This window comes from Schistocerca cancellata, chromosome 1 (genome assembly GCF_023864275.1).
Source record: "Schistocerca cancellata isolate TAMUIC-IGC-003103 chromosome 1, iqSchCanc2.1, whole genome shotgun sequence".
Taxonomy (NCBI): Eukaryota; Metazoa; Arthropoda; class Insecta; order Orthoptera; family Acrididae; genus Schistocerca; species Schistocerca cancellata.
The window spans coordinates 763,863,312-763,935,400 of record NC_064626.1 but is presented as its reverse complement, the minus strand read 5'-3'; the positions used below and the strand labels follow the sequence as shown (position 1 = coordinate 763,935,400).

Sequence of the window (72,089 nt, the reverse complement as noted above, 5' to 3'; positions counted from 1 at the left end):
CAAAACATGTTCCATTATTCTACAACAGATTGACGTAAGCGAAATAGGCCTATAATTATTCGCATCTGATTTATGACCCTTCTTGAAAATGGGAACGACCTGCGCTTTCTTCCAGTCGCTAGGTACTTTACGTTCTTCCAGCGATCTACGATAAATTGCTGATAGAAAGGGGGCAAGTTCTTTAGCATAATCACTGTAGAATCTTAAGGGTATCTCGTCTGGTCCGGATGCTTTTCCGCTACTAAGTGATAGCAGTTGTTTTTCAATTCCGATATCGTTTATTTCAATATTTTCCATTTTGGCGTCCGTGCGACGGCTGAAGTCAGGGACCGTGTTACGATTTTCCGCAGTGAAACAGTTTCGGAACACTGAATTCAGTATTTCTGCCTTTCTTCGGTGGTCCTCTGTGTCGGTGCCATCGTGGTCAACGAGTGACTGAATAGGGGATTTAGATCCGCTTACCGATTTTACATATGACCAAAACTTTTTAGGGTTCTTGTTTAGATTGTTTGCCAATGTTTTATGTTCGAATTCGTTGAATGCTTCTCTCATTGCTCTCTTTACGCTCTTTTTCGCTTCGTTCAGCTTTTCCTTATCAGCTATGATTCGACTACTCTTAAACCTATGATGAAGCTTTCTTTGTTTCCGTAGTACCTTTCGTACATGATTGTTATACCACGGTGGATCTTTCCCCTCGCTTTGGACCTTAGTCGGTACGAACTTATCTAAGGCGTACTGGACGATGTTTCTGAATTTTTTCCATTTTTGTTCCACATCCTCTTCCTCAGAAATGAACGTTTGATGGTGGTCACTCAGATATTCTGCGATTTGTGCCCTATCACTCTTGTTAAGCAAATATATTTTCCTTCCTTTCTTGGCATTTCTTATTACACTTGTAGTCATTGATGCAACCACTGACTTATGATCACTGATACCCTCTTCTACATTCACGGAGTCGAAAAGTTCCGGTCTATTTGTTGCTATGAGGTCTAAAACGTTAGCTTCACGAGTTGGTTCTCTAACTATCTGCTCGAAGTAATTCTCGGACAAGGCAGTCAGGATAATGTCACAAGAGTCTCTGTCCCTGGCTCCAGTTCTGATTGTGTGACTATCCCATTCTATACCTGGTAGATTGAAGTCTCCCCCTATTACAATAGTATGATCACGAAACTTCTTCACGACGTTCTGCAGGTTCTCTCTGAGGCGCTCAACTACTACGGTTGCTGATGCAGGTGGTCTATAGAAGCATCCGACTATCATATCTGACCCACCTTTGATACTTAGCTTAACCCAGATTATTTCACATTCGCATTCGCTAATAACTTCACTGGATATTATTGAATTCTTTACTGCTATAAATACTCCTCCACCATTGGCGTTTATCCTATCCTTGCGGTATATATTCCATTCTGTGTCTAGGATTTCGTTACTGTTCACTTCCGGTTTTAGCCAACTTTCCGTTCCTAATACTATATGCGCACTATTTCCTTCAATAAGAGATACTAATTCAGGAACCTTGCCCTGGATACTCCTGCAGTTTACCAATATTACGTTAACTTTTCCTGTTTTTGGTCTCTGAGGACGGACGTTCTTTATCAACGATGATAATGTCCTCTCTGGTAAGCCGTCAGGTATTTTATCGTTTCGCCCAAGGGGGGGTCCCTCTAACCTAAAAAACCCCCGTGTGCACACCACACGTACTCTGCTACCCTAGTAGCTGCTTCCGGTGTGTAGTGCACGCCTGACCTGTCTAGGGGGGCCCTACAGTTCTCCACCCAATAACGGAGGTCGATGAATTTGCAACCATTATAGTCGCAGAGTCGTCTGAACCTCTGGTTTAGACCCTCCACACGGCTCCAAACCAGAGGACCGCGATCGACTCAGGGCACTATGCTGCAGATATTAAGCTCAGCTTGCACTCCGCGTGCGATGCTGGTTGTCTTCACCAAATCAGCCAGCCGCCGGAAGGAACCAAGGATGGCCTCAGAACCCAAGCCGCAGGCGTCATTCGTTCCGACATGTGCTACTATCTGCAGCCGGTCACACCCAGTGCGTTCAATAGCTGCCGGAAGGGCCTCCTCCACATTAAGGACGAGACCCCCGGCAAGCACACCGAGTGCACACTGGCATTCTTCCCCGACCTACCCGCTATTTTCCTGAGGGGCTCCATAACCCGCCTAACGTTGGAGCTCGTGGTTCCTACAGCCTACTGATCAGGTTTGAAAGAGGTTAAATTGTGGCCTTCAGACTGGCAGGATAGTCCTTTCGGAGAATTGCCATACAACTGGACATGCTGAATCAGCTGTGCAACGACGCTGGTGTCAGTGGTCTTGTGAATACTCTCACGTCGGTAAACGAAGTTCTAGACGTGCATGCGGCACAGACGTCCGACAGGATCGTTGCATTTTAAGGGCAGCAATGACAGACCGCACAGCTACCACAGTACAGATAAGAGGGCTTGTGAGCCCAGTCCTACGACTGGTGTGTCATGGCAGTGGGTAGACAATGCATGTATGCATGACATGTAGCATCTGAATATCCAATACAAAGACGGAAGACCCACAGATCGTCTGCCAGGTACGAACAGATCCAGCGGAAACGATATTGACCTTTCAGCTGGATTTTCTACCGTCTATGCAACAACCTGTAAGTGATAGTACCATTGGCATATGTTAGCATGATACAGGGCTCACCACTCACACTGGCTGTTGTGATGCCTGCCACTCAACACCCATGCAGCATTGCACCCAATTCGCCTGGTATGCGCAGCTCTGGACATAGGGTCCTGCAGGCTGGCAGTGAGTCATCTTTAGTGATGAGTAGCCGGCCGTTGTGGCCGAGCTATTCTAGGCACTTCAGTATGGAACCGCGCGATCGCTACGGTCGCAGGTTCAAATCCTGCCTCGGGCATGGATGTGTGTGAAGTCCTTAGGTTAGTTAGGTTTAAGTAGTTCTAAGTTCTAGGGGACTGATGACCTCAGATGTTGAGTCCTATAGTGCTCAGAGCCATTTGAACCATTTAGTGATGAGTACCGCTTGTGCCTTGGAGACAACGACGACAGCGTTCGTGTCTGGAGGTGAAGTGGAGAGTGCCACCAAGAGTAGTTTCTGGTCTCCCATCACACATTCCGCCAGCCTGGTATGATGGCATGGGGAGCGATATCTTATGACGCCCATTCACTCTTAATGTTCCAAAAGTGCTCCGTGACAGCTGCATGGTATATGGAGGAGATATGGCAACTGGTGTCTCTGCCTTTCATGTTTCCCACTCCCATGCCATATTTTAACAGGACAACATCCGTCCTCATACAGCTGCCACCTCCTGAGCGCTCTTTGCAGCTGTGGATAGTGTGTCATGGTCAGCCACATTGCTTGATCTCTCCCCAACCGTGAGTCAGTTGGATGCCATTGATGGTGTTTTCAGGAATCAACCTCTACCCACCAGTCTGAAGGAACTGCACACTCAGGTGCAAGTGGCATGGGGTGGGGTATCACAGGACTACATGCATGACCTACATGCATGGCCGGCCGGGGTGGCCAAGCGGTTAAAGGCGCTTCAGTCTGGAACCGCGCGCCCGCTACGGTCGCAGGTTCGAATCCTGCCTCGGGCATGGATGTGTGTGATGTCCTTAGGTTAGTTAGATTTAAGTAGTTCTAAATTCTAGGGGACTGATGACCTTAGAAGTTAAGTCCCATAGTGCTCAGAGCCATTTTTTTAGAACGCATCTTTATCTGGACTAGAATCTTTTGCCGACCGAGATGTCATCGCCTACAAGACTTGGCACTGTGGAATCGACCCGAAGACTCAAAGTAGACCTAGTTTTGTTTATAGTAATATGCCTTTTACTTTGTATACCCATTCTTGTAGAAAAGTTTCTAATGGTGAGAACATACATGTATGGATGAAAGGACTTGGTGTACTTGCTGAGAATGTAACTGTAACTGGTGATATTACTTTGTATTATAATGATTAATAAAGTGTTTTCCTTGAGTCCTGTAACCGGGGGCGTCAGCCGAGAACCACTAGTCGTACATCTCGGACCGGGGGCTCAAGGATGCAAGAATTTGAACCATCTACCCGTGGGACAACAATGATCACAATCTTCCTTGTTCTTCTGAGTGCAGCTCTTTTTATGACGATCAGTTCTTCTGCTCTGCAATTTTAGCTGATTTTTTTTTTATAGAATGGTCGCTAATCTCAATAATTGTCATTTCTGCATTCGTTCGGTGAATGAACCATGCTACTGTCATCCTCAGTGAAATAATTTGGGAATGCACACTGCCAAAAAAAAAAGTTCACCCTTTTAGAGGTTTCCATTACACTCCAGATTTATTTTTGCAGCAGTGCATTTAGAGTACATAAAACGATTACATTCACAGATTAATAGCAAAAGCGGTTTTGAGATACTAGGAACCAACCCATGCTGATACACACATATCAGTACATGGTGTAGCCTCTAAGGGCGCCAATGCAGGCACTGATTCTGGGGTCCACTCGATCGCACAGATGGCGAATGCTGTCCTGGGGTACATTATTCCACGCCTGCTCGACCTGTTCAGGTGGTTCTGTAACAGTTTTTGGTTGATGAGTCGTACGAGTCACTTACTCTTTCATCAGATCCCACAGTTGCTCGATTGGAGACAAGTCTGCTGATCGTGCTGGTAAGGGAACTTGCTGCACACCTTGCAGAACACGTTGAGTTTAACGTGCAGTGTCAGGGCGAGCTTTATCCTGTTGGAACCACACTGCACTTCCTGTTGCAAGAATCCCAAAATAACGGATCTCACCACATTTTGCACGTACCTATCGCTGGTTAGCGTTTTCTCCAGAAACGCCAGAGATGAACGAGATTATAGCTCGTCGCACCCCAGACCTTTGGTCTGGGCGGGGCGAGCTTGATTTGGGCGAATGCACACTATGAGACAGCGCTGACGAGATTTATGATGTACGTGCAAACAACCATCACTTGTGTGGAGGCAGAATCTGCTGGGGACCATGGCGCGCCAGTCCATCTTTCAAGTGATGCAGTGATGGCACCAGTCGAGCCATGCACCTCGATGATGCGGCGTGAATGGAAGACGGGTCAGAGGTGCATGTGCCCGTAGCTACGCTGCTAATAATGAGTTCGCAACAATTCGTGTTGACACGTCTGGGCTCACAAGCTCTCTAAGCCGTGCTGTGGTAGCTGTACGATCTGTCATTGCTGCCCTTAAAATACGACGATCCTGGCGGATGTCTGTGCCGCATGCACATCCAGAACCTCGTTTACCAACGTGAGAGTATTCACGAGGCCACTGATACCAGTGTCGTTGCACACCAGTTCTACGACTTGTGTGTGATAGAACCATCCAGCCTCCTGCAGTCCCATGATGCGGCCCCTCTCTAACTTGTCTAGCTGGACAACCAGCTGTCGAACGTGTCGCCTGAGTGCAGTATACATTCAGATGATGCTCTGGGGACGCTACCAGTGTCGTACTGGCTGGCATGGCTGTTTGGGGCCCTATTATACCGATAGGTATGTACGAGATCATGCCCCACCCCCCGCCCCCACTCTCGCTCTCTGATTATACTGCCAACTGTGCAAAAGTAATCATCCGCATAACTGATGGTGTGCAACACACCGACCCAGTTTGCAGGTGCTTCTCAGTGCATCTCTTTTTATGACGATCACTCATTATGCAAGAAAAAAAAAGTTCTCTTTCTTTCAGTAGCTTATTGTATACCAAAGAATCAGTGAACCACTCCAAGAAATTGAAAAAAGGCGTAGGTCATTCTCATTTTAAACTATTCAGAAAGATATTTTTCTCTATAATACCATATCACTGATACCAATATAATGAACACACAGAACTGTGGAACACTTTCTGTGTACAGTATTATCCTTAGACAAAGATTTAGGCATCGAATCCTGTACCGCAAAGTTTGTCCAGGTGTGGACATAGACTGAAATCTTGTAGCTATGAACAGTCTTGAATTTTAACAGCCTAAAGAAAAATAAGAGTAAAGTGATATGGAATACCACATATGTATAACAGAACTAGCTTTTTATTTGCACTTCATCCACTTATGCATTTGTCAAATATACTGCACACCTCTCCGCCTCCCCCTCTCTCCCTTTCCACCACCTCCTCACCCCTCTCTATATCCACCTCACTTCCCCCATCTCTCTCTGTCCATCTTCTCCTCCCCCTCTTTGTCTATCTCCTCCTCGCCCTCTCTGTTTGTGTTCCCCCTCCCTCTCTCTGTCAAGGTCCCCTTCCCCTCTCTCTGTCCATTTCCTTCTCCCTCTCTCTCTGTCCACCTTCTCCTCTCCCCTCTTTCTGTCTGTCCCCTCTCTCTCAGTCCACCTCTTCCCTCCCCTTCTCTCTGTTCATCTCCTCCTCACTCTGTCCCATTCCTCCTCTCTGCTCTCTCTGTCCATCTGTTTCTCTCTCTCTCTCTCTCTCTCTCTCTCTCTCTATCTCTGCCATCTCTTCCTCTCCCTCTCCCTCTCCCTCTCCCTGACCATTTCCTATGTCATCCTATTTTGTCCATCACCCCACCCCAATGGAATGTGGCTCTCGCATCACAGTATTTGTTTCCAGACATGAAGTACTGTAGCTGCAGATGGAAAATCTCTATTAAATGCAGTTGACAGGATAGGCGGATGATAGTACATCGAAAGCCTAAGCGATTGAAAGGAATGGTCCTGAAGTGTGACTGGAGGAGCAAGTTGATGTGGAAGACATTTGACGATCCAGTAATGCGATCAGCGTTTGACAGAGCACTGAAACATCTGGCCTCAATAGAATCGGTGAAATATCTTCGGAGTTGCTGAAATCTGTGAGAAACATTAGAACTGGGTTACTTGAGTTGGTGTCAAAGGTCGATGAAACGTGTGATTACCATAAAATTTTCAGAGACATATTATCGTTACATAAATGTAAAAATATTGAATGATTGTTCTGAGTAACAAGTACTCTTGTGAACTGATGACGAGAATAATAAACAGAAAAATCGTAAGAGAAACTGCACACGTACTGGATGAAGGCCAGTTTTGCTCGGGGAATATAAAAAGTACCAGTGAAACAATTCAATTGAAGAAAAATAAGGATAATTTCATAAGGTTTGTGACTGTAGATCAGGCTCGTCCAAACTGTGCTCCTGGGGCGCCAGCGCCCGCGATCGCCCACGGCCAGCGCCCCGGGCGAATTCGTATGTTGTCGCAGTGGCCGGGCCGTGCCGCTTAGCTGGCCGTGCGGACCGCCCGCCGAGCCTCACCATGCCGCTGTACGCGCGCTTCGTACAGACGACAGAGCGCTGCACCAGCAGCCGTCCAAAGCGACACAAAGTCGTTAGTCAACAGACGCAAGGCTACAGTGGATCGAGATGAATGGTCAACAGCAGAAGGAGCGGCGCGTCCGCATTATTTAAACCCGAGGGGGGAATTAATTTCCTGTGTACTGCTGTCGAAAATCATGCCAAATGTTTAGTATGTCACCGGAACCTCATGTATTTAAAAAGTTTAGTGCAGACGATTCAAGCATTTCCAAAAAAAAAAAAATTATTTTGTGGGAAAAACAATTGTGCGAGAAGATTTGTGGACACTTTCGTTCACTAGACAGCATTAAAGAAGATGTGGATTTTTCAGATTATGTTCAAATCATTTGCGAATTACAAGAACAGTTTGAAAACAGATTTTTGGAGATAAGTGAGCTTCAACCGGCCTTAGACATATTTGTTCGCCCAATTTCCCTTCGGGCAGACGACGTCTCACAAGTGCTTCAACTAGAGCTGATAGACCTGCAGTGCGATATCCGCCTGAAGGACCACTTTCTTATGTGTAAGACTTTGGATAACTTTTACAGCTGTCTTCCACGAGAGAAATATCCTCTTTTGCATTAGCACGCGGCCGAAGTTCTCTCAATGTTTGGTTCCACATACATCTGTGAGCGCTTTTTCTCTCTTTTAAAGCTTGCTAAAACTAAGAACCGTTCATTACTTGGCGATAAATATTGGACTAATTCTTCGAGGTTATCAGTCTCACGGAATATTGTACCAAACATAGATAAAATCGTTTCCTCGAAAAAGAAAAAAGTGTAAAATGTTAGGTGTCTTCTTTAACAATGCTGACTGTAAGAATTAAAGAGCTTTATAACCTTAATTTTATTTTTTAATAAGTTTTCAAACTAGGTCGGCTAAAATTATTACGTACAAAACAGCAAACTAAGGATCCGATTTCTAACCTCTGAAAAGGGATACAAAAAGATGTAGCCCGAAGTATAACAAAAAATATTTACTTGTAACAGCTAACAGTAAGAATGAGACTCTATATCCTTTACATAAAATTATTTCTAAAATAGAATATTTATGACTGTAGTTCATTTAAGAAACGGATATACTTTTCAGAAGACGCCTATTGTACGTAGGACGAGTATGCATGTGCAGTACTATGGGTCAGAAAACAACTAAGATGTTCTTCGATTTTTGTTTTGCATATTGTTTTCTAAAGCTTTGCATAGTAATTCCGCCACACGATCACTAGTTGTTACCTAAACGGTAAATGGTTTGCTTGATTTACTGCTCATCGGCCTCTTTTAGAGAGGTGCGCTTCCTCTATTATTTTGTTTACGTTGGATCTGACCGCGGGACAGTCCAGTCGCTGAACTACACTGCCTTGCGCCCGCGGGGCGCGGGCGCGCCTGCCGGGCGCAATTCTTGGATGAGCCTGCTGTAGAGAAAGGAATACGTTCCTAAGGTCGACGCCTGAAGCACACATTACTGTTGGTTGGTTGGTTGGTTGGTTGAGAGGACCAAACAGCAAGGTCATCAGTCCCATCGGCTTAGGGAAGGACAGGAAAGGAAGTCGACCGTGTCCTTTTTCAAAGGAACCATCCTGGCATTTGCCTGAAGCGATTTAGGGAAATCACAGAAAACCTAAATCAGGATGGCCGGACGTGGGTTTGAACCGTTGTGCCATGGCCGGCCGCGGTGGTCTAGCGGTTCTGGCGCTGCAGTCCGGAACCGCGGGACTGCTACGGTCGCAGGTTCGAATCCTGCCTCGGGCATGGGTGTATGTGATGTCCTTAGGTTAGTTAGGTTTAAGTAGTTCTAAGTTCTAGGGGACTTATGACCTAAGATGTTGAGTCCCATAGTGCTCAGAGCCATTTGAACCATTCCAACCGTTGTCCCCCCAAATGCGAGTTCATTGTACTAACAACTGCGCCACCTCTATCTGTCACTGTAATGCATTGAGCGAAATGTGGACCATCGGAAATCCAGAGAAAAAACTGGAAACATTTGAAATGTAGTGTTATCGAACACTTTTAAAAACAGAGTAGACAAATATAATACTAAACTAAGAGGTACTGAACTAAAAGGAACAGATGAAGAAGAATCTATGAAAACTACCAGAAGAAGGGACAGACGAGAAGGACACCTGCTATAGCACCCAGGAATAGTTAACTAAGCGCTGGAAGGAGCAGGAATGGAAATAAAATTCTAAAACATTCTACAGTACGCGTCGGACTTGAATGTACCAAGAAAGGTATCTAGAGATGGGTGAACCGTGGTTTATTTACAAAGAATTTTCTTGAGAATTTATTCTACTTGCTAGCGATTCATCAAGAACATTAACACATTTAATCACAGTATGTGAGCGTGGAAGTAGTTGCCAGGGAGTAACTGATGAAATCATAAGCAAATTCCTTTTTAACAAATGGTAATTTATTCACTTCAATTGTGCCTAAAGCATTTTTTAAAAGAAACAGATTTGAAATTATAATCAAAAGCACCCTCTAAATATCAAGTTACAATTTATTCAGAGGCAGAAAGAAACAAATTTTTGACTGTATGAGCTTTCAGGCTGAGAACCTTGCCGCTCCCTTTTGATACGGCCGTAGTTACGACCGCTCACAACAACCTCTGAAAGACTACACTGGTGCAAATCTGCAACACACCAGATTACTTTAAACTAAAAGTTTTAACAACTCACACAAGCACACAAACTATGCACCCCGTAGGAGGGATGGAAATGGTACAAAACACTAAAATTAATATATTAACTTTGCCACCGAAGGTGCAACTTGATTTTAACTTCTAAGAAAAGTCTTACGGTGGAAGGGTGGCAACTTTAGATACTATAATGACCATTTAAATAAAAGCCCCTGAAATACAATCTTATATAAAATTATAAAAGGTTGGTTAAACAAATTAACATACTCTACAGTACACAGATACCGCCGCTCAAGATGATAGGTAAGATCAAAACATATTTCAGGAATTAGGCCGTTACACTCCAAGAAATAAATTCGTTAACACACCGAATCTGACAAACATGACAGAGGCAGCTACTAACGTACGGCAGATTGATAGGGAGATTACCGAACAACCCGAACCGCAGGTTGCTCTAACCCACCCCTACTCCACAAGGGAAAAACGGACCACCCAATTCGTAAATGACCACCTTCCCGCGGGTGGGCAAACGGAGAAGAATGGTGGGACGACCCCAAAACAAAGCGGCCGGTGACTTCACCAAGAAAACAAGTAGAATTTAACAAGTAAATGAAACAACATATCACCAATCACTTAACTTTTAATGAACTGCGATTTCTGGAGAAGACCTGGCGAAGCACCCCCAAATCGCTCTCCCGAACCATCCGCTGCCAGACGCTTCAACGGACGCAGGAAGGCGCGCCGATCTCCCGTCTCACGGCGTCGCAGCTCGCACCGGCCAGACCGATTTTGTGGGTTGACTCCTGTTGCTCTCGTGTCGACCGCGAAGCCACTACCCCTCGCTATACGGCGCGGCCTACTGGACTCACGTGGCGACCTCACATGCGCCGACGCTCAAGGCGGACAAGTCATCTTGTGTCTCAGTGCGCGACCGACCAACCGATCGATCCAACCGCCAATGACCATTGCGTGAGCAACTCGAGCAGACTGGCGGCCTAACGCGCAGACTCAGATGCCGGAACTAAGCCCCGACCGGGCGACCACTCGCTGAGTTCTCTTACTGGCGGAGTGGCAAGACTCTCATTTATCCGGCTTTAAAGATTGATCCGAACGAAAGACATACTAGCACTCCGGACGACAGACAGACACTAACTGCCTCACAAATTCGGACGAGAGACAGACTAGCAAGCTGGGGACGAGAGACTGGCCCATACTGACGCCGACTGACCAGACTGACCCACTGGCTAGCTCATAGCGCCCCTTAACTGCACGTGAACGGGCAACCTTTCCCCTTTCCCACCAGAAGGAGACATCAAAGCTGCGATTGCCACAGCGGCGTCACCGTCAGAAACGGAGGGCGACTGCTTCACACTATGCGCTGGGGCGCGCTCTTCAAAACAGCAATTGTTACGACGACTTAATGGGTAAGACCACTGTAATTCAGTAGCCATGTTACCAAGGTGCTACGAAGGCAAAGAGAGGTCATCACAGATTTAACAGAAGTAAAAGCTGTATCGACAAACAGAACAGAATGAAGCGAAAATGATTGTGAGGAGAGCAAACCAAGAAGCTTTCAGTGAGTTCGAAAGAAATATTTAGGGACTTGATCTGGTAAAATTAATAAGAGGATCGAAATCATAAGAAGGCGTGCTGAAAAGTAATGTCTCCGTATTTTTATGCGGAAACTCTGAAAGCTTTTCAAATAAAACAAATTTTATTCTTCACGTCTTCATATTTGTCGCCCTCTGTCGCCAGAGGGCTCCAAATAGTAGCGTGTAATATGGTGTCGTGTAACGTAACTATGTCGGCGCATTAGGAACAGCGTGCTGTAATCGAGTTTCGAATTCAGAGAGATCGTCCACACATGGGGCACATTCTCCTTCATCATGACAGTGCCAGCGCTGCAACATCGACAACAGTCCAACGCGTCAGACGTGTTTTTGTATGTACATACGAGTGTTGCCCATGCATTTTTTTTCTTCAACAATTCTGTATCGAACACAATGAGAATTACACACACGAAAGAATGGTATTTTATCTACACCCCCTACTTTTCCACGTTATCTTCATCCCGTTCTTAGGCCTTCCTCCAGCGCGGAACAAAGGCGTGTCTGCCCTGTCGGTACCAACCCTTGTCCTAGTGGAGGAGCCAGCGCTTCACTGTGTGAATCGTCCTCAAAATGTCTTCCACGAATGGCATCCTTTAATGGCCCAAACAAGTGGAAGTCCGAGGGGGCTGGGTCAGGTGTGACAGCCGTGGATCGTCTCCCGACCGCTTCAAATCGTGGAGCTCCGCCGAACCACTTTCTGATGACCTCACCCTACGTACCCAGCGACTAACCGTATTTCTGTCGACAGCAGATGCTCCATAGACTTCGCACAAGCATTTGTGAATACTCCCCACAACCTTCTTTCTCTGCAGTGAGAAATTTAATGACGGCACGTTGCTTGTAACGTACATCACCTACAGACGCCAGTTTGAAACTGTCCTGCAGCTACGCTGTCTGTCGAAAGTGACGGAAACTTGGCGCGCTCACTTAGGAGACTTCAAATAATACATACGTAACGTTTCGCTTCGTAGCATTGTTTTCGGCTGGGAAAAATATGCAGTGCATTACTTTCTGGGCAACCCTCGTATATTGCATTAATAATCAAAAACATACAATTATTTATTATTTTATTATTAATTGTTTTATTATTAGGCAATTTACTGTAGACAATAAATTTCCTTCGTTTTGACGGTGGTATGAAATGGAATATACAGCTAAGGTATTTATTAAAGGAACAATGTGGATAAGTTATGTGAACATTCATAATGCCAATAGCAAAAATGATAAATTTAAATTGTGTGTACAGCGACAAAAACTACCATAACGCGGATAGAAATATGTATCACATGTGTGATGGATCATTATGACAAATTTCGATGAGAAATACTTTAAATTGTGACATAAGTGTGACAAAAAAGTAATAATGTTGTTGTGTATTCTGTAAGGTTGGCAAGAAACAAAAAAAAATATTATCAGTGAAATGTTTGCATAAACTTTCAGTGTGAACACATGTGTGGCAAGAAAAACGTTATGTGTCACATGAGACCTTAAATGCTACACCACATACAAGACAATGATAGAAAAAATGACAAAAACAACCCTATGAAATGAAGACACATGGTTATGTGATATATATAAGACACTTCCTCATGTATTTGTGGAATGTAAGGTCAGTAGTTTGACATGGCGTGAAATGAAAGACCCAGAGCCTGACGATTCTAGAACCAGAGAAAAGCATCACACGCGAGCATAGAGCATTGCACCAACACAGAAGACTTGGAACCTCTCATTCAGTCATCGCTGTCCAAGGAAACATGTGAAACATGTTGGTCGGCGTGTGTGTGAAGACTATGGAGCGCACAAGCAAGGGCGAGTGCCACCCCGTAGGTGTAGCTCTGGGTGTGGAACAGCAGAGGGCAAAAATGAGCAGTGCCTGTAATTGTCCCGTCATGGACGCCAATAGCATCGTGAGCAGGACAAACTGGCTCTTTGGGATGGTGCCGTGTGACATCAATGTATTTCAGTATTGAGACTCTGGTTGAGAGTTGTGGTGTCTCAGCGTTCTGACTCTCTGGCGGTGACACATCGCAGGTGTTATTCCCCCCTGCAGACCTCTTCATCCATGACTCTGCTTTGGCGATGTTCGTCAATTGTCAGGTGACAGCGAGATGTATGTAGCTTAGATGTGAGTAAAATGAAGGCAAGAAGGGAGTAGCACAACTGGTCTGTTGCTGCTACCCTGGCTTACTTGAAAGTGAGCAGCTGATCTGAATTTACATGCATATCGTTAACTGCATCGTCCTCCTCACTCATGTTGCACGTTTGTTCAAAATCCCCATTATCTTTCACTAGTTTTTCATTATCATCTACACATGCTGCTGACTGTCTCATGAGACAGTAAACCATTTCGTCCCCAGATATGTCCTCATTCCTATCCTGTCTATTCTTCATAGTACTACAATCCTCGATATGGTTCTCCCTTTGCCTTAACATCACTTTATGTCTGGTTATCATTCACGCAATGCCTAAGAGGTCACTGTAAGAATGATGTCAGATATTATTCATGTAACATGTATACACTCTGCCTGAAAGTCTGAACAAATAATTATGAACCCTTCCAAAGGAATGTTTAACACTTATAATGACACCACAGGTCAGCAAAACATGAGATTCAGTACAGAAACAACAAAACAACTCAAGAGGAATGAAGACAGTTTATTAAAAATGAGGAAAATGGGTTAAAAATTTCATGCCAGTAACTAGGACTAACACAAAATTGACACTATTGCGAACAAGACACTAACGTTACCTGACTGCTTTATTACTATTTCTTCAGACAGTTAATGAGCTCCACAAGAACGTACAGCTATGGTGCATGCAAAGAAAGATCTGCTCTGCTGATAAGCACATAAGCATAAGAGCAACTTGACGAAGTTCCCTACATGCCAGAACTGAAAGTGTGAGAGATTGCAGGGCACTCTCACTTCTGATTTGGTATAGGGAATACGATCTGCGGTGATTTGACTTCATACATTATGATGAAATGGTGGGCAGCAGTTTATGGTCTTGTTTGCGTGCTCTAGGGAAAGAAATACGGTAAGCTTTACCTGCGTTCAAAGGAACAGGGTGCCGATTTAAACGACTGCAGTAAAAGCACAGCGTTGGTGGGGCGACAAAGCGCGTTTTTTTCTGGAGAACGATGAAGAGACATTTCCAGACGGCCTCATGCCGCGGTCGTATTGTGCAGAAACACATTAAGCTTGGCGCCACGGACAGGGGCAGACGCCCAGGTATACAGCCTAGCGCCGAAAAGTCGCCGACAGTGCATTGTAGGCCTTGTTAGCGAGCAAATCGCCAAAAGAAATGTAAACGTTCTGCAAATGTCCGTGGGACAGGAAAACTGGCGCCCAGACGTGCAGACTCTGTTTCAAAACATGTTTTGTCAATGCTAGTTTATGGCCAATCTTTGCAAAATTTGAAATGGACGCAACAGGGGAGATCCAAGCTGTTTATGAAGGGCTGTGCTTCCACCTTGTACTGTGTTAGCAAAAGACACAGCAAACGTGTGGGAAAGAGGCCACGAAGCTGAATTTTTCCGTTTTCTGCCAATTAACTTTAAGTCTCTGATGGTCAAATCGGTTTGCAGTGCAAAGACCATTTACCAAGCTTAGAATGCCAGGCTCCAGCTCGTGATTGGCTTGTGCGAAGTTGGGGGAAGTCAAAAAAGTGAAATGTTCTTTTGGAACTGAGCTGAGGAGGTAACAGAGAGAAAGAGAGATCGTCATTCTTGTACAAGTCTCTTGTACTGGCGCTTCACTAGTGAAGAACTGCAGGTCTCTAACTAAACGGTGAGACTTGTGTCCTTTGCTGGGGCATGACTTAGAGGCTGCGCCAGCCACCTTCTGAACCATCAGACGTACTGCTTATATCATCACGGTCACAACAAGTGACACGTGGGTGTTCTTATTTATCCTGAGTCGGCCGTCTAAACATTTGACGTATTCCGACACACACAGTTGTTGCACGGAGTCAAATTGGTTTGGCAGACCAGCAAATAGGTCCACCTGCACACTGGAATTCGTTGGGGTTCCAGAGGCTCTTAGGGAAGTACCTGCGTTCTGAATTAACTGAACGTGAGACCGCATACTTGCATTTTTCGGGAACGCACATTTAATAACAGATTTCCGCCGTCCATGACTTCAGTCGCCGAATGCATCGTAGTGTGCTGCCTTGACCAGTAGGATGGTAAAGTATTCGCTGCTGCAACGAAGGGCTATAATATCTATTTCCCAGCACCCTGTCCTTTCGAGCCACATTTTTCCTTTTTTTTTTGTATGGTACAATATAGATGCTTGGTGGTGGTGTAGTTTGATGCCATAACCTGGATTCACGTGTATGAAGTGAGATAAAGCGAGTAGTGTTTTGGTTAGTGTCGTGGGTCGATCCCCAGCAGATAACTTTGTCCACCATAGATCCCATTTTAGTAAGGCTTTTGTAGATCCCATTTTTGTTAAATAAATAATTTTTGTATGATGATTCTTTAATAAGTTTGTTGTCTTGTCTTGATTAAGATCTATAAATCAATTGTGTATTAGACTACAACTTCTCCCTGAGTTCTGATTAACAGTTCCTTCGCATTTTTATGGCAGTCTAGATCAGAAACATAAGGAGTAGCTTTTTCATTTGGTGTCCACTGCATGGATCTTATACTTCATTAACAGTAATCTTCCTTTCAAGTGTATTAACACCTACAGATACCATCATATGAAAACCCCATGGACAGCATGAAGTAAATCTGGAAGCTGACGACCAGGTCAGCTGGTCTCAGTCTCGAACAATGGACTCTGGCTGAAATCCACATCAGAATCTCGTCTGCGAAAATAAACCAAGTTGTCCATCTGGTGGTCCAGATCAGAAGACTCTAACCTGCTAGCCCACTGGTCCATATCGGAATATCAAATCTCACTTTCCACGCACAACACCCCCAAATCGGATGACTAGCCGCCAAAAATTAGAGGTGCCTCATTACATCAACTCCTCACAGTCTGATCTCCAACCAGTATGCACACATTTTTGGTGCATGGAAATCCAGTGAGCATGAAAACACACAGAAACATAGCAAAACAGGCCAGCTACGTGGGCGACAGTCGAACGGCCACCTCGCTGTGCCAGACGCACTCTTTTTTGGAAGACGAACATTCATAATGCTTGCAGATACAGAATTCAGGGAGTAGGCACCCGACCATTCAGCCAGCAAACACCAACAGACGTCCAAACCACCCCTCGCCTGCTGTAAAGCGATTCAGGAAGCTCCAGCTCGGCGTGCCCCTTGTGACAGTAAGGCAGGACGAATGGCACAGATAGCAAACTAAAGCACCGGCTTGGCATAGCAGCAGGGCAGCCGCGCCAGTCAAATGACCCCTCGATGTCAGCCAAAGTCAAACCCTCACTTCCCACTTCGCCTGCTTAGTCTAAGAATTCGTCCGGCGGTCCAGCTCAATGAAAACACCACTCTGTAAAGTGTTTCCTCTGCACAAAGTGGCAGTGAAACAGATGCCAGAAAAATACAGAGAAATGAAGGAATAATCCGTCAACTAAGTAATCAGGGGAACAAGTTGTCAAGGCTCTCAGTACACAATCGCTGTCATTTCTTAACATTAACTGATGTTCTATCAATAAATATACACCATATACGCAATGAAAATGAAAAGGTGACAAAGTAAAACGGATTGACGTCTTTCAATCTTAATCAAAAACTCATAGCTAGGGTTCATAGTCATGTAAAATTTTATAAATTACAATGTGATCACCTTTCGACTCTAACATTATTTATTCGTAAAACCCAATATTGCAGTTTCGACATGTGGTCATTATAGAATGGAAATAACTTCGTTTTAGCAGTTGTTAGAACTTAAAAATCATCTGACATGACGTGAACACCGAAGTTGGTTTCATTGTATTGTGGTTCTGAATGCGACTTTTGGTGTGTATTGCACTCTTTGAATTTCACTGTAAATATGTTGCTCGTATTTTGCTTGATTTTTGCTCACATCCGTAGCACTGGGTGGAATAAATGGTTCTATGTTTTTCTTTTTTACCTTTTTTCATTTAAAACAGAATCTGGTTTCGTCACGTGGCGTTTGTGGACTCATGTACATCTGTTCCTGCTTTTCAATCCCTATGTGAACTGCTCGATTTGACAGATAATTTGACACAATTGGTATTCAACATTATTACATCTTGTCACGGAATAAGTACGTAATTCTGTTTTGAATGGTGTTGCTTGACGGTAAGTATGTTTTACAGCCTTAGTGACAGTATGCATTGTCATTGAACCAGGGATATTGATTTCTGCTACAGAGCATTTTCGTAATATCTGTCAGTAACATGTGAACACATACGCGTGACTAATTTTGCAAAGAAGAATGTCCTACTCACTAACACTACAAAACACACTCAGTGGCAAGGAGCAACACCGTTCAAAGCAGAATTACATACTCATTTTCTGCCGTGATGTAACAGTGTTGGATACGAATTCCATCAAAAATTGCTAACATTGAGTTCTCAGTTAAAGGCGAGGAAGTAAGAAAAACAGATGCAAACAAAAATAAGTAGAATACAAATGTGTACTTACTGTGTATTTAACTCGAGCAGTTCACACATGGACTTGTTATCAGGAACAAATATACGAGGGTTGGAACTTAAATAGTGGCAACTATTTATTCACAATCGATACAAAAGAGTTACATGTTTGTACCTGTTACTATCCTTCAAAGTAGTCACCAGCGTTGTGTAGAACCCGTTGCCAGCGATGTGGAAGGCGTAGTATACCGTTAGCAGAGCCTGTTCTGTTGATGATGCGTATGGAGCGGTCTACTGCCTGTCGAATCTCTGGAACAGTTCTGAAGCGAATGCCACAAAGAGGTTCCTTCATCTTCGGAATCAAATCAAAGCCACAAGGACATAAGTCTTCCACATCGCTGGCAACGGGCTCTACACAACGCTGGCGACTACTTTGAAGGATAGTAACTGGTGCAAACATGTAACTCTTTTGTTTCGATTGTGAATAAATAGTCGCCACTATCTAAGTTCCAACCCTCGTATATTTGTTCCTGATAACAAGTCCATGTGTGAACTGCTCGAGTTAAATACACAGTAAGTACACATTTGTATTCTACTTATTTTTGTTTGCATCTGTTTTTCTTACTTCCTCGCCTTTAACTGAGAACTCAATGTTAGCAATTTTTGATGGAATTCCTATCCAACACTGTTACATCATGGCACAAAATGAGTATGTAATTCTGCTTTGAACGGTGTTGCTCCTTGCCACTGAGTGTGTTTTGTAGTGTTAGTGAGTAGGGCATTCTTCTTTGCAAAATTAGTCACGCGTATGTGTTCGCATGTTACTGACAGATATTACGAAAATGCTCTGTAGCAGAAATCAATATCCCTGGTTCAATGACAATGCATATTGTCACTAAGGCTGTAAAACATACTTACCGTCAAGCAACACCATTCAAAACAGAATTACGTACTTATTCCGTGACAAGATGTAATAATGTTGAATACCAATTGTGTCAAATCGATTTGATTCCGAAGATGAAGGAACATCTTTGTGGCATTCGCTTCAGAACTGTTCCAGAGATTCGACAGGCAGTAGACCGCTCCATCCGCACCATCAACAGAACAGGCTCTGCTAAAGGTACACTACGCCTTCCACATCACTGGCAACGGGCTCTACACAACGCTGGTGACTACTTTCAAGGACAGTAACAGGCACAAACATGTAACTCCTTTGTATCGGTTATGAATAAATAGTTGCCACTATTTCATTCCAACCCTCGTACATGAGTCTGCAGAATACCATGCGACAAAACCAGCTTATGTTTTATTCAGGGTGACAATTACTGAACTATATGAAATAAAATCGTCATAACTTCTGAACGGTTTGCGTTAGGACATTCAAACTGCACGGTTAGCTGCGGGGCATGATGGGAATTAGCATGAGCATGCATGGTTTGGTTTAGCGATGAAGCCCACTTTCATTTAGCTGGATTCGTCAATACGCAAAATTGGAGCATTTGGGGGACTGAGAATCCGTATTTCACGATCGAGAAGTCTCTTCACCCTCCACAGGTGACTGTGTGATGTGCAATGTCCAGCCGGCCAGTGTGGCCGAGCGGTTCTAGGCGCTTCAGTCTGGAACGGCGCGACCGCAACGGTCGCAGGTTCGAATCCTGCCTCGGGCATGGATGTGTGTGATGTCCTTAGGTTAGTTAGGTTTAAGTAGTTCTAAGTTCTAGGGGACTGATGACCTCAGATGTTAAGTCACATAGTGCTCAGAGCCATTTTAACCTTTGCAATGTCCACTCACGAAACAATCGGTGCGATAGTCCTTGATGGTACGGTGACTACCGAACGGTACGTGAAGGTTTTGGAAGATGCTTTAATACCCATTATCAAAAGTGACCCTGAATGGTTCATATGGCTCTGAGCACTATGGGACTTAACTACTGTGGTCATCAGTCCCCTAGAACTTAGAACTACTTAAACCTAACTAACCTAAGGACATCACACACATCCATGCCCGAGGCAGGATTCGAACCTGCGACCGTAGCGGTCACGCGGTTCCAGACTGTAGCGCCTATAACCGCACGGCCACTCCGGCCGGCAAAAGTGACCCTGATTTCGACAATGTGTAGTTTATGTAAAACGGAGCTCGACCCCAATGAAGCAGGAGAGCGTTTGATGTCCTGGAGCACATTCTGTCACTGGGGTTCCCAGAGGTCACTGGCATGGGCCTCGATTGGCCACCATATTCTCCGGATCTGAACACATGCGACTTCTTTTTGTGGGGCTACATTGAAGACAAGGTGTTCAGCAATAACCCCAAAACCATTTCTGAGATGAAAACAGCCATTCAGAACGTTATACAGCATCGATGTTCCGATACTTCTGCGAGTCATGCAGAATTTCGCTATTCGTCTGCGCCAGATCATCGTCAATGATGGCAGGCATATCGAACATGTCGTAATCTAAATCCGAATATCTGTAGTGACGTTTACATGTTGAATAAAGTGTGTGCATGTCATAATTTATAACTAATTTAAGTTTTTTTTCATATAGTTCAGTAATTGTCACCCTGTATCAACAAAAACAGATATGGAATCATTTACTTCTCCCAATATTACAGATATGAGCAAAAATCAGGCAGAACACAAGCAACATATTTACAATACAATTCAGAAAGTGCAGTAAACACAAAAAGCGTTATCAGGAGCATACTGCGACAAAACCAGCTTCTGTTTACTACAAGTGGATGACTAAATTACCCAAATCGAAAACGAGATGACTTAGGATCGATAAACTTACATATAACTGGCCTGACAGCGAACCAAGTTCGGGTTACCAGGAATCCCTACATGCATTTCACCCATCTGGTGAACACAATGAGAACCTGTCTCAGCAGACACTGGCAGCACACCAGACAACCGTTGCATAAACAGCATGTTAGTAAGCTCCAGGAAATTATAAAGAAGACTCGCGGAGGTTCGAGTCCTCCCTTGGGCATGGGTGTGTGTGTTTTTCCGTAGGATAATTTAGGTTAAGTAGTGTGTAAGCTTAGGGACTGATGACCTTAGCAGTTAACTCCCATAAGATTTCACACGCATTTGAACATATAAAGAAGAAGATACAAACACATCAAAACAGGCACTGGGATCAGAAACTCGCTGAGCTGTATACCACCTGACCAGAAGAGTAGAATCTAGCTCGATGATGATGATGATGATGATGTTTGGTTTGTGGGGCGCTCAACTGCGTGGTTATCAGCGCCCGTACAATTATCCAATCTTTGCTCAGTCCAATTTCGCCACTTTCCTGGATGATGATGAAATGATGAGGACAACACAAACACCCAGTCATCTCGAGGCAGATGAAAATTCGTGACCCCGCCGGGAATCGAACCCGGGACCCCGTGCTCGGGAAGCGAGAACGCTACCGCGAGACCACGAGCGGCGGACATCTAGCTCGAGTGACACTACACTCCCACTCTACCAGAGCCTGACAGACCCACCCACTTTACGAAGGAGAAGGCGAAACTGGTGGCTAGAACACTAGCAGCGTCATTCACATCGAATCTGGCTCCCTCAGACCCACCATTCGCTCTCGAAACAGGCGAGGAGGTTACGCGACTTTTAGCCCAACCCACCGGCAGCAAAATCAGACGTGCTAGCATACATGAAATTACTCATCTAGAAAAGTCCTTGGTCCTGATGGCATTCAAAACCATGTCCTCAAAGAGTTTACAGATAAGGCTACAGAATATCTGTCAAACATCACGAATGTCATCCTGAGACACTAACACTTCCCTGCCTCTTGGAAGGCGGCCAGGGATCCTGATGTTCCAGAAGCCAGGAAAACACCACTTCCTCCCACAAAATTGCCAGCCCAGCAGCTTGCTGAGCTCGCTCAGAAAGATTGTTGAGAAGGTGATTCGATAACGACTCACTAGGCACTGTATCAACAACACTGGACCGGAGTATTTTGGCTGCAGGAATCATCACAGCACAACACAACAACTCTTCCACATAACTGAATACGCAATAGACAGATACAACACAAGCACAGCAACCAGGGCTGTTCCTAGACATCGAAAAAGCCTTCGATCGTCTATGGCACAACGGCCTGGTTAGCAAACTCAGTAATGTAGGATTCCCCGACAGATTCGTACATCTCATACCGAGAGACTCATACATCTCATATACTTATACAACACAAGCAAAATTTTCAGCATTGACATTCAGGATAACCAATCAACGCAACATGGTATACAAGCCATAGTGGCCTACCCCAGGGCAGGATACCCCTCTTCTTTAATTTCTACATTACCAGTATTCCAGCAACACACAACACGATGGTCGTCTTTTATGCATGTGACACAGCCATCTCAGTGCAAGAGTGTAAACCATCAAACATAACTTCATGACTATAGACAGCACTCAGAACTGTCGAGTTTTGGTTGGAGAAATGACATATCAAGGTTAACATCACCAAGTGTGAAGCAGTTCTACTCACATATAGACTAAAACAACTGCATAAACATCAAACTGTAGACAAATCACACTACAGACACTCCCGATACGTTTCCATGTGAAAGCCAAATCCCTCGGTGTCTGGCTGGACCAGAAACTCACATGTGGGGACCACATACAACTCGTAGCTAGTAACGCATACATGAGGTTCAAACAGATGTTTAACAGGCAAGGCACAGTGAATAGGAGGGCGTCGAGGTCGATGTGCATGACACTTGTCAGACAAGTACGCAGTTTCAGTCTGGAGCTATGCAGCTCCAACACGTCTGTGCTGCCTGCTGATGATAGAGAACAAGGTGCTGTGAATTATAAGCAATGCCCCAAGATACTCGTGCACCATGGATTTACATAACGAATTCCGACTCGAAGCTCTCAAGGAAATATCCAAATAACTCGCTACAAGACTGTACAAAAACTCGAGACACTCGAACAATCCCTTCTTCCTGAATCTGTGGAACTAAGACGACAACCATAGGTGAAAGCACAACCGCCCAGAAACACTTTTTCTTAGGGATACTACCCACCCATGACAGGCTAAATTAAGCACACAAACATAGCAATTTCGGCGAACCCCTGATCACAGCAAAACTGACTGGCGCTCCCATCTATGCATACAGCTTACCAAATGACACAGACAGAGAAGCCAAACACACGGAACACGAACAAACCCCGCACGACCCAACATGACGAGCGGCCGATTTACGACCAATTGACCCCTCAGATGATAATTTGGAATGTCACAGGTATTCTGATGCTGCAGATAGCCCAGAAAACGTCACTGGACAATAACTAGAAGGGGTAATGCCCCTCTACTAACCTTTCCAACGTCCACACATAACTATTGCTGCTGGCACAAATCCGCCAGCAGGCCTACTGCCCGTTCGGACTGTCACAGAGGTTTCTTTCCCCATGGGTCTTGCCACGGCATTTTTTTCTCCTCTGTCCATAAAATCCGCTACTGTTAAACACCTTACGTCTACTACCTCCTAGATGGGACCGTATTAGTGGGTGATCACACCCAGACGTGCGGAAAACATTACAGACCCACATCCTGTGATTTCTGGATTAGCATACTAACCGTTTGCAGAAGTGACAGTAGAACTCTTTGTGGCGGTCACCATATGGGCGTGGAAGGGCTCTACTTCTATTACATTATTGTACTGGCGAACTCGATGGAGTGTGGGTAGCCAATCACATCGCTCATTCGTAATTTCCTATGCTTAATGATTGAGCAAGTATTCTGTTTCACTCATGCCAGCTTAAGCTGGCTGTCAGGTTCTACCCTAACCATCGCTTTGTAAATAGTGATAAACCTATCACAGAAAAAAAGCGAAATGTTTCGATAAAAATAACTGTACACATCTCTGATGAGCATAGCTCTCGGTTCCCACCTTAACACCACCTTGTAAATAGCAACATATTCCGAAAAAATAGGTAGACATTATGAATTTCATTGGTGCTCGTAGCACCCATAGATACTTTAGCTGTACTATTAGGTCCAATCCATCCACAGCCTCAGAAATTAGTTGTTTTCAGGTTGTACTCGCAGCGTAATGCCCTACATATATATGAAAAAATTATACAGTGTGTGCCTTATGAAATGAGACCACACATAGTTGAGAAAACAGCCAAATATTTGTGACAACCAAGACTATAAATTTATGAGCGATTCTCGTTGACAACCATATATTATCAACTTATTATTTGGCTACGATCAACTAGAGAGAATTACCAATTGTAGCACGTAACAGAAGGGTCGTATGTGCACGTTAGCAAATATCTTTTAATTGTTGGCAGCTAAAACGTACAGCAAATGATGGTACACCTTAGGGAAATGGCATCAAGAGACAGGAAAGGACACCAAATACACTCAGTGTAATGCCTGGGGGTCTCATTCAACAAGTTTAAGCGGGTATTCCAGTAGGCTAGCCACTGGGGGAACACGTGCAACCAGCTGTGAGTTGTGGGGCACGTTGGAACAAATGATGCATGTCGTATGGGCTCTGCGGTCATACTTGTGTCATTCCATCGATTGGCAGAGAAGGTTGAGAAGATCAGCCTGGCTCGTGGGGTTTCAACAAAGCTCACAATTTGTAGCATTGTTCCCAGAACTGATCGCGGGCCTTTGGTTCTGAGTCGAGCAGAAGGACTAGACAGGAGCCTGTGGAGGTTCTGTGACAAGCTTGCTGCGACTTCCACGACTTGCATCCCAGGGTTGAGAACTGTAGGGTCCCCTTAAATGGGTCAGCTGTGCACTTCATATCAGAAGCTGCTACTCAGATAGCTGGCTGAGTGTAGGGTGCACATACGCGTTTTTTAGATTTCAAAGTGGTGCAAAGACTAGCAACTTGCTTTTAAATGTTCAGGAACGTAAAACTGTGCACTTCACAAAACGAAAAAACGTAGTAACCTCTGACTATCAGTGAATCACTGTTGGAATCGGCCATCTCATACCTGGCTGTAACACTTTGTATGGATATGAAAAGGAATGATCACATAGGCCCAGTATGGCAGGTGATAGACTTTGGTTTATTGGCAGAATGCTGGGAAAGTGCAGTCAGTCTACGAAGGAGATTGCTTACAAATCACTCTTGTGACCGATTCTAGAATGTTGTTTAAGTGTATAGGCCCGGACCAAACTGGACTAACACGGGATATTAAACGTATAAAGAATAGGGTAGAGCAAATGATCACAGTTTTGTTTGATCCGTGGGAGAGTGTCATCGAGATACTGAAGGAACTGAACTGGAAGACAGGAATAAACTATCCCGAAAAAGTCTATTAACAAAGTTTCAAGAACTGGCCTTAAATGATAACTCTAGGAATATACACACATCAAAAAAGTTTTGCATCACCCCAGTTCCCAGAATTCCTGAAGATAGACGTTGACTGTTGATATTGTATCAAAGACACAGCGCCTTTGACCGTTCAAAGATGTCACCATAACCGCCCAAAGATGTAAATAACCATGCATGAGCAGCACCTATTAGACGAAGGGGGTCCGACAGCCTATCAGTTCCAGTCATTCCGCCAGGAAGGAGGCAAACAGCTCATGTTGTCTGTAGTTGAAGCATGCCAAGACCGTTAATACCGCGGCCCGATCGCGTCCGCATTGTTACTTTGTGTCAGGAAGGGCTCTCAACAAGGGAAGTGTTTGGACATGGAGGAGATAGAGAGAGACAGGAACTATTGGTAACATGCCTCGCTCAGGCCGCCCAAGGGCTACTACTGCAGTGGATGTCCGCTACCTACAGATTATGGCTCGGAGGAACCCTGGCAGCAACGCCACCATGTCGAATGATGCTTTTCGTACAACCACAGGACGTCGTGGTGCACAACAGGCTGCACAACAGGCTGCATGATGCTCAGCTACACCCCCGACGCCCAAGGCGTGGTCCATTTTTGAAACCTAGACACCATGCAGCGCAGTACAGATGGGCCCAATAACATGCCGAATAGACCACTCATGGTTGGCATCACGTTCTCTTCACCGATGAGTGTCGCGTATACCTTCAACCAGACAATCGTCGGAGACGTGTTTGGAGGCCTTAGACACACTGTGCAGCGAGTGCAGCAAGGTGGAGGTTCCCTATTGTTTTGGAGTGGCGTTATGTGGGGCTGATGTACGCCGCTGGTGGTCATGGGAGCCGTCATTTTGGCTGTACGTGAATGCCATCCTCCGGCTGATAGTACAACCACATCGGCAGCATATTGGCGAGGCATTCGTCTTCATGGACGACAATTCGCGCCCCCATCGTGCACATCTTGTAAATGACTTCCTTCACGATAACGACATTGCTCGACTAGAGTGGCCAGCATGTTCCCCAGACATGACGACGTGACCCACCAACCACTCTGAGGTATCTACGCCGAATCGCATTTGAGGAGTGGGACAATCTGGGCCAACAGTGTCTTGGATAGTATGCCATGACGAATATAGGCATGCATCAATGCAAGAGGACGTGCTACTGGGTATTACACGTACCGGTGTGTACAGCAATCTGGACTACCACCTGTGAGGGTCTCGCTGTATGATGGTACAACATGCAATGTGTGGTTTTCATGAGCAATAAAAAGGTCGGAAATGATGTTTATGTTGATCTCCATTCCAGTTTTCCGTGTACGTTCCTGGAACTCTCGGAACCGAGGTTATGCAAAATTTTTTTTGATGTGTGTACTACAGTCCCATACGTATCGCTCATATACGGATCGTGGCGATGAAATTACATTAATTACTGCACGCACATAGGAATTCAGACAATCATTTTTCCCGCGTTTCATACGTGACTGTCACGGGATGAAATCCTATTAACCGATTCAGTGGGACATACCCTCTGCCATGCATCTCACTGTTGTTTGCAGAGTATAGATGTAGATATATACGTAAGTCAGTCACTCAAAGCACACCGTCGCTCCGTCCGATCCGCTTTTTAGACTGTATGTTTAGCAGACCAGTGGCAGACATGAAACAATCGAATAGCGACACGAGAGTGTTATGTTTGTTTACATTTTTGTTGTGGCCCACATGGTATGCAATCGTAGTGTCGTAGCGTAAATTGTTTGAGGAAGAGTAACAGTACTAACCGTGTGTCATGGGCAAGAAAGATAAAAATAAGAAAAAGGGGAAGGGAGCTGAGAAAACCGCTGCGAAGACAGAGAAGAAGCTGTCTCAGAAACAGAAGAAAGAACTCGCTGCAATTGGTGAAGTAATGCCGCTAAAAGCTCATTTTCAGTTATGCGCCATAAAAACGTTTCTGCTTCCTGAAATAACTTTTAATATATCTTCTTGCTAGGATGATATTGAAAAAATTGTTGCCCAAATCGAAAAAGAAGAGCAGAAGAAAATGCAAACTGTGGAACTGCGTGTCGGCCCACCAAGCAGAAGAGTGAACTTTTCTTTTGTTCCCCATCCTGAAAAGGATGAGCTAATTTTATTTGGCGGAGAATATTTTAATGGACAAAAAGTAAGATTTCAGCATGCAAACTATTCCAAGTATATGTACGAAACTAGGCATTTTGTTTCAGAGATATGTCAGGCGTCATTTGGCATTCTTATGTTGTGGATTATGCCAACGCATTATTTGCAATTCCCTATAGTTCTTACAGTATTATAAAAGCTTGTTATAAATTAATGAGCGCATGAAGAACGTTACAATAAAGCCTGCCAATCTGCACTATTCCAGTTATGTGTGGCTTTATTTCATGAGGCGTACTACAGATAAATCGTTTTTTCATGTGTGACAATGTTGTCCAGTGCAACTGGAAAATAATTAAATGTTTGTTTCATGACTAAAATCGATCCATTTTCACTCCAGGTGTACCTACAAAATCATTTACAATATCTTCAGATCACTGCATTTGTTCACTAAATAAGGCAGTTAGAATACCCTATAAAAATTGCAGAAATATTCCACTTTCGAGGTTGTGTTCCTCTGCTGGCATTCCATAGATATTTTTATGATATCCTTTACTCTTATCCTCTCCAAGAAGTTTCCAAATAATTTCATTTAATTCAGCCTATTGTACAATTTTCCTATTATTCTTTCCAATTCTTGCCTTTTCTTTAATTTTGCCCTTGGTCCATTTTAGTTTATTTTGTTTTCTTATTGCTTACAACTCTTTTGGTGACTGCCTAAGTGCCTCTGTTAAAAAAATCACCCTTTATTCTGTGCATAACGTGCGTTTTTTAATGTGCTGAACTTGTTTAATTAAACTTAATGTACAAAAGTGGAACAGAAAAACAGACAGACAGATATGAGAAAAGAAGGGTGTTGAGGATATGTTCAATGGAGATGGACTTGGGCAGTAGTGAGATGAAATGATGGGAGGTGGACTACTGAGATTCTGTTTTAGATTCTTCATGGTAAAAAAAAAAGAGTTAGAGGATGGCCTTAAGGAAATTACAGGACATAGTTGCTTGTGGAAAGTTGAAAACTGTAATGTATGGAAAAATCTCGAAGAGGCCTGTATCCAACAGTGGATGATAAATGGCTGATTATTATTATTGTTATTACCTCCCAAGACTTAAAATACTTTCTCATAATCTGCACTTCCGGCTTCCTGACTGATGAGTCTGTTTCTTTTCATCTTTGTATCTGTGTATTACCTCAGAGTTTCTGATCACTTGCAGTTTCCAATTGGTATAAAATCAGCTTATCCTGAACAGTTTCTGTATTGTTACTTAAAAGTTAGTCAGTTTTATGTACAGTTTTTGTCCTTGCCAAGTCAGTTTCCTACCAAAGTATAATACTTTGTTTTGTCCTACTTTTGCTTTAAAGTACCCCATTATCATCGTGTCGGGAGTTGCTTTCATGTATTAGTTTCTGTAACTCACCATAAAGGTTTGTGTGAGCACATTGGTGCGCAGACTTTGATAATTTACATGGAACGTCTTCTGTTTATTTTTGAGACAAGTGTTGCTATTCTATCTAAGATTCCTTCACTATTTGTAATATTGTTTTTAATTCTCTTGTTTACAGCATAGTCATCATCATAATTAATTCCACCATCTGTACCTCTGTAATAAAACGTATGGAGTGCTTTGAGAACATAACAGAATTCTTTTTTTGAGAGATTTTTTTTTTATTCATCTACATCAAAGTTATCCCTTTCAAAACAATTCGTGTTAGATGTTATACACTTACTCAAGCACTTTTTCCAACTCTCAAAACCATTTTCAAGCTTGATTTTTGGGATAGCTTTTAGCTCTCTCACTGATACATCTTTAATCTCATCTATGCTTAAAGCAAGGTAATCCTTTGTTTTTGAGAACAGAAAAAAGTCACATTGGGCCATCTCTGGTGAGTATAGAGGCTGACTCATCATTACAGTATTGTTTCTGATGTAGAATTCACAAAAAAGCAACAAAGTTTGAGCAGGTGCAGTATTTTTGTGCAAAAGCCATGAATTGTTTTAAAAATCCATTCAAAAGCCAAGATTGCACAAAGTATTTTTTTGTTTTCAACAACTGGTTTCATAAGTCTTAGCTGTCATCTTCAGGTCTTTTTGTAGGAAAACATGTTCATTTTACACTGAACCTCATGCACAAGATGTTAACTGGATAAAGCGTAGCATTTGTCACCTTGTGCATGGGGTTCAGCATAAAATGAACATATTTTACTACAAAAAAGTTTAAGATCTGAAGACGACAGTTCAGACTGTTGAAAGTGGTTGTCTTGAATAAAAAAATATTTTGTATGATCTTGGCTTTTGAACGGTTTTTAACAATTAAAACTGATCGCCCATCAATACTCTCCTAATGAGAAAAATTCAATTAATTGTTTTGTTGCAAACCTGGGCTCATCCCCCCCCCCCCTCTCTCTCCCCTCCCACATTGCTTCACACGTGCAGTTGAATTTGTAAGTAGTACTTCTTATTCATTGTTCAACCTTGGGTCAGACATCATTGTGCACTATACCATTAAAATCAAATCATACAGGGAGTATAAGCTTAACATTTGACCGGAGTATGAGCTTAACATTTGACCATATTTGTCAAGTTGTTTTTTCTGGGGGATCAAGAATGCTACTGCTGGGACTGTTCAACCTTAGGCTCAATCTCATGTATGTAAACGCATGCTTCATCACCTATTATGGCATTTTAGTTGTTCGACATCATTATTGATTTAATATAATGATCGCAGATAACTTGCTTTCACTGCTGTTTTTGTCTGAAAGTCAACCACTTTGCGACGGATTTTGCTGTTACAGTTTTAATTCAAAACCTCTGAAAAAATTGATATGCCAGTATTATAATAGAGTTCTCTGATTGTTATTCAGTGGTCATTCATAATCCATTTCTTTCCCTTTTTCCACAATTTCATTTGTTGTTTATGTGTGGAGGGGTCCAGGGTGCTCACTGTCTTCATCATTTTCATGGCCTTTATCAAAATGTTTATATCACGCATAGACACTTCCTTACGCACAACACGCTCACCAAAAGCTGTATTTAACTTTTCTAAAACTTTGCTGCACTTAATTCTGTTCTTATAGAAAAATTTATTATGAATTCTCTGATCAATTTTCATACATACTAAATAGCCATTGATATCACCAAAACACATGTAACCATTTTGATAGCTGATAACACATTAAACATCCAGTCATGCTAACATTACGCAGATGCTTGTCAGATAAGTTTGCTAACATAACAACAAAGAAATCAATGAATTGGTCTAATACAGCATGCAAAATTACAATATTCCCATGACTCTTTTTAATACACCGTGTAAATCCTGATTATAATTCTATTTTCTCTTCTTTTTCTTTTTCACACTTCTCATACTTCTAGTACATCCCATTTGATCATCTTGAAAGAGCAACCTCCCTACTTCAGGAAATCTGTTTATTTACTGTTTGATATGAAAACCGGGTGATGGAGGAAAATGATTTCTTTCAATTTGTTTATTAGTGTCTAGATCCAAGCATAAGAAAGATTATTCCATATTGCACTCCTCTACCAATTCCATAACATATCTTCAGCTCCAAAAGTTCTGCTGTTTATTGTCTTTAAACATATAGTAGCAGAAACTATGGGATTTCCAAGGTTCGTTTACTTGACAGCCAAACATCTTATTGCAAAGTGTGGTCTCAGAAGTAACTGTTCCTGCCCAGTGGGCTTGAGCCATTGCTGATCTCCCTCAATCCACTACTCCTGATATTCTTTCAGCCCAGATGGAATACCAACATCCCAGAAAATATGTATGTAATAGTATGACCTCCTACAATGCTACCAATGGTACACTGCCTTGACAGTATATAAAGAGTTTGCAACCAATCTGCACCTTGACGGAGATATACTGGAAGCATTCTCCATGGAGGTCACAGTGCTTCTAAATCTCAGAGCCAGAGTTCAAAATGATCAGTTTGCTTGCTGATTACAAACCATAATTGCCAATTGTTATGTAGCATTCAGACTGTCTCTCTATACCTGCATGCTCGTATTATCTAACCGTCCCATATTACTTGCTTCGGTCTGTTGTAGACTGATGGAAAATGTTTTATGCGTTCATATTATGACCTTTTTGAAGAAAAAACGTCTCTTGTCCATGAGATCCAGAGGGCCATAGATAATGGTTCCTATGTTGTCGCCATGTACCTTGTCTTCCAGAAGGCACTTGATACAATTGTGCCTTATTGCTTAGTTTCATTTCTGGAGTGCACTGAAGGGCAAAGTGTACACAAAAAATCCTCACACGATAGAAGAACTCAGGGAATCAATTAATTCAATATCTCGGAGAGAATTACATCATGTGACTAATAATTTCTTGAGTAGATGTCATAAATGTGTGGAAAATAATGGCAGAGTGTTCCAGCATCTCCTTGCTTGACATGGGTGATTACAACATTTATTTGCTTATATTTTAAGTGTTGTCATGTCGAACTGCACCAGTCGACAGGCGACACAGCATCTGATCCCTGCGCAATGGAATGTTCGATGCACGACATCTACTGCGCCACTCAGACGGTCATCAGATAAATAGAACATCTCGCATGTGGAGATACCACAGTCTCATGTAAGACAGCATGGTCAGCACCTAATAGAATATGAAAGTGGACTCCATTTGGCTGACTGCTTGACTTTGGCAATATTCAGATTTGTGCAGCATTCAGTTATGACAGTCGTTCATTGTTCATTGCAACCCCTTCACATCTGTGTCTGCCAGCCAAGGAAAAGTAATAGACTCCCTGCAGCTTTCTTAATATTGTGCACCATTGGTTGGAGACTAGCAGCTGGCAGATTAGAGAATTGCCGTCCCATGCAGCTGCTTTTGGAGTGATGCAGTGACTTCGAAGAATGAAATGCTGATGAATGGCCTCAAATACTGTTCAGCATTGGATCGTGGTTCTGCACTACTAAATGACCATCATCAGGAGGTACAGCAGTGGTCTCGAGAGAGATCATATTCTTCCAATGGTCTGGAGAGGCACAATGGTGTAACTACAGATATCATGGTGTGGGAAACAGGGAGCCATCCGATATGATTTCAGGTCATGCCTGGTAAAGATTGAGGGAACTCTCACAACACAACAGTATGTCATGGACATCCTGTGTCCTCATACATTACCCATCATGTGACAGTACTAAGTGCCATTTTTAACAAGACATTGCTTGTTCACACACATCATATGTTTCTAAGAACTGTGTACTCCCACAGTCAGCAAGATTCCCAGAACTGCCCCCTGTAGAACATATGTGGGACTCACTCAGGAGTCAACTCCATTCCAGTGCCAGTATACAGGATATCTAGGACAAATTACAACTGTTGTGGGTCAGCTTGCCTCAGGAGAGGATACAATAGCTTTATAACACCCTTCCCAGCCAAAACAGTGCGTGCATCCAAGCTAGAGGGGGTGCAACATCGTATTGATAAGCGAGCCCATACTGCCATGTTCTATATAAATTTGACTTGATTTTGCATTCACTGCAATAACATCATTTGTCCTCTCAACCCATGAAGTTTCATTTCATTTCCTCCTCTTCTTCTGTGTGCTTCACTTTTATTTGTCAGGCCATGTATATAAGGTGCAACATATGTAGTATCATTCCTATCCACTACCCTAAGCAGTGTCTTATATACAAGAAATTAGTTGTTAAGCTAGCACTGGTTTTCGTGCTAACTTGCTTATTTAATGAGCAAATCATCATACATTATTTTCTTGTAATTTATTTTTGATGTTCAACAATTACCATTAATTGTGTGCACAGTTTTGCACATTTCTTCTCTGTCACGTCACTTTGTTCAGTTAAGTGATAGATCTATAGCTTCTCTAGCACATTCCAAATTAAACATGGTACCTGATAGTTCTGTGCCTGCTAGTGTTTTCTTCCCCTTGTTAAAATATTGCATACAATAGATATTATAGGAAAATTATAAGTCACTGACAAAAGCATCACAAAATGCAGAAACAGCACGTCATTTTGTATATTATGGGCTGAAAGAGCGATTCTGCACCTAACATATAGCGTAAGTAAACTGTCAGAAACCTTAATTTCAGGAAAGCCCATATTTTGAAACATTCTTTGTTCATTTTATATTTTCTAACTCATTCGCTCTTTGCTGCATTTCTGGTTCAGTTTTATTACTGAAGCTGACACTATCATCTTAAGTGCATTGTCATTATGAAAGTTTGTTTGATTAGATTTCAGTACATAAGGCTGTAATGTGAATGCTGTGTCTTACTTATTATATGAATATTTATCTTTATTGTAATCTTTCTGATGTACGCAATTTTTAATCTTCCAGACGGAGATGTACAATGATCTCTTCTTTTACAACATCCCACGCAACGAGTGGGTGTTAGTTAAGTCGCCAGGAGCTCCTCCACCACGCAGTGGTCACCAGGCTGTTGCTGTAGCAGCTGGGAAAGGGCAGCTGTGGATTTTTGGTGGGGAATATGCCAGCCCTTCACAGTCTCAATTCTATCATTACAGAGACCTTTGGGTTTACCATTTAACTACAAAAAAGTGGGAGAAGATAAGGTATACAGAGTTAATAGATATATTTCATGAAGGAAATGTAGCAATCAGTTGTGTGCAGTAAAATTCAGATTTTGTTTATTTCTGTAGTGAGAGGGAAAAACAAAGTAAGGAATCTAATATATCTTAGAAAATGTCCACTCAAAATATGCATGCTGTAAATGAAGGTCCACATTGTTCAACAGAGGTAATTCACTTGTTTAAAAAACAATCAGATGTTAATGACCAGAACAGGACTACAGAAGAGCTTATTTTCTTCCTCAAAAGTTGGGCCATTAAAATAGTGGGAAAGCGGTGGGGCCGGAGTCATATTAAGAAGACACTACAAAAAACTATGGAATAGATAAGTCATTTCTGTCCTAAAATTTAGAGACCCTGACAGATGAGAGGCTAGAGGAAACTACAAAATAAAATGCAGTTAAAAAATGGAAGGTGAAGAGATCACTATCACATTTTTGGTTTTTCCATGTTTCCTGATACATTCACCCTTGATAAATTGGCTTTTTAGAAAGATTGTGACTCAATTACTTTTTTGTAAACCTTGGTCAAGCAGTTCCAATTTTAGTATTTAATAAATTAATACATTCCATCTGTCTTAATACAAATTTTAGAAAAATACACACACTTGTATTCAGTTAATTTTCTAAGGGAAGGTGTAAGCAATATGCAGGGTATTGCACATGCCATGGGCTCAAGACACAAAAATATTTGTAAGGTATTACAGGTATACAACCTAAACATCTATCACCTTCAAGAATTTCACGTACAAGGACCATTCACAAAGGAAGACACTGTGGTAATTGTGGCAAGTGGGCAGCAGCATAGACAGGGACCCTAATTATTCAATTGAGGGTGACCTGGTAAAGATAGCTTCAGCAATGTGACATACTGGTGTTGGAAAACAGGCAACCAGAATGCAAATTTTAATATACACATTTCATGCAAACAGCCTCTAATTGAAACTGGAGATTTTCAGAAACTGACAGAAAAATTAGGGGCTTCCAGTTTTAACCGAGCCATTGCACAAAATTAGTTATTCTTATTGCATCATAATATCTGAGGACTTAGGGATAAGTTTAATGAGTTGCTTATTTGTGTTGAAGAATTAGATTTGTGCAAACCAATTAATATAATCTCTTCTCCAAACATCATGTGACCACTGGTATAGATATGTCGACTTTTACAGCATTTAAGTTAGCCTCTTACATCTCTAGAGAAAATATTGAGAAAGAGGAGTTGCCACATTTGGCAGAAACTGTTTTAATTTTAAGAACACTGTATTAACAAATTTTGCTTAGAGAAGCACTTAGGAACTTGGGCAAAGGAACCACAATTTCATGATAAGTCTTTATAATTGTAAATAGGCACACACCACCTTCAGGAAACTTTAGCCTCTTCGTAAAAAATCTGGAAGCTATACGATCCCAACTTACAGTAAAAAAAAAAACAAGGAAGTAGTGGTTGCTGGTGATTTTAATGGAGAGTTATTGAAAAGCTCTGTCAGTGAACAATTATTGCCATCAGTAACAATTTGAGACTGCTGTTGATAGTATTTTTGTAGACAAATCTAGGGGAAAAAGAGTCAGATCACATCTCATATGACATGTAGCATCTTATGTTAATGTTGAAACTTGTCAGGATATAAAATCTGTTAAATCTGAGCATGGGAGGGTAATAAATTAGTCAAAAATTGAGAATTTTAGATTATTACTCAAAAACATGAACTGGATAGATGTTTACAATACTTCTGACTCAAATGGAAAATACAACCATTCATTTACAAAGTTACTTTCTAATTTGAAAATTGTTTTTCTCTAAAGTTACTCAACTCAAACAGAAGTCTAAAAATAAACCATGGATTACACAAGGAATAAAGATATGTGGAAAAAAGGAAACTATTGACTATTTAGGAACAGCTCTGATGTTAATATTGTTATACATCACAAAGAATACCTCAAAATATTGAAGCAAGTAATCAAGAAATCTAAGCAGCTTTATTGTGAGAAAAAGATAATTACATCAGGCAACAGAATAAAAACTATATGGGATATAGAGATATGCTGAACACAGAGACAGATGGGACTAGGAAGGAACAAATGAGACATTGGTAACAAGGGTATGCAGTGTTGCAAACATCTTAAACAAGTACTTTGTTTCTGTTACTGACAAGTTGGTGTTATCAGGCTCAGTAAGCAATGCAATGGAATGTTTGAGACCAGTCTCTACAAATTACTTCAGTAATATGGAAATGACTGTCACTTTTTCCAAAGAAGTAGCACCCATTGTGAAATCCTTAAAATCAAGGTATTCTTGTGGTTATGATAACATATCAGCAAAGTTAATCAAAGAGTGATCATGCAAGTTGTGTTCTATCGAAGTTATTTGTGTAATAAATCTCTTTATTAGTGGAACATTTGCGAATGCCTAAAATATGCTGAAGGTAAGCCTCTTTACAAGAAGGGAGATACAGAGATTCCATCAAACTATTGACCAATTTCACTTTTGCCAGCTTTTTCAAAAATATCTGAAAAGGTGTATTCTAGCATTGGCCTAAGCGTTTGGCTGCAAATAATGTTTTTTCCGAGTCACAGTTTGGGTTTCTTAAAGGTCCCAACACAGAGAAGGCTATTTACACACACAGTGAGAATGTACTGTACTTAATTCATTGGATGACAAATTAGAGGCTACTGGGATTTTTTGTAACCTGTAAAAAGCGTTTGACTGTGTGAATCACAGCATTCTTTTGAGTCGATTAGAATATTATGATGTCACTGGCAGTGCTGCAATATGCTTCAGCTCTTACCTGCCGAACAGGTACAGTTGGTGCCCTTGTGAAATACCTGTGGAGTAAGCAATATGTCTTCAACTAATTGGGAATTAAGTACATGTGGTGTTCCTCAACGTTCCATCTTGGGTCCATTGCTTTTTCTTTTGTGCATTAATGATCTCTTGTTTGTTACATTACTAGATGCTAAGTTTATTTTCTTTGCAGACAATGCAAACATTACAGTAAATAGCAAGTCACATACATATTTAGAAATGGCTGTTAATCAAATTTTCGCTGGCATTAATAAATGGTTTAAAGCTAATTCACTGTCATTAAACTTCGAAAATACCCACTATACACAGCTCAGAATTAACTACTGCTTCTCAGTATATTTATTCCTTAATTAAATTTGTTGCAAATAATAAATCTCTTTCCAACCAATAGCTCGATACATAGTATCAGTACTGTGAATAAGAACACTCTACATAACGGCATAAATCCACTTACCTTTGTCCAAAAAGGCTCCAATATTCATGAACAACATTTTCAATAAATTACCAGCAACCATTAAAAGCTTGGCTTCATATAAAGCAAAGATTAAAGGAAAATTTCTGTTAGATTTCAGTTTTGAAAGCACTTGGTTGCAACAGTCAAGATTAGGTATTTTATGTATGATAAATTTATTAAAAGTGCATGACTATTTCATTCTGACAGTGTATTAATTCTGTAAATATTATCAGTTCCACTGTACTGTAATGAATTCTCATCTCCTGGCAAATGCTCAGGGAAGTGGATTATTATGTTCAAATGTTCTATGTTTTTTTATGTTATACTTTCTTATGACATGTTCCACACCCATCAGAATCAGCTCATTTTGGGGTCTATGGAATGAAAACTAAGTCAAATCAAATCAATTTTATCTAGCTATAGTGTAAGCAAATTGTGCAATGGTTTCTTCATTCAAATGCTAGTGTTACTGTCTCCCTCACACATGTTACAAACTTAGACCATAGATGACATCATTATATTGAAACCAGCATCTCGATCAGCTGACTGTTGGGGGGAACCACTTGCAGGTGACTGCTGCAACACTGATCAATTCCGTTTAGATGTTTTTTCAGTAAATGTTTCTTTATTAAAAGACGGAATCTTGTGCAGTATTTGGTTGCTTAAAAGGTATGTGAAAAGAAGTAATATTTAATTCTAAAGGTAAAGTTGATATACAATAAAAATAAAAATTGTGACCCGTTTTACAATATTAACTCTGTGAGCTTTCAGGCTGAAGGTAAAAAATGATATCATCACAAAGCATATGCGAAAGATATTCTATTTGAGAGTATGTATTTGTGTCTAAATAGTACTAATTGAATGATATGGACCATTATATATCTATCTTGTAAAAACACAGTGGTCCTCAATCTAAAACCAGATGACTGGCGAAGATTTGAGATGAAAGAACATTTATATCTAACTCACTATAAGAATGTTCTCTCTGATAACCATTTTATGATATATGATGCTTCTTATCTCGATATCATTCTGGTATGTGCACTGGATTAAGCAAGAGTCATAAATGATAAATTCTTATTTTGTATAAAAACCAGTCATTATGGAGAGAAATGAATGTCATTTCTGGTAAAGGTGTAATAAAAGTAAAGGTGTTATAAAACATATCAAATATATTGGTGAGTAATGATCAGAAAACTAACTGCTTCCTGCCAAACTGATATCTTGTCCTGTGCTCCTGTGGAACCAATGAACTAAATGGCCTCAGTGCTACAAAACCAGAAATTTACCAAAGAATTATACAATACAGTGTTCAAACATTTGTTATGCTTTCACCTGGCCAAATATAGAGGTGATAACCACCACTGTAATATTGGGAATTTAAGAGAAATTAGATTAACTGCACTGTAACATGTGTAATGCTAACATATAAGCTTACCATATTTTGTGTGTCCAACTCAGGATGTATTGCCATATTTTTCTTTAGCCTAACCCGTAACATATTTTAGAAATTAATTAAAAGCCTTAAAAGTTTACTGAAACATTACATTTTATTTATTGAGCTGCACTTTCATTAGACATGGTGTTTTTCAGAAATGGCTTACGTACAGTGTGGGCTGCCCAACCAGTTCTTAAACCAAGTCTATCTAAATCACTTTTAACTTTTCTAAACACATTTTCATCCCCCCTTTCTCTTCACACCACCATCATTACTGTTAGTGTTATAAGCAGTACAATAAATTAACTTTTCTTCAGGTTCATATTTCTTTACGCACTGCAAAAGACGCCGAATCAAAATTTTAGTAGTGTCACCTGACACTTCATTGAAACTTAAAAGTTATCGTTTATGACCTAAAAGTTTCAAACTTAAAAGTTTGACTTGAATTCCCTCATTCAGACTTGCAACAACCAGAGCAAGTTTTACTTCACTTCTGTTACATAATTAATGTTTCCCAAAGAGCACAAAATATTATCAAATAAAAATTGCAAAACAACATTAACAATAATTACCTTTGTTTCGGTTCGAGCTGTTGAAAATTTTGGTTCATGTAATGTTTTAACTAGTTTAGATGTGCAGCCTGATGTTTTGAAATTTGAGTTTGTACCTAACAGTGTGGTATGAAGATGTAACCTTGTGAGCAGATCACTCCAGACCACAATTCGCAGCCTTGGGTTTAAAAAAATGTCATATGTTTGGTGTAGTAGTAGCATCAATAGCACTACTACGATTAGCTGCTTTCACATGGTCTTCATATGCAACAGAAAATTCACCAGTACGTAGTGTGCAATTCTCATTGTTCCTGTCAATACACAATTTCAAAAATTTGTATTCCACTTGCAAGTTAAAATTAAACACACCCTTTCTTTTACCCATAGTCACATGATAAGACAAAACAAGTAGAGAGAAAATGATCAGGAAGTGTAAACAAGTTACTTCACACACAAAAACAGCACAAACACATTGCACCTAATGTGTTGCCGAATGACTAATAGTAAGTGAAAAGTTGTGGCAGAACTGGTAGCCACACTTTCCCATTGATGTCACTGATTGCTCCAAGGTCAGCTGAGAGATGCACGGCCATAAGAGAATGTTTAAAAATGTGATGGTAAACATATAGGTCTAAAATTAAAATAAATCATCACCAGTCAAAAAATTCTCTGTCCCCAGTTGTTTTTGCAAGCCTGGACAGCACTAAAGAACTAGGACTGTCTGGGCCAATTCCAGGCGCATGGTAAGCGTACTAATACATCAAGTCATCCAGTGCTTGATTTTAGCTATAAATGAGAAAAGCTCTAAATGTTGGTTCCACTTGAGATAATGCTTAATGACAGAAATTCAGATTATTAACCTCTGTCATGTGACTTAGATATCGGTTTCAATCTTAGACACAGCAGAGACTGAAGTGTACGCAGTTTATTTGTATCTGAGGTTTAAGGTTCAAATGCAGCTTATGTAGCTTAGAGACTACCTTATCTAACTTGTTGGTAATAGTTTTCTAAGACCTGTACTTCTGCTTACTTATCAGTTACTGTCAGTTTCTTCTTCTTCTTCTTCTTCTTCTTCTTCTTCAACACTATAGCCCTTGATGGGCCAAGGCCTCTACAACACTCTGCCTCCATGCGTCTTTGTTCTCTGCCTTTTTCTTCCAAGTATCATTTTCTGCTCAATAGAGTCGTAACAGCTGGACACAAGACTATTTTTTGCGTACAGCAGTCTCTGGTTCCAAAATAATGAATCCGTTATATGTTGTGCAAACACAGCAGTGTCAGGGATATATTGGGCATTTATTGGAATACACTTTTAATAAAACATGATTTGTGTAACATTGTTATGCATCCCCTTAAGCTTGCAGACATTTCATACACATAACTTAGTAAGTGACTGATTAAAAAAAGAATGTTCTTTCACAAAAGATTGTACGCTGTGTTTGATTTATGACAAACTTTTTTGTCGGTGTCATTGAGACAAATTGTAGAATTAATATTCAGTTTTTCAGTAGCTGCTTCCAGCTGGTATATAATCCTTTAATAAAAATATTGACAGCTTAATTTCAGTTTCCATTGTACTTGATCAAGAAATTCTTCATTGCATCAGCATTTAAGCTACACCAAAATGTGTTATTTATAAAATATTCCACTTCATAAGTAACACTAATGAGCCACTCTATGAACCATTAATTCAAAGCTGGCTTGACTCTTAATTCAGTTCATGGTGAAATCAATATAATTTATGTTACTTTACATTATTTTAATCATTTTTAATCTCTCTCCACTTTAAATACCAACCTTCGTATCTTAACATAATCACTGTATACATTTTGGGTCATTTATTCAGGTATACCAAGCTGAATATAAAAAAACTAATTCAACTGAATGTCAGTAAACTGATTATAATGTTGCTTCAAACTGATGGAGGAAGGTTAAGAATTGTAGAAGTTAATGCATCAGTGTTAAGGCCGTTAAAAACACAGAATTAGCTCACTTTGACAAGATTGGGGATGGAAGTTGAATGTTACTTGTTTAAGGAACTGTTTTGATATTACCAGGGATTGCACAGAAATGGCCTCTCATATGTAAGCATGCACATTGGTAATTATAGATGTTTCTCCCCCCCCCCCCCTTCCTCATTTTTATTGTGTACAAGCTTTTACCCACAATGTCTTTCACATGGATCTTGAACACACGTTAATTTTGAAAACTCCTTAAGCTTATTATCAGTGAGAAAAAGAGACATAAAAGACTGAAGGCAAAGCTGTCAAAAATATGCAAGAGTAAAGAACTGATGTGTTTGTAAGCACACATACAGACATTTGAAGTATGAATTAAACTGTTAACATTATTGTTTTATGATAAAATGTTCCAAAATACAACTTTTTACAGATTCTATCAATTCTGTCCTGGTTTATTTAGTTTAGCTTTATAAAACTTCTGCTGTCCTGATTTTTTTCCTTCCAATGTAATGAAATGTTCCTTAAACAAAACTGAGTTGATCCACATAAAAAAGAGAAAAGAATATTGCCAATTTCACTCATTTTTAGGGACAACTCATGCTTGACCAAAAATCTGAATATTTGTTTTAACAAAAAAGCACCTTAAGTTTTCTAAGACAATTTCCCTTTATCTCCTGTGGGTCGCAGTTTCTCCATACTGACCCAGTTAAAGAAAATACTGTTTACATATAGATAAGTTGGCTTCTAGGTGGCATAACAAGATAAAATGTGCACCAGATTTTAAGTTAGACCTCCAACAACACAACTGTGAAAAAAAAATGGTTCAAATGGCTCTGAGCACTATGGGACTCAACATCTTAGGTCATAAGTCCCCTAGAACTTAGAACTACTTAAACCTAACTAACCTAAGGACATCACACACACCCATGCCCGAAGCAGGATTCGAACCTGCGACCGTAGCAGTCCCGCGGTTCCAGACTGCAGCGCCAGAACCGCTAGACCACCGCAGCCGGCCACAACTGTGAAAACTGCATCCAATTTTGTGGAGTAGTTTTTTCATTATACACATACAAACATACGGACAGACAAACAAAAATTCTAAAAATAATTGTTTTGGCTTCTGTTATAAAGTCCCCCATATTAAGTTTTCTTAAATATCTCCTATGTACAGGCACTGACCAGTTAAAATTTTATGATATGTATAGATGTTGTTATAAAGCTTCACTATAGTTTATACTGTGGGCAGAGTCTGTTAATATACGCTTCATCACTTGTCTTGAAAACAAACAAATGGGGAAAAAACTGCTGCATGAAGTTAAGCTAAAAATGTATTGAATAACAATTTTGTGAACATTATCACTTGTTATGCACATATTTTCCCCTATATCCTGTCATTCCATAACTAGTTTCCACGTGTCAGCAAGAAATTTCATTTGAGTTACGCTTTTCCTTGGAACTATTTCTTTTTTTTTATTTGCACTCACGTATAAAACAGGCCTCTGCTCTACCTAATCCTCCAGTAATAAATGTTGGTTATTCCTCATTTTGACAATGACCATCTCTATCCATTTACAATTGTTGATCAGACTCAGTATCCAAATTATCATCTTCCCATTTCAAGGGACAAATTCTTATTTTCTTTCGATCCAGATTTAGATTTTCCATGGTTTTCCTATGTAATTTAGCGCCATTTCCAGAGTGGTTTCTTTGAAATCCAGGCTTCTGTTCCATCTCTAATGATCTTGTCACTGTGATGGAATATTAAACATTGATCTTCCATCACTTATACTATGAGTAGTGCTTAGACTTGTACAATAACTATTTCAACATTGTTTTCATGTGTACAGATACCTCACAATAAATATTTGGTGCTTTTAGTGCTCCTGGAGGACCAAGTGCTAGAAGTGGACATAGAATGGTAAATGTGAAGAAAAAACTCATAGTGTTTGGTGGTTTCAGAGACAATGTAAGAGATTACCAATATTTTAATGATCTTTATGCTTTTAATATGGAGGATTACACATGGAAAAAATTAGAACCATCAGGTAATAATGTACAGCTTCTAATAGTATAACCAATGTCACTGATGATAATATGTAAAGTACTAACCAACCTATTCAATACATTGTTTAAACTCATTATTTCTTCATACAGGTACTGCTCCTGTTCCACGATCAGGATGTCAGATGCTTGCACTCTCAGACAACAGAATATTGATCTTTGGAGGTTATCATAAAGAAAAGCTCAAGAAAGATGTTGATAAAGGAGTGATCCATACGGACATGTTCTTGTTGTCCATGGACAGTAAGTAACAGCTTTATTTAGAAGAGGAAACATACTTGCATTGTGTCAGCAGCGCAGCACCTACTTTAGGTTAGGAAGAACAGAAACTGAGCAGCATAATTGTAGCATACTGAATCCATTCAAACAGCTGTTTGTTACTTTATTAAAATGATAGTATGAAGGTCAAACTGTATTTTTACTGTTAACAAAACAGTGCTTGCCTTCAGTGAATTCCTTCACTCATTGCCAAAAATCTTTATATTCCATTTTTCGGGTGGAATATTTGCCCTCAAAAATTTTTTCACAGTCATCTGGGTAATGTATCCACACACATTTTTCTTCTTTTTTGTAGCTTCAGAGCTGCTGCTAATTGAAAATTGCTACTTTATGGGCAAACTGGACTGCTTCTTTATGTTGTCGTTATGCTTTTCATTCTGCACATGTCAAAATACTGTTTTTACATTACCAAGAAATTCTGCTGTCACAATATTTACAAAAAGTCATTGATTTATCAGAAGCATAAAATGCTTCAGTTCCAAATTCTCATGCTCTATGGTCAGCAGTCACAGCCAGTAGCGGATACAGAAAAACCTCAAGGAGGGGACACTAAAGATATCTTGAGCTACCTTTACTTTTACTGTAATAATAAAGTCACATGCAAAGTTTAAGAAAGTTTTATTTAAACTGATTATACACATATACAAGACAATGCCATCTTATGATATAAAAATGTTACAGTTGTGATTCTCTTCATTAAACGATGAATTCGTTGTGCCTATTCTTCCTGACAGCGGCCCCTCAAGGGGGGGGGGACGCTCGCCCCCCGTATGTATCCGCCACTGGTCACAGCAGGCTTCGGCATTTTCATAATGTGAATTACTTAAGCACATGTGTTCATCACTAAGTTTAAGATACACTGAACAGAGACAGAATTTGTTCTCACACATGACATTTTGTTAAAAAATAGCTGATTTCACAAGTTATTTGAAGACTGTTTTCCACCAAAAGTAACTCAGGTTAGACCAAAGGCTACAAAAGAAACCATGGTTTCTCAAGAAATGAAAGAACCTTGAAGACAAAAGGAAACTGTGTATGTCAGGCAGAGACAGTGTTCATACTATAACTCATTACTACATATTTTGGAGGTAGTAATACAGACTTCAAATCAAATGCATTATGAGAAAAAGATAGTCACATCAATTAACACCACAGGATACAGCGGAGAAGGAGATTGTTAGAACCAGAGATGAGGAGAAGCAAATGCCTTTAAGAGCAAGTGATACATTCCTAACAGATGTGTGCAGTGTCACAAAACTATTTAACAAGCATTTCATGACTTACTGAAAAGATAGTCATCACATAGGGTTCAGTAGATACTGCCCTGAAATCTGACAGGCCATTACAAATAGTAACTTTACTGCTATGAGTATGACTCTCATTACACCAGAAAAAGTAATGTCCATAATATCATTAAAAAAACTAGTGGTAATGATGAATTTAGTAACACACAAAGTTATTTGTGTAACCAGTCATTTATCACTGAAAAATTTCTCGACTGGTTGAAATAAGCTAAAGTTAAGCTTCTGTATAAGAAAGGAGAAATAGACGTACCGTGCAACTTTTATCCACCTTGAAAAAGGTAGTATACAGGTGCCCTCGTAACCACACTACTGCAAATAATACATTTAAAGTCACCGTTTGGATATCTAAAGGGTTCCTATATTGAGAAGGCTGTTTACAGGTTGCTGGCATAGCGTGATCTGTTAAAGATGGTTTGACTGTTAAATCACAATGTCCTTTTAAATAAATTACAATACTATAGTGTAGCAAAAGATGCCATCACATGGTTCAGATCTTATCTCTCTGATAGGAAACATATGGTTACAATAGGAAAGAGTCTTGTATTGAGCTCTCAGCTGTCATCCAGCTGGGGAGTAATTGATGTGGTGTCACACAATACTCCTTTTTAGGGCTCTTACTTTTTCTTTGTGTGTGTTAGTGACCTTTCATCAGTAACATTACAAGATGCCTTCTTTTATATACACAAACTTTCCAATAAACAGCAAATCATATTTTAGAAAGGGTGGCTAATGAATTGTAGACAATACTTTGTCACTATCCTTTGAAAAGACACACTGTATGCAGTTCAGAGCTGGAAAGAAGTGTCCTGTCCCTCCTGCCGTCCCAAATGTGTGTCTAAAATATGAAACTGACAGTGGCAAATTCTTGGGATTGTAACTTGTAATAAATACAATTTTCGGGGAGCATACTACAGAACTGCTAAAGTGTGTAACTAAATTCAAATGTCAGGCATTGGCGATTAAAAATTTTAAAAAAGCTTTCATATTTCACTTACTTTCATTCTGTAATGTCGTATAGAATTATTTTTGGGGCACCTCATCAAGCCAAGCTAAGCTAAAGTTTTCTGAATCCAAAAATGTGTAATGCAAAATTATTGATAGTATGAACTCAAGAGTGTCTTACAGAGGTCTGTTCAAGTTACTGGCAATATTAACTACTGCTTCCCAGTATGTTTATTCCATGGAGAAGCTTGTTATAAATAATTTAAAACCTTGAATGGAATAATGACAATATTGTGAAATGCATGGATTGCTACTCACTGTATAGTGAAGATATTGAGTCTCAGGCAGGTGGAACAAAACGACTGCTAAACAAGCAAGCTTTCCGTCAAAAGGCATATTCCACACACACACACACACACACACACACACACACACACACACGTACATGGCCAAAAGCTTACTTGTTTAGCAGTCTTTTTGTTGTGCCTGTCTTTTCATAAACTGTCATTATAAATAATATATCTCTTTTGAAAAGGACAGCTAAGTTCATGAAATCAATAATAGAAATAAGAGTTATCTATATAAAAATTTAGTTGCATACCTCAGTCCAGAAAGGTTATTTGAATATACTCATTTCAGTGATTTGCCAAGAGCAATAATAAATTTTAGCTGCCAATGAGGTGAAGTTTAAGAGGAGCTTAAAGGATTTGTAAGTGGCCAACTCCTACATCATTAACAGATTTCTTAATAGACCATTTGGTTAAATGCATTAAATATACTGCTTATATTAAGAAATGTGAATAGTAAGAACAGTTGAATGAATCAAGATATTGGACATTTTATTTAAACATTGTGTAAATATTACAGAGGAAGCAATTTTCAGTATGGTAATGTAATTGGTGTAAAAAAGTAGTGCAAAATTGCTTTCTTTTTGATGATGTGTGGCTGAGATAGCATAAGAATTATTAGTGTATATACATTTACATGTTTGCAACAAGTTTTTTATTACAGAATGTTGAATCAAAACACCTATCAGCTGTCTAAATTTTCAAATCATTATTTTATTGAACAACCAGTTTTGGCATTATATTACACCATCTTGAGGCCCCTGACTGACTTGTAGGAAGATTCTCACCTCTAGGCTAGTCAAAATAGGAGGCAGCATTCAGTGACTGGTATCTGTAGATTTTTGAGGCAGCAATCACTTCATTCACCACCTGCTGACTCCATCTGTGTGGAGACTGACATGCCATTACCTCTTAAATGAAACTTTGTTTCAGTTTTCCATTCACTCGCATCCATGAGGACTATTTCACTTAGGATCTGTGGAAATATATTAGCATAGCTCTCTTATTTTAAAAAAAAATACACATGAAGATAAAAAATGATGCTCTACAAATGACTTATACGAATGGGATGGAAATCAGGAGATGTGGTGTACGTGTGCAGATAAACAAATTATTACAATTTCGGAAAAATTGGATGATTTATTCAAAAGAAAGAGCTTCACAAATTGAGCAAGTCATTAATGCACTGGTCCACCTCTGGCCCTAATGCAAGCAGTTATTCAGCTTGGTACTTATTGAGAGAATTGTTGGATGCCCTACTGAGAGATAATTATAATGCCAAATTCTGTCCAGATGCCACATAGATCTTCAAAATCTGGAGCTTTGTAAAGGGCCCTGCCTTACTACTCCAAGTATTATCAGTTGGGGAGAGATCCAGTGACCTTCCTGGCCAAGGTGGGGTTTGGCAAGCACAGGGACAAGCACTGGATACTCTCGCCATGTGTGGGTGGGCATTATCTTACTGAAATGGAAGCCCAGGATGGCTAGCTATGAAGGGCAGCAAATGGTGTGTAAAATGTTGTCGAATTAACACTGTACGTTAAGGGTTTTGGATGACAACCGAAGGGATCCAGATAGGAAAAAAAGTGGCAACCCAGACCATCACTCCTGGTTGTCAAGCCATGTTGTGGGTGATAGTCGGGTTGATATCCCACGGCTGTCCAGGGCATCTCCAGCTTCATCTTCAGCCTTCGTTGATTGAATAGAATTGTCTTCAGTGGTGAGTCCCACTTCAAATTTAGCCCCGATGACCAGCTAAATGGACACGACGACCAGGAGTGACAGTCTGGGGTGCCATTTCTTTTCATAGCAGGACTCCTTTGGTTGTCATACATGACACCCTTACAGCACAGCACCACATCGACAATATTCTACACCTCATTTTGTTGCCCTTCAAAGCCAGCCATCCTGGGCTTACATTTCAGTAAGATAATGCCTGTGTGCACACATTAATAGTTGCTATTGCTTGTCTTCGTGCTTGCCAAACCCTACCTTGGCCAGCAAGGTCACTGGGTCTCTCCACAATCGCACAAATTCGGAGCTTTAATGGCAGGGCCTTCAACCAGCTCAGGATTTTCAAGATCTAATACACCAATTGAACAGAATTTGGCACAGTAACCCTCAGGAGGACAGCCAACAACTCTGCCAATCAATGCCTAGATGAATAACTGCTTGCACTAGGACTTGAAGTGGACCAACCTGTTGACTTGCTCAGTTTGTGAAGCTCTTTGTCTTGAATAAAACATCCAATTTTTCTGAAATGACAATCATTTGTCTGCACATGTACATCTCACATCTACTGATTTGTGTCCCATTCGAATATTTCCTTCGGGGTGCCTCATTCAATGTATTTCATGTATACTTGTTTTATGCCATGTTCAACACCCTTGTCCATTTCCTTACTGTGCAAGGTAGCAACTTGTCTGGAAAACTGAGAATTCTCAGAGAAACAAATTTTTCCAGAAAAATTCAGAGACTCTGTGGGGAGTTGAAAAGTGCAGAATCATATTGTTACAAATCACTCTTAACATCATGCTTCAGAAACAATCATTTGCAGAGTCACATAAGGAAAAATGAAGAAGGGAAATAAATTGCTGTAATGTTTGTTTCTCAGTCAGATTTACCTTCGGGGCATTCACCGAACTGGAGGGATATTTTTTTATTGTCTATGGGTTCTTGGGCTCCATGTTTGTATTCTGAGTGTGACATAGTGTAAGGCCCATGTCAGTCTTTAGCATGCAGATGTAAATTCTTAATTTGAATTTGCACAAAAGCAAAGACAGGTTTCTGATTTCCGTATCCATATTTTGAACATACATTTCGTAGATAATCATTGAATATTCAGGCTTTGGTTCTTTTTTTAGTTACTTCAGTGCAAAGTAATACTTTGCTGACTTTCTCATAGTGTCATTCTTTAAGCCAATAATGACCATAGTGCATTCAGTTTGAAACTTGATGCCTCATTATTATGAAAGTCTATTGACATTATATTGCAGTGACAGTAGTTAGAAGCATTTTCCTGTTAGGAATTCTCGTATACTTGAGTTTATAGCCCGGTAACATGGAATGGTGACAAACTACAGTAACAATGGAATTTCCAGGGCTATGAAATCTTACGGCTTGGAGAACTGTTGAAAAAACTGCAAATAAACAATTGATTCATTTTCACTATTTTGATGTTGTTGGGCCCTCTATTTCTTATTTTTATTTTTAGTGTGCAACGTTAATCCAATGTGTCTTGGGAGCTAAGCTCTGTGAATTTAGTCAGCAAGTAATTGCATGACATAGAAATGTATCACTGCCATTGTAATATTTCACGAATATGTTATAACACTAGTCAGGGGAACTAATTCTGGTTATGATTATTTAAGACTGCTATCTAAGTGTGGGTTTTTTTTTTTTTTTTTTTTTTTTTTTTTTTTTTTTTTTTTTTTTTTTTTTTTTTTTTTTGCTGTTGATGTACATGTACCATGTAATTATATGCACATTACACAAGCCAGCAATAATATGGGATCAATTGGTAACAATATTTCAAATCGCTGCACTCTTGTCATTAAAATATCACACCAGCAATCCTCATCTGACACTTCCTTCCTGTACATAACAAAATTTTAAAACTAAATCCACTCAGCCTAACAAGAAAAATGTATCTGGATAATCTTTTTGTAGAAGTTGTCACAGACATTTGAATGAAACTAATTTTGCTGTAAGAACCTGAAATATTTCATGATGTTGTTTACCAGCAACTAAATTTTTATGAATCATTATCTTGCGTTTCATTAATAAACACTTACTTAGATATTAAAGTTTCTCTTTCCACACATTCGTTTCCTTTTCAACTAAACCAGGTTATAGTGGGCAAATTTAATTTTGTTTTTCAATATTTTATCATATACAGGCTCATAATGGTGATAATGTTATACAATTTTTCTTTTGTTTTAGATCAAACTATCAGAATGAACTAAAATGTAACTGTCATCTCACAGCCCATATTCCTGAAGAATTCAATAATGAAATGTCCACGTTTGCTGTCTCTTATTAAAAATTCAGCTTTTCTACACTAAACAAAAAATATGTTTATGACTTCTGTTACTTACAACCACAGAGTGTCATTCTGAGCGACCTAACAATTGTATACCCACTTAAACCTATTGCCTCATAGATGCCGTACAGGGGAATTATTAGCATAAATGATTTCTAATCAGAGGTGCCACTTTTAAACCACCAAACAAACTTTAACCATTCTACTTCAGGTGCAGTCTGTCTACTCTAATATCATCCCAAAACTGAAGTACAAACTATTCAGTTCAAATGTTACCCACTGAAACTCAGGATGGACAGAGCATTTTAGTTTGCCATATATTACTGCAAAAGTGTTACAGAAGTGTGAGTCTTGCTTGGTCCAGGTCTTCTCCAGACATCAGATAATAAATAACCGCTAATTTTTAATTTGGTCAAATTGAAAAATGCTTTGACCCCATTACAACAATACATTTTATTGTAACATCATACAAATGAAGTGTTACTTTTGGTCAAGCCAATTCATGATGTATACAGGGTGTATCATAATTAATAGCATAAATGCGTACAGTTGAAAGTACACAATACTAGAAGCAAAAAAGTCTCCGTAAACATAAGGTCAAAAATGCATACCTTAAGAGCTACGTGCAATTTTTCATCTTTGAAACTGTGAAGCAAACCTCTTCTGCTGCAAGCGTTTTTGCTTTCCACATTGTGGACCAAAACAAGAAAACATGTCCAGTAAACATTTGCTGTAAAATGCATACCTTAAAAGTTGTGAGCAAGTGTTCATTAGAAGAGTTGTATTTCCAAGTAGCGAAGTTGAGCACGCGCTCATAGCTCGTAAGGTATGCATTTTAGAGCACATATTTACTGGACATTTTTTTCTTGTTTTGGTCCACATTACCAGTTCCCAAAATATGGAAAGCAAAGAGCTTTCAGTAAAAGTGATTTGTTTCACAGTATTGAAGATGGAAAAATTACTCGTAACTCTTAAGGTACGCATTTTCGCCCCAGTGTTTGCCAAGACTTTTTTGCTTCTAGTATCGTGTACTTCCAACTGTATGTGTTTATGCCATTAATTATGATACACCTTGTATAATATTCTGGTCCAGCTTCATTTCTCACAGGAGCTGGTTTCTTTACTTACCAACATACACTGCTACGTCTGTAGCCGACCAAGTTTTGGTTCTCGTCACTACCACAAGAAGTCTCTCCATACACCAACAAAACAAATTATAATATCTGTATTAAACACCTGTAATTCTTTAAACAACATACATTCTTTGTGTGTATATACCTTACTGTGTACCACTCCTGGTACAGATAGCTTACAGTAGCAGATTTCCTTCTAAAGAGAGAAAAAAAAAAAAAAAAAAAAAGATTAAATAAATGGGAGTATTTTGGCACTAGAAGGTATTTACTTTTGAAAAGTGCATGTGGTCTTTTATTTTCCTGTCTTGTGGAGAGATTTGGGGGGGGGGGGGGGGGGGAATCGACTGATGGCATGGCTATTTGTTTTGTTTTCTTCTACTATAAAATGAGCAGAGTTTCTCACAAATAGATGTATTGTCAGAGCCTTCACTTTTGCTTCATTTGAAATTGTAAAAAATGAAAAACCAAATTTGTATCATAGTTAGAGCTGATTAGATACTACAATGAAACACACATTTTTTGTAACATTTTCAAATAAACTGGAATGTTGGTGCCTTTTCATGCAGTGTTGTTGAGCATGATTTTTTCTAAAATATTTTCTGTTGTTGCTGTAGTCATATATTAACACAGCCAATAAAATCTTTCCAGTTTCTTCCCATGTTAATACCTTATTAATAGTTACTGTTGTGTTAACCAATTGCAACAACACGTTGAGGCTGTTTGCATTTATGATTGACCACACTTGATATCCAGGTGACAAGCTTTTTTTTATTATATTCTCTGATAGTACTAATACTACTACGAGGCATGTTTTTTATGTAAGTACTGTTTTGAAATAAAAAAAAAGGCGTGCTAAGATATCTCAATAAATTTATTTTTACATGAAAGCCTGTTCCTTAATCTACTTTGCTACATAACTTCCGTCAATATTGAGGCACTTGTCATAACGTTGTACCAGTTTTGAATACCCTCCTCATAGAAGTCTGCCACCTGACTTGTTAACCACTGCATCATCACTGTTTTGACTTTGTCATCGTCTTGAAGACGCTGACCGCCCAGGTGTTTCTTCAAGTGGAGGAACAGATGGTAGTCACTGGGCGCAAGATCGGGGCTGTACGGAGGATGATCAAGAGTTTCCCATCAAAAAGATGTGATGAGATCTTTGGTCTGATTCGCCACATGCGGATGGGCATTGTCTTGCAGCAAAATGATGCCCTTGCTCAACTTCCATGGACTGTTGCTTTGATTCTGGTGTGACGTAGGCCACCCATGTTTCATCACCCATAACAATTTGGCTTAAGAAATCATCACCGTCATTGTGGTATCGCTCAAGAAAAGTCAATGCACTGTCCAAACGTTTGGATTTGTGCATATCCGTCAACATTTTCGGTACCCAACGTGCACACAATTTTCCGTAATTCAAGTGCTTGGTCACAATGCCATACAAAACACTACGAGAAACATTAGGAAAATCATCCCACAAGTAGGAAATTGTAAAGCATCTGTTTTCTCTCACCTTATTGTCCACTTCCTGCACCAAACTTTCATTAACGACCGAAGGACACCCACTCCATTGTTCATCATGCACATTTGTGCAGCTGTCTTTAAATGCTCTCGCCCACTTTCTTACCATTCCATCACTCATAATGTTTTCTCCATAAACTGCACAGATCTCGTGATGAATATCGATTGCTTTTAACCCTTTAGCACTAAGAAATCTCATAACAGCCCGTACTTCACAGTTGGCGGGACTCACAATTATCAGAGGCATCTTAAACACTCGGTACACAATCTAAACAAGGAAGAATCAGACTGTAATGGTGTCAGTGCGTAGATTAAGGTACAGGCTTTCATGTAAAAATAAAATTATTGAGATATCTTAGCGCGTCTTTTTTTAATTTCAAAACGGTACTTACTTAAAAAATATGCCTCGTATTACTACTCAAGCTGAAAAAGAAAGGGAATTTTACATTAAAAATCACTCATCGAGCATTAATAATGAGAAAATTCAAAAATTCTTGTAAGTTGTTTTACATTCATAAGCGATGGCCATCGGTTCTTGTTGCTGAGATCTCTGTATACATCTCATAACTAGTAGCATTGTGACAGTTTACCTCTGTATGATGCAGTTGTATTTTTCCATGTTATTGTTGGCATATTTTAATTTTTATTTCTCTGTAAAACTGATATAAGCATGAAATAAAATGCCAGATGGGTTAATTCAAGCTGTTCTTGATATTCACATTTCTTAATGTGAGCAGTACAATACCACACTGGATGACATGCAGTTGTAACCTCTACAGAAAGTGTGTGTGAATGTTTGTTTATTTTCTGTGAAGACAGTGTGTGCTTGTAAGTTTGTTATTACAAGACTATGTACAAACTTTAAAATAAGACCAAGCATGTTTTTCTAGAACATGACCAAAGTGGCACAAAGTGGAAGTGGCAGCCAATCAAACAATCAGGATCAGTGCCTATGAGATGTGGTGTCTCTGTTGCAATGACCACAGGAAATAAGGCTTATACATTTGGTGGTGTGTGTGATACTGAAGAAACAGAGGAAGAATTGGCTGGCACATTCTACAATGATCTGCATGCAATTGATCTTGAGAAAATGTCATGGAGGAAAGGTAATCTTACATGAAGTCATCCACTTCCAGCAGAAATTTAAATCTAGCCAATAGTACTTCAGATAACTTTAAGATTCTATCAGGCTGGTGCAATTTTAATATTTTTTTAATTATTATTTATTCTGGTGTGTTGTGAAATGTTAAGTGATTGTCAGTTAGATAACTAGTAACACCAACAGTTGGTATATAATTATTTAGACTAAAGTAGTTTCATAGGAGATAAACTAGCACATACATCCCGTTTTTTAGCATGTTAACCAAGAGGAACACCTGTGGCATGTTAGAGCTGGGCATCTGATCTGTACTCCAACACTGACAGCTGCATGTCATTTGTAGTACTTTTGCATAAAACCATTCATATACTTCTCATGGACCATAAGCAACACAGACACTGATACTCTTCCTCAAAAATGGTATTTGGGCTACATAGTGAATTATGTCATGTCTGTTCTGATTCGCAAATTATTCATACGACACACACATTATTGATAACCCTTATGACGTGGAACCCGTGGGATACATTCTTAACATGACTTAGCAGTCCCTCTTAGATGTATTTCTCCTGGTTTTCTGTATCTTACAGAACACACTATCTTACAGAACACTCTCTTAATGGTGATTATCAACTTCCTGGTTTACCTGGAAATCACTATACCCATAATTGCATTAAGGATTCCCACACATTGACTGTGGATGCTGTTTCTAGACAAAAAATTCACTTTCGCAACATACTTTTCATCCACATATTGATAAAGACAAGGAATCTTCATTATAATGTTTTGAAATGCACACCAGAACTTTTAAAACAAAACTGTTCACCTGTCCATGTTCCTAAACAAATTACATAAACATCAGCATTATAGTATACTGTGAATCTGGATCCGTGCCATCTGCTGACAGATGAGAACTTTCATCAGTTCTAGACACAAACCCATTATGACTTATTTCATTTCCAGGCGGAAGTTTTGGGTATATCAGTGCGGCATGCCTAGACTGTTTCCCTAGAAGGAACACTAGCCACAAAATCAGATAATTTGGGTTATTTAAAATATTCATGTACATCCATACTCAGCAAATAATGGAATAGTGTATTGAAAACAGTTGATTAGTGTTACTTTAATCCAACCCCTCTCCGTTTCTCGTCTGGTCCATTCACAACTGCTGCACAGGGAAAATGACTGCCAGGAGTGTTGGTATGTGCCCTCATCTCACTGAGGGCTACCAAGCCAGGTGGTGTAGTGGATAAGACACTGAATCCATATTCCAAAAGAGGAGAGTCAGATCCCTGTATGGCTATCCACATTTAGGTCTCTTGAGGCAGATAATTTTGTGATTCCTATGAAAAGATGACGGCCAGTTTTCTTCCCGTTTCCACCAGTCATTATCCAAAAGAGCTAGCTTTCTGTAGGTAATAACATTGTTGTCAGTGTGATACTAAACTGCAGCTTTTGTTCCTTTCCCATCCTCACTAATGTTATCACCATGATAGTGTTCATCCGAATGTATCTATGATAAAGTGCACAAGTCTTGTTGAAATTGTTTACAGATTTAACTTCATAAGGCTTCCAGGTAGTAAAGTAATCCTTAAAGATAAATTGCACGATTCTTTTGTGCAAGCTACTTTTATCATGTAGAAGTTACCTACCCCATATATTGTCCTAGTCAAGGACACTAACTTCAGTAGAAGATTTTTAGATTTCTGTCCACTTTGCATGGCACCTGCAGTTTGCTCAAGTGAATGAATCATAGTTTACTGCTGTGCACTTTGTTATCAAGCATGTCGCTCCACTGGTATAAGAGGCATATGTTGCTGGTGACAGAGCCTGAAAAATCTCTATGAAATTCTGATGATCTTTCATTTTATGTCAGGTGGAGACTGGCTGTCAGTTCAGAGCAGCATGTCTCCTGAAGTACACTGATCACAACACTATATTCACCATTGGCTTTTGCAGTTTAATTACATCTTCAGAAGAATTTTTCAACTCATGACCAAATGTAAGACACCCTTTACTCAAAATTCTAGAATACACCTAGAATGTCACCTGTTTGCCACATTCAGTCAAGATAAAACCTTGTTTGGCATTCTTCAGTCCATTTTTGTTAGTAGTTATTAATCTAAATAATAGGCCAAGAAACAAAAACAAGTTGTACCCATCCAACTGCTACAGATTATTGCAGATCTCTTGTTAGTTGGTCAAATTAGATGTAAAGTTGTGAAACAATCTGCCTGGTACATTTCCATCCTTTTTAAAGTGTTGTAAGTATCAGTAAACAATCGGTGGAAATATATTATTACATCTGCATCCATTGTGAAGTGCATGGCAGAGAGTAGGTCTCATTGTACCAGTTATTAGGATCTCTTCCCATTCCATTCATGTGTGGAACTTGGGAAGAATGACTGAATGTCTCTGTGTGTCCTCACAATACATGTGTGAGCAATATGTAGGGGGTTGTAGTATATTCGTAGAGTCATTATTTAAAGCTGGTCCTTGAAACTTTGTTACTAGATTTTCTGGAGATGTTATTGGTTGGTATTCATGAGACATATTGAGTGTCACCGTTATTGATGATAATGTAGGCCAAAGCAGTGAATTAAAATTTGTACCAGCGCAATGAGTTGAACTCAGGTCTCATGCTCATTAGGCAGATGTGCTGTCCATTAGGCCACTCATTGGTATCTATGGTACCAGTGTGGTGCAACAGATAATGCATCTGCTTCATAAGCGGGAGACGTGGGTTCAAATCCCAGCACTGCTACAAATTTTAAATGATTGCTGTGGCCTACTTCATTATCGTTTCTCGCAATAGTTTGTCTGTCTTCAAAAGGCTGCCAGTTTCTTCAACATCTCTGTAACACTCTCCTGTGGGTCGAACACACCTGTGACCATTCAAGTTGCCCTTTCTGTATACAGTGTGTTAACTGTAAGACAGCAGAGTTGTGAAGGGAGTGCGGGGAGAGGAGGAAGCAAGCATTGGCTGGCGAGGGGAGGGGAGTGGAGCCGTTGGGGGGGAGGGGGGGACAAGGCACACCTACCAGTTGCAGTGCTGGCACTACAAATTGCGCATCATGCTTACATGAAAGCAACGGAAGGCTTGGAAGTAAAACACGCTTTAAATGTTGTTCGTAAACGAAACTGAAATCGTCATATATATGTTTGTCGACTATGCGCTCACAAACCATTCATCCGATTACAATGAAACTTTGGTGAGTTGTCCCCCGAACGCCCAAAAGGAGTAATGGACAATGTTTCAACAGTTAGGGCACTGTAGCGTGCGTAGCGCAATTGATTAGGTACAGGCTTGTTATACAGTGGACCCAGGTTTGACTCCCACTGCTCGCAATTTTTATTTCATTCCCCGCAATGTTAAACTATTAATTATAAAATTTAAATATACTTAAACAGGTCATATAGTATAACGTAACTGTCAATCTCTATATATAAAAATGTATGTCTGCCCTTTGTGCGTTCCCAAACCATTCATCCAATTGCGATGAAAATTTTGTTGATTTGTTCTCTGTACGCCCACGAAGCTTCCTAGCCGAAAAAAAAGAAATAAGACACATTCTTGAGGAGATATGACATCATAAACAATGAGATGCCACCGTGGGAAAATACCCAGATTTATGCATCCACTATTTGAGAATGTGAGCACTTAGCGACTAGCAACAAACGTTATGTACAATTTCAAACCTTTACGAAAATTTTTCTCGCTGACACCGCCCACAAAATAATGAAAGAAAAAAAAAGGTTGTCGCTTACTACATTTTCTCAGTACATACTGTAAATCTGCCACAGTAGGCATGACGTTTTAATGTATTATTTCGTTACTATTAACTCTAATCGCAACATATTTCGCATACATTATCCACATATATCAGTAAATGCACTGGCAAATTTATATCTCTTTATGACATATAATTCAGGAGATATGACGTGGTAAACATAGAGATGCGTGAAAAAGTGCCGCGTGAGGCATGACGTTTTGTTCTATTATTTCTTCACTACTAACACTATTTGCTACACATTTCGCAAACGTGTTAAGAAAAGTATATAAAACCATGGGCGTATTCCTAAAAAATGTTGTACCAAAATTTTAAATCAATCGGTCAACAACTTTCCGAGGTTTCTTCTGTTGCGAAGCACGGGCGTACAGCTACACATTCAGCTACGTAATGTTGGCAGCAGTCGAAACTGCATGCCTACCGAAGCCTCCCGACATTTAACGACTTCTACCGATTCAGGACTAGAGAGAGGTCTGCCATCTAAAAGTTTACACACAGTACATTCAATATCCCCGTTTGTCCTATTTGGTACAGATCCTACATATATGAGCAATATTATACAATGGGTCACACAAGTGATTTGTAAGCAATCTCCTTGTTGACTGATTTGCTTCCCCAGTATTCTACCCATAACTGAGCCTGTGTGATCAATCCAAAATTTAGCAAACAGGTACATGTATGAGTTTGCCTGTCCCAGCTGTGACTCAGTGATATTATACTCATAGGATACTATGTTTTTTTCAGTTTGTGAAGTGCACAATACAGTTCTGAACAGTTACAGCAAGTTGCCAATCTTTGCACCACTTTGAAATCTTATCAAAGTCTGAATGAATATTTATGCAGGTACTCTTTCAGACAGTACTTTATTATAGGTAACTGCATCATCTGCAAAAAGTCTGCAGTTACTATTAATATCACCCGCAAGTTCATTAATATACAACATGAAAAGCAAGGATACCAACACACTTCACTGGGGCACACCCAAAGTTTCTTCTACCGATGATGATGATTTTCCATCCAAGATAACTTGCTGCATACACTATACCAAAAAGGCCCAATCCAGTCACAAATTTCACTTGATTTGCCATAAAATTGAATTTTTGACGTAAGTGTAGGTGTGGTACTGAGTCAAATGCTTATCAGAAATCAAGAAATACTGCATCTATCCGAGTGCCTTGATCCAAAGCTTTCAGTATGTCATATGGGAAAAGTGTGAGTTGGGTTTCACATGATCAATGTTTTCAGAATCCATGGTGGTTGGCATGGAGGAGGTTATTCTTTTCACGATACCTCATTATGTTTGAGCTTAGAATATGTTCTAAGATTCTACAACAAATCGGTGTTAAGAATATTGGACAGTAGTACGGTGGGATCACTTCTGTTACCCTTCTTTTAAATAGATGTGACCTGTGCTTTCTTCCAACTGTTGGGCACAGTTCTTTGTTCAAGGGGTCTATGATAGATTATAGTTAGAAGAGGGGCTAACTCAGCCACAGATTCAGTATAGAATCTGACAGGGATTCCATCAGGCTCTGTAGCTTTGTTCAGTTTTAGTGATGTCAACTGTTTCTCAACACCACCAACATTAATACTTACCTCACTCATGTTTTCAGTAGTACAAAGATTTTGGGGCAAGTCTCCTGGCTTTTCATTTGTAAAGGAATATTTGAAAATGTATTTAAGCATTTCAGCTTTTGCTTTGTTACTCTGTTTCAGTTCCTGTCTCTTTTGCTAGGAACTGGACACTAACTTCAGTAACACTAACAGCATTTCCATATTACCAGAATTTCTTTCGGTTTTATGAAAGATCATTTTACAATATTCTGCTACAGTAATCATTGAAAGCTTTACGCATTGCTCTCATGACAGCCAAACATGATCCATTCTGCATCTCATCTATCTATAGTCCTATCTTTTGGTTAACACATATTATGCAGTAGTCTCTGTTTCTTTAGAAGTTTATTTACAGTAACTGTATACCATGGAGGGTCCTTCCCATTATGAACTGTTCTACAGGGTACATATGTATCCAGTGCATGGTCAACTGTTCTTTTAAACATGAGCCCATGCTCCTGGCCTGTGCTGAGAGTCTGAAGTTCCATATTGAGACATGACACTACTGAAATTTTATCTATTTTGCTGAACATATATATCTTTCTGCTTGTATTAGTTGTCCTTTGTTCTTCGGTAATCATTGTTGTCACAACCGCGCTATGGTCAATGATTCCAGTTTTGATGTGGACATCCTCAAAGAGGTCAGGTCTATTTGTTGCCATTAGATCCAATATATTTCCTTCGTAGTGGGGTTCTGAACTACCTGTCCTAGATAGTTTTCAGAGAAGGGTTTTAGTAATGTTTCACAGGATGTCTTATCATGCCCACCATTAACAAAACTATAATTTTCCAAATTGATTGTTGGATGATTTAAGTCTCCACAGATGAGTACAGTATGATTGAGGAACTTAACGTACGAGCAAACTGAGGTTTTCTGGAAAGGTTTCAGTTACATCAGAAGATTAGTCCTGATAGTATCCAATTATCATTTTATGTCCATCCCTGATACTGAGTCCTGCCCAAACAATCTTACATCCAGCTTCAGTTTCTATCTTGGTGGATTTGAATTTCTTGTCTGCTGCAACAAATACACTACCTCCATTTCCCATTAGCCTATACTTTCGATATGCATTTAATTTTTCCCTAAAAGTCTCACTGCTATCAATTTCAGGTTGCAGCCAGATTTCTGTACGTAGCATTATGTGAGCTTCACTACTTTTCAGGAGCACTTCAAACTCTGGCACTTAGTTGTGAATGCTTCAGCACGTTACCCCTTGGAATTTTAATAAAAAAAGAAAAAAACTATGTATGCACCCACACAAAGTCAGCTACCTGGGTAGCAGTGTCTGATGGGTAGCACACATCTGACCAATTTATGGGACCCTACGAATACTTTTGAATAGTGCCTATCACCAGTTGCACAAATCAGAATTCCACGAAAGCAGTTGTGTTCCCTGTTGTACTATTTCACGTAGTGAAAGAAACCAAGATCTACATTTAAGTTGCCCATCTCTAATTTAAAGAAATATTTATATTTTCAACTATTTTGTATTTCAGTTACTTTATGTAAGAAAGATATGACAACATCAAAAAGAAGAAGAAAAAAGGAAAAAGATGTTGCTGGTGGTGATGAAGTAGAAAGTGAAGGAGAGAGTGCAGAAGAAATGGATGTTTCCCCAACAGAGACAGAAGTAAACGAGGTAGCCCCTCCATTAATGTTCTGTGTAGTAATTCAAAGAAAAATCTGTACTTGTAAGTAATAATAATAATAATAATAATAATAATAATAATAATAATTTTTCAGGAATGCACTACTGTTGCTGATGATGGCGTTTTCAAAGTCACTATTGGGAAACCTGTGCCCTCTGTTCACAGTACAACAGAAGAAACGATTGTTAATGAAACTAACACTTTTTTTCCTTCGCCTAGAATTAATTGTGGCCTTGCCATTAAGCGAAGTGTGCTCTACTTGTACGGTGGCATGGTGGAAGATGGAGATAAGGAGTTTACATTGTCAGATTTTTACACCTTAGGTATGGATAATATTTGCATGTTTTAACTTTTTTGCTAGCATTCATTTAAAAAATTTGTTGTAAAATTATGTCAGCTTTTCAGTGTTGTTATCTCAGTGCACTCTGAGCTATGGGAACATCAGGGTGGATATTTTCATGAAGCTCCTGATAGTGCAAGAGCCACAATGCATGATGGATTCAAAACTCAAAAGGATGAAATCTACTAAACGATCCAGAAAACCTACAGGGGTTCTGCTTTGTTGGAATCTCTGGTTTCAAGGTGAAGAAGACATTCGAGCTGGGCTTGGAAGAAAAGGCAGTAAATACTGCTCTGGACAACAGTCGACCAGGAAACACATGTCTCATATATATTTTGAACACTGGAATGAATATGTGGATCACAACAGAGACTCCCAGTATTTTAAAAATGACTGTGCCCAACATAATTATTGTCAATTTGAACATGTGGGAAGTATGCCCAGCCCCTCCCCAAACTGTTGACTGTCAGTCACAAGAACAACCAAGTGGTGATTGCAAATGAACTTATGGAAGGTGTGCAAAGTGGACCTCTTTCTTGAAAATTGCTATAAAACATGAGTATTTGAGAACACACCCAAGACAAAATTTCAATCAGCTGATATAATTACCCTCATCTATAGAAGGCAAGAATTAGCAATCAAAAATTGAAAACTGTGCTAATTGTCTTTTTCAAACCTAGTGTGTGGTTCATTATAAGACTCTGTGCAAAGGGCACTCACTCAATTTTGCCTAGTACAGATGTGGGTTGCTGGAAAGATTAAGAAAAATTATTATTATTTGAGATAGCTCTTTTCTCATTTCAAAATGGAGATTACCATAACCTTGCAGGTAAACCACATGTCTTTCTGCGTGTCAGGGAGTTTCCGGCCAATTGCAGCTTGGTGATGCTACGCTAGCCTCCCTAATCTTGACCTGGTATATATACCAAAAGGGATTTACTTTGAAGTATTTGAGATGTTTGTAACAATATGTCACAAATCTGTGTGTGTAATTGCTTTACTTTCCAGTACTTTCATATATGTCACTGGAGATTATTTTCACTTCTGGCGTTGTCTCCGCATTAAAAATAAAATACTGGGTTATGTTAACTAGTAAATGGTTTATTCCAATCATATTGCATGAGTATGTATTTGTTTAGGTGCAGAACAGTCCAAATGCTTTCTGGGTGTGAAGAAACGCTACAAAAATTTGGGCTCCGTTATTTACAACCTTCCGGATCTTCTGAACAAACAATGGAAGCTTGGTTTGCTGTGATTAATGCTTGTAGAATTCACGTTTCTGCTGAGCAGTTGCTTTGAAAAAGATTTTCATACACAAGCAGAAAATATATTCCGTAATGCATATATCATGTGACACTTCTTAAATACTGGAATAACCTGCACCTTTTTTCCAATCACATGGATACTCTGTTGTTCTAGCACCCTACAGTAGATTATTGCTAGAATGGGACCAATTCTTCCCCATATTCAGTATAGAATGGAATAGATACAGCATCAGTTTCAGTTGCCTTACCTCTGACAGATGTCTACAGGTGTTTGTCATCTCCATCCTCAATTAATTCTGTGTTGCATAAAAAATATACTTTTCTGTCAGCTGTTTTATATATTCTGTTATTCTTATGCAGCTGCATGCATAGCAAAGCATTCAGTGTGGAAGATGCAAATTCAGTTCTCGCTGCTGTCAGGATTTTTCCTTGCTGCAAGGACTGGAATAGGCTCATGAACTACATGAGAGCTAGTGGCTCCAATGTCTGGAAGCTTACTGCAGCTGGCAGAATGGTGTGCTGACCCCATCCGCTCCATACATCCATACAGCATCTGAATGAGACAATTGCCAAATGACAAAATGGCAGCTGATCAGAATTGCATGGTCCTTGGGACTTATTGACGATTTTTAATTGACTTTCTACTGAAATTGATGTCTGAATTGTAAGATTCCATCTAGACAGGTGTTCAGAGTAATCAAGAATTCACAAGAAAGCAGAAAAGTTTCCTGTATCCATCTTGTACTAGGATCACTGCCAGTTTCATTACTAATAGTCACCTTCATCCCGTAAAAGTTACCTATGTTGAAAAGCACAGAAACAAATAACAGCAAGCAGTATTCACTCAAACTTTTGAGCACTAGCTCTTTTAATAGCAATAGTACACACACACACACACACACACACACACACACACACACACACACACACAAGCGCGCAGACACATCCAAATAGACACTGCTGAGTGTGCTCTTGGGTGTCTGTGTGGTGGTGTGTGTGAATGTGTGTACTATTGCTAGAAAAAGAGCTAGTGCTTGAAAGCTAGTTAGAATGCTGTTTTTTTTTTTTTAATTATGTTTTCCTGTGTTCCATGCATTGATCCACTATGGACAAGTGGTTGCCTTTCCCTAATATTACATATTGCTCCAACAGGGAGTATCCTGTATTTTTACACTGTGTTGAAGAGAGTAGTACTAATTGTGAATTCATTGTGTTTGAATTCATTGACTGAAGAAGTATTACAGAATGCTCCCGAGTTATGAGTGTGCATGCTTTCAACTTGGTTTTTTTGAGAGAATTTTAGCTTGTGGAGATTATCCTTTATGGTTCTCTGAAGATGGAATCATCTTATTCTGACTGAGTAATGTGACATTGGGAAACACTGAACTTCCACACTAGAAGACCATAGTTCAAATTTTCATCTGGCCATCCAGATTTAAATTTTCCATGTGTTCCGTAAATTGCTTAAGGGAAGTGCTGGGATTATTCCTCTGTAAAGGACATAGCTGATTTCCTTCTGGAAGTGTGCTTGTCCTCCATCTATCATGGTTTTAAACAAATATTACAGAAACCAGGGAAAACATTAAAAATGGTCTACACAGATAGCAAAAATGAAAAGACAAGTAAAAGATCATTACATAGAAATTTCTTGCCTGTAGCAAGAGCAAAATCTTGGGCATAGGGTTCATCTGCTTTTCATCATCTTGTACATGAGCAGTGCATATGCAAAGGCATTACCATTGTGGAACACAGTGTATCTGTTATCAGATATTTGTATCGCAGGAAACAGTTACTTACGTAAACTGTTCACTAAACTTTGTATTGAGGGCATGGCAGGAGGACCAACGAAACAATGGCGTCCAAAAATGGGTACATATAATACCCCCCAATACCAGCTTATTTTCAGAAAAGGCCGAGTAATGTAATATAAATGGCTGCTTCTTCTGTTCATGTCTTTTGTGAAACTGTGATTGAAGGTACCATTGTACCAGGGCCACGGACTTTCAGGTTAGTGTATTTGTGAATTCTGTGAAAGTAATTCAGACAAAAAAAGTGTAGTTTCTATCTTTGTCAGTTAAATGTGCTACTGAAGTGTGACAGCCATCCAGGAGTCAGAGAATCTACCATATTTACTCGAATATAAGCCGCACTTGAATCTAAGCCGCACCTGAAAAATGAGACTCGAAGTCGAGGAAAAAAAATTTACCCGAATCTAAGCCGCTCCTGAAATTTGAGACTCGAAATTCAAGGTGAGAGAAAAGTTTTAGACCGCCTCTCCAAATCGAAACAAAGTTGGTCCATTGTAACGTGACACACAATTGAGGTCGAATGGATGAAGATACAGCTACAGTAGTTTGGTTCGAGTCATAAGCTTAACAGTTGAGCTTTACCAAGTAGCCATTGCTATGTGTCAGGCACTCCGTCCGTATTTATACGGGTACCCTTCCTTTTTCACATGCTTCGTCTGGTTTGAATTGATTGCTTATTTTGCTTTGATCTGATAAGTGCCGTTCTCTTTGTTATAAGTGTTTACGTCACTCTAAGCTGAAAATGCGTTATTGTACTGTGTCATGCATTGTTTGTCGCATTCTGATAACGAGTGTTTACGGCCTGTCGCCGCTCGTGGATTGGCTTGCTTAGTGCGCACTACCGCCGCTTACAATTAAAAAAAAAAAGAGGAATTATCTCATTAGCGAAACAATGGCAAGAGACTGCTATTTGTTGTTACTTACACTGCTGCTTTCTCTGATAATGATCAACAAGAACCAAATAATAGCTGCATATGATAGATGTTCTGAACGAGAGTTTAGCGAAAATTTTTCTCAATTTGAAAATCTTTGCAGACGCCTCTTTAGTAGATTACATTCTGCACAGAAATTAGAGTCACCTTAGATTTAAAAATTTAGTCAGTTGCCGTGCTTCATTTCTGACTGTATCACTATTCAGCATAAGAATAATACGAATATAAACATGACATGATATGTATATTAATCCGCGTTTGCTGTTGTCTTGGTCTAATTTCGTAGTTTATTAGGCAGGCAGGATTAAATGAGATAGCAACAAACACGAAAGAATACATGGCATAATGTTTACATTCTTCTACCTTTTCTTTTAGTTTATTTACTGAGGCAGAGGTTTTGGCACCAGTATTTATCTTTGTGCCTGCAAAGCATACCTGTGTTGCACTACATATATGTGATGGCAGAAGTTAGTTGTGGCGACACCTACCAACATTTTTCAGAACTTCCGCTTACTTTGCACTCAATTCTAAGCTGCAGGCAGTTTTTTGGATTACAAAAACCGGAAAAAAAATGCAGCTTAGATTCGAGTAAATACGGTAAGGCCATAATTTAGTGAAAATACCCTACATTTAATGGCATGCCTACACGTAGGGTAACCTTACCTGCCATTTCACTGTTATATTCTTTTCTAATCTTCTCTTTTGTGCTTGTTTGTCCGATGATTACACAGCCATTGCAGTTAATTTACTAGATAAGTAACAGTATGAATGGTCCATGTAATGATTAGTTGATTGGGAAGTAGTTACAGATGATAGTACCATGATGATGATCAGTAGTTATGATAAATGGAATGTTCTCTAACCTGTAAAATGTAAAAACTGATCCATCAATCAGTTTCAGAATATCATTTACATCATTTCATTGAATTAACTAGGATCTTGATACATTTTCTTTCTAATTTTTCAGACCTCCATAAGCTGGATGAATGGAAAACCCTCATAGCAAGTGACTTAGCCACACAAGAATGGATTGCTTCAGACAGTGAATCGGATGGAAGTGATGATGATGAGGAGGAGGAGGAGGATGATGAAGATGAAGATGAGGATGATGAAAAGGAAGATGAAGAAGAGGGTACTGCCAGCAAAAAAACTGAAAACAATGACGAAAATAATTTGAAAATGGAAACAGACTGATTGTGACTGACCAAGTTTTGTTGTTATTTAAAAACTTTTTTTTTTCAAATACGTTATTACATATTTTCGAAAAGATATGTGAGAGGTCACTTTTCTTCCTTTACACATATGCACATCCAACCGAATGTGATGTTCCCATGTATGCAGATAATCCGTTAAAAAAATAAGGATAAATACAATAAGTTTTATCGGAGTACGTGAAATGTTCATTGGTGGCAATAATCAGTTCCTTGAAATTTTTTCCCCACTACTTCAGGAATAAGGAAAAGTTGCTTAGAACTAAATCTACAGATCTGCACTTTTGATGTTGTGACTGGCACTGTTTAGGGGTACGGATTCCCTGATGAAAGGGCATGTAACATGCCAATCTTGATCACCAATCAATCCAACACTGACCCATAATTGGCTCCAGTTGTGCTTCTGTCCATCCCCAAGTAATCTATTAGTATTTTAACTTATCACCAAATAGTAGAGCCACTGAGACATTGGCAGGCTCAGAAACAAAATTAAAAACATAAAACATCAAAACATAAAAAATATGACACCACACAGATCGATTGTCAAATCGAAACCAGCTGTATTTTGACCGCCATCTTGTCCACTGCACTACACATTTGTTTTTGTGACCATGTTTCCAAGTTACTGGTACTTTTGTGTAAATTTGTGAACAGTGATCAAGAGAGCCACAGAAATGGAAACACCTCAGCTCGTCACAATGAGACTGCCACCACATGAACAAAGTGAGTGACTGTTACAAAACATTTTCATGCAAACACCAGTCCAACTTACAAAGTGACATCGCCTCTTACTAAGTATTCTCTTCTTCCACAGGATAACCACAGCATTTATGAACAGACTGTTTAACATCTGCATGATCCTATTGTTAAATTGTTTTTGTAATGCCATGTAGCCTGATGATGAACCCCTCGAAACATGCCACAAAATAAATAAGTAATACATTGGTTAAAAATTTTGTGACTGGTAGTGGTTGTTAATAACCATTACATGCTGACACCTTTTGATATGCTGAAAAAATTAGAAGGAGCACTTGTCTTCACATTTATGAGATTATTGTGTAGTCTTCTGATCAGTGATGTCAGATGATGTGGGACACCAAACACTGTGAGCACATGTTGCAGTTTTTCCCAGACAACACAGTCAAAGGCTTTCCTATAGTCAAGGAAGCAGATCGAAACAGGAACACACAACTCTCTGAACTTCTCTATTTGAGAGTTCCTTTTCCTTCAACATATTTTTTTCCTTGGCCAGTTTTGGTTGAGGAAATGCAGAATTTGTAGTGGGGCAGTGTGGAATAAGCCCACGTCACGTCAGCACCTATAGTTTCATGAAGTTCCAATAGGTGGTGACACTATATGTAGGCTTCAAAATGAAATCTGTAATGGTGATTTGTTCCAAGCAGATAGCTGTCATTGAATTTCTTTTGTCAGAAAACAGTAACATCACAGATATTCATAGGTGCTTTCAGAATGTCTACAGAGAACTGGCAGAGAACAAAAGCACGGTGAGTTGTTGGGTAAGACATCTGTTATCATCACAGTAAGCTCACACAAACTTGTCCCGTCTCCCACTTGACCACCAGCTGCACACAGCTGTGACTCCTGCAATATTGGAAAATGCGAACACTTTCATTCGAAGTAATCGACAGATCACAATCGGACACCTCACTGCACAACTAGATGTCTGTGCTGATGGTGCTAATACACTCATCCACCATTTGGGATACTCAAAGATGTGTGCCCACTGGGTTCCTCGACCATAAAGAGCAATGTTGCACCATCTGTGTGGAATTGCCTGCACGTTACAGGGATGATGGTGACAATTTTTCGTCAAACATCATCACAAGCGATGAAACATGGGTTCATTTCTTCGACCCAGAAACAAAATGACAACCCGTGAAGTGGCACCACACCACATCTCCTCCGAAGAAAAAGTTCAAACCATACCCTCGTGTAAAGTCATGGTCACAGTCTTCTGGGACTCTGAAGGTGCTGTTTGGTGTCAACCCTCATGGTGCAAAAATCAACTCTGAAGTGTATTGTGCTATCCTCAGGAAACTGAAGAAACGACTTCACCATATTCATCACCAAAAAAATGCAAATGAACTTTTAACTACTTCCTGACAACGCAACACCTCAAACAAGTCTGCACACCCAAGAGCTCATAAGACACCATTGGACTATTTGCCCTCATCCATCGTACAGCGTGGATCACGCACCTTCCGATTCCATCTGTTTTGTCCAATGAATGATGCACTCCATGGGAAGCAGTATTTGGATGATAGGAAGGTTACTGATGCAGCAAGACATTGGATCTGACGTCAACTAGTAGAGTGGTAGTGTGTGGGCTTACAGGCCTTCCCAGTAGGTAATGTAAAGTTGTCGCATTGAACAGTGATTATGTTGAAAAATGGGGTTATGTAGCCAAAAGAGTGGGAAATAATATGGTGCATTGGAATCTTGAATAAAACCAACCTGCGCCGGCCGCGGTGGTCTCGCGGTTCTAGGCGCGCAGTCCGGAGCCGCGCAACTGCTACGGTCGCAGGTTCGAATCCTGCCTCGGGCATGGATGTGTGTGATGTCCTTAGGTTAGTTAGGTTTAAGTAGTTCTAAGTTCTAGGGGACTGATGACCACAGCTGTTAAGTTCCATAGTGCTCAGAGCCATTTGAACCATTTTTAAAACCAACCTGCTTTCAGAAAAGAAATCTGTTTCGTCACTTATTGAGTGCCCCTTGTATAAAAGTAATAGAAAATATTATTACAACTTCTAGTATAAGTTTTACATCATTTTGTTTTGAAATAGTTTGGTATCGATATTATTTAATCAATAAAAAATGAATGCAAAAGCTCAAATTTACATCACTCATACTTGGAAAAAGTTGTCATTACCCAATGGCATCGATAGTTATATAAGATACTGGACTTTATTATATCATGGGAGCCAACTGCCCCTCAGTGTTGTATCCTGAAGCATACAGTTACAGTGCTCTAAAGTCACAGAGATTTTCTAATTTGACGATGAATGACTAGCTGTGAGGGGTACTAAGTTGCGACATGTGAAGCCTTAAACCAGATCTTGCACTTCTTCCATTGTGCTACAAGTAAGGTACAAAGTTGGCTCATTCCAATGTGTTAATCACACTCCACCTGCTTGCGGGACTTCAAAATATACTGTTCTCAGTAAAAAAAAAAAAAAATTAACTGATTGCCATTTTAAGTAATTATGGGACGTGTGTAACATGCATTTTAAAGTTTTGTGAGTTGGCACAACTCCTCCTCAAAATAGCAGGAAGGAGATTTTAATGTGTAAGTGGTAGGTTCATCATGAACACTACATGATCAACCAGCCATTTACAAGGCATAACAAAAATATATCAGCAGGCATTGAGAGGTTATTGGGGTGCCTTGAGGAACAACTTGAGGATGCAAACCCGTGTCCAGAAATGTCTAATTATTCCAAAGAGCAACAAAGTTGGAGTCAAGAACACCTGTCACTAGGCCGCCCTGAGTTGTTACACAGACCAAACTCCTTGCAATCATATTTTAATGAAAATTGGTCCGAATCAAAATAATTCATTTATGTTTGATTCTGGTAGCCAGTTTCAGCCTAGAAGATCATCTTCAGACCACAAGTTCCAGATAATGTGAGGAATCAGTTAACAGAGCTGCTGAGTAATATCTGCAGTTGCTACAGGTACCAGTAGATAGTACTCAGCAAGTCTGTGAACTGTCTCCTCACACCATGTACTGTGATTTCAACTGGTTTTTATAAAAACTGCAGTTCTACAATGATGTCAAAAACTATTTCCTTGCAGTTGTAGCTTACCCATTTTTACCTGTACAGATTTGCCCTTGGTAGGTTCACCTCCGTCAAAGCCAGCTGAAAGTTGGTGATAGGAATAATCTACTGTCAATAATGTAGTTCACACCAAAACCAAAGTACAAACACTTTACTTGCACTATGATGTTGAATGAACTACTGTTTGTGGTCCCTTTAAGTCTCATCTATTTAAATTTAAATGAGTAACTACTTGGTCGATTTCCCATATTGCTCAAATGGAATAATCTATCCATAATATAATAAATCACAAATTTTACATATGGCAAATAAATAATTGACGCAGTAGTTCAATAAAACTTGTAAAGCACTGCCTTTCAGATCTAATAGTCATATCAGTATGAAAACTAAGTGCTCAGTAATTATCATTTGGAAAACACACTGTTCATGATCTAGCTCCAGCATCACTGTTGGTGATAATCATTACTGAAGTTTAACACAGTTCACGTGAGAATAATTATACATTAACAGTCCAGTACATTTAAAACAGTCACTAGATTTCTGAATAAACGCCCAGACATGAAATTTAGATAAAATGTGGTACATTTTCCAACTTGTAATCTCCATGAAATTGACTGCAGTATATTATCCCATACTGGTAGACATAGACCTTGCTCATTTCACAACTTACCACTGACTAAACTGAAATAGCTTCCAAGTTTTCTATTGTTTTGTACCAGATTTTCACAAACTACAGTTAAAAATTTACATTCTGAGTAACTTAATAATGGATGGAGATTTGTTTGAACATTAACTTTCCGACACATTAGTAATTTCTACTGAGTTACACCACCTATGTGCCTAAATATGATAAAGTGCTCGAAGTTTTATCAGTATCTTTTCACATCTGTTATATATTCATTTTAGCCCATTTCTCCTGTTTGGAATATTCTGAATTGTAGGATTTTTATGAATGTTGACTAACTATTTCAGTAATTTTTTTTTTTTTTTTTTTTTTGTGTATTAGATCTCATCATGTGAATGTTGAGATAACCACCGTCTATCACGGGCAGCCATTTAGTGTGTGGTCTAAACGTTCTCAGTTTATGATCCATCAGTGCAATGTTGCAAGCTGTTACACATTAAGAACAATGTGAGGTGGTTTGATGCTGCTACTAACTCCAGTAAAAAGATCAACTCCTATAGTATAATGAATAACCCATACCCCATCATGTCATAATCTCAGTCCCCATGTCAGAAAAGTTTCCATGTTTACAGGAGATGACGGTCAGGTCCTGAAAAGATGTCTGCAAAGATATATAATAGAGTTAAATACTCAGTCCAGAGGATAATGCACTTTACCCTCCAATGTAGTGAATTTTTGGATAGCACAATGAAAGACTAAGATAAGTACAGTTTAGATAAAGTGGGTAGTGATAAAAATTAGTAACAGGGGCAGTCAAATGACTGGGAGCCAAAACAATCAATTTCTGTTCTGTAGAACACAGTCAGCCGCTGACAGATCCACAACCACACTCACTCCTGCACTTCCTGCTCTGACTGAAATCATTGGTCTACCAGGATAAGGTCATCAATTCACGTCATCACATCAGTAGTAATAGTTTGATGCACAGGTGCAGATTGTCTTGGAGTTATGTGAACCCTTCCTGGCATCTCCTCTGCCACTTG

General features: G+C 39.8%; 1 protein-coding gene across 1 annotated transcript; it reads left to right on the top strand.

The window, feature by feature from the left end:
• The first annotated feature begins 27,050 nt into the window (after positions 1-27,050).
• On the top strand, positions 27,051-67,573 carry LOC126186901 (kelch domain-containing protein 4). The gene is made up of 9 exons (XM_049928250.1): positions 27,051-27,283; positions 27,371-27,541; positions 33,823-34,058; positions 43,158-43,324; positions 43,434-43,583; positions 53,802-54,017; positions 60,913-61,055; positions 61,160-61,388; positions 66,378-67,573. Exons 1-9 carry the CDS (start codon positions 27,170-27,172, stop codon positions 66,602-66,604), a joined length of 1,653 nt encoding a protein of 550 aa, XP_049784207.1. The 5' UTR covers positions 27,051-27,169; the 3' UTR covers positions 66,605-67,573.
• The last annotated feature ends 4,516 nt before the right edge of the window (positions 67,574-72,089 follow it).

Bases quoted from the DNA above. Each gene is read 5' to 3' on its own strand.
- LOC126186901 (XM_049928250.1), top strand. From the start codon at position 27,170: ATGGGCAAGAAAGATAAAAATAAGAAAAAGGGGAAGGGAGCTGAGAAA. The intron at 27,284-27,370 runs GTAATGCCGCTA...TCTTCTTGCTAG, and splicing joins AACTCGCTGCAATTGGTGAA to GATGATATTGAAAAAATTGT. The intron at 27,542-33,822 runs GTAAGATTTCAG...TTAATCTTCCAG, and splicing joins AATATTTTAATGGACAAAAA to ACGGAGATGTACAATGATCT.